We start from the raw sequence: 64,980 nt of genomic DNA, 5'->3' as shown, positions 1-64,980 counted from the left end.
CCAAGGGTGTAAATCAGTACAAGCTTTTTTTAATGGTAATTTAGAAATATCTATCCAAATTTAAAACAAGCATATCCTTCAAGTCCTTAAATTCCATTTCTAAGAATTTTAAATATTCACACATGTTTATAAAGTAAATAAACGTGGATGGTCATTGCAGCTTTATTTTTAGTAAAGAAAAATAAGAATGAGACAGAAATTTGTCTCAATCAGGAAATGGTTAAATAAATTATCGCTCATTTATATTATGGAATACTATATTGAAAGTAATACAGTATTGAAAAAAATTATTTTAAAAATGAGGTAGATTTCTATTGACTATGGAACAGGGTTCCAAGACATATGTCAAGTGAAAAAAAGCAAAAATTAAGTACTGTGGCCAAAGAGTACTTAGTTTTCTACTCTCTATGTTTCACATTATATTATTTATGACAAGCACATTTTGCTGTATGAATAAGAATAAAAGGAATCTTTCTTAATAGGATCCAGGAACCACAGCGGTGTTATGACTGTTGTCATGGGTCCAGTAAGTTTTCCTAGGGGGCGCCTATAGGCTAAAAGAAATCCTTGGCAATGCCCCTCCTCCCAAGGCAGGGGTGGGTCAGAGGCACTGAGGGCAGGAGGCTGCCAGCCAAAGAGAACAAAGCTGAGCCAATGCTAGCACAAGAGAGGAGTGTGGAGTCATAGCTTCTCCTTGACTCCCTCTTTAATGTTCTAGCTACCAGCAAGATACTTGAGATTCAGCTTAAGCAAGAATCACTTACTTAATTCCCTCTTCTGCTTTGGGCTTCAGTGGAAGTCCTTCCAGCAGTGAGAACTACTTAGCCACAATCCAACAATAAGGCATCTATTTTCTATTTCTTGGTAAATTCCCTCCTGTAGCAGGAGAAAAATAACATTAGGTCTCTTTCTCTTCCTTCCTCTCTCCAAAACCTTCACTCTTGTTTAGCTGAAACATTTAGAAGAAAAAGTAAAATTTTAAATGTAGCTTTTTTTGGTAATATATACAAAGATACATATATGGAGAATATATATTAGACTTTGCATCTAACACCATTTTTCCTGGAAATATTTCTTTAGAAAATCAAAAAGAAAACTGTTTATCATTATTCATAACAAAGTCGTTATTCTCCTACAACAGTTCTTTGGATAGGTATTCTAAATTATTTTGCACTGTTTACGCACTTTTTTCAAAATGTTTCTCTTCTGATTAGATTTTCTGGCTTCTAATTAATTTGCACTATTTTCACATTTTTTCAGATGCATATATTGATCTAAGTAAGATTCCACATGATAGCAAGCTGGAACTAAAACTGTAAATGATCAGAAAAATATGAAAGCAGGAGAAATAATCCTGCATGTACCAAAGAACAATCAAAGTATTATACATGAGCACTGCATGCAGAATAAACTCTGGTCTGGAAATCAAGAGACTTTGCCATCCTTCAGGCCATTCTGTGTGACCTTGGACAAGTGTGTGGCCTCTTGAATATTTTACAGAAACATGAGTTTCTTAATCTGTAAATTAAGTGGATTGGGGGATAAGATATTTAAACTCCTTTCCACTGATAAGATTCAAAGACTTCCACTGATTGTTGGGAATGTAGAATAATTCGCAGATAGAACTTAGCAACAACAATAGCAACAACATCAACAACATTAATAGCTCCCATTAAATAAGCATTTATGGCTAGGTGCAGTGGCTCGTGCCTGTAATCCCAGGACTTTGGGAGGCTGAGGCGGGCAGATTGCTTGAGCCCAGGAGTTCAAGATGAGCCTGGGCAACATGGAGAAACCCCGTCTTTACAAAAAATACAAAAATTATATGGGCGTGGTAATGTGTGCCTGCAGTCCTAGCTACTAGGGAGGCTGAAGTGGTAGGATGACTTGCGCTCAGGAGGTCAAGGCTGCAGTGAGCCGTGATCATGCCACTGAACTCCAGCCTGGGCAACAGAATGAGATCCGGTCTCAAAAGAAAAAAAAAAAATGCACTTAGTCCCTGCCAGGAGCTGTCTGTTTTTTCTATGTTATCTTATCTGATTCTTATAACAACCACTTGAAGTAGAGATTATTTCCTCCATTACGTAGATGAAAAAACTGAGGCTAAGAGAGAGTAAATAACTTTTCCTAGGGCCCACAACTAAAAGTGGGGAGGCTGGATTTGAATCCAGGTCTAATTTTGAGGTTTGTGCTCTTAACACAAGACCAATTCATAAGCTTCGGTACATGTAATTTTTGGGGCTATCTTTGCATTACACCATTGCTGCTGTTGGGTAGGGTAGAAAAGGAGAGGAGACAGATAGACATGAGGCCGTTAAGAGTTCTTTTTGTTTCAGAAAATGAATATAACTAAAAGCTTCTTCCACTCCCTGGAATAGTCAGTTGTGCTGGGCCGATGAATTTCTATACCATGTTGGAAATTTATAGCTGTGAGGGCATTCTGAAAATTTCCACTAAGACAAGAAGTGATTTGAGCAGCCTAAGACAGATGAATCTCCCAGTTGAGGCTTAGAACAGACAGCTCCAGGTCTGGCTCTCTGGCCAGCCTGGATGCCAGTGATTCACTCATTGTGTGATTAAGTGGCAGGCTTATGTTTCTAGAGCTAATGATTCTAAAGCTTTCTGTGGTATTAAACTAACACACACAAAAAACTAAAGGCAATTAGAAGCAATCAAAGCATTTGGAAAGTAAGATTCAATTTCTGCATTTGCTAAACTCTTCATCAAGAAAATCAGTAAATTTTTTTAAAAGCCATGAGCATGATACACAGAAAATTAAAAAAGCAATCAGTTTTAAAATGTACACGTGCTTTCCAGAATGCTTAGGACATTTAGGACTGAGCCATTTTTCACTTGTCTTATTTTGCTGCATTTATTCAGACATGTGAACACTCTCTTGAATAACATTCCTTTTTCAATTTTGACAGATGAATGGGTATGTAACTCCTCAAGTGCCAGAAAAACCCTTAGAAGCATCAAAGAATAAAAGCCACACTGACTATTTATACAACAATTTCCAGCAAATAGTAGTGGGCAGGCTTCCCTTATTCGGGCTTAGGTGTGTATGATGTTTGAAAAATCTGTTAAGTCACTTTTGACCAGGTCAGTCTCAACGTTTGTCAGTGTACCATCCCATTTGGCCTCTAAGAACCTGCACAGTGATATAGGAGACAGGATAGGAAGTTATCTTTCCATCCAGGAAACCATTTGACTTCTTCAATTAGCACTTTCACTTTCATTTTTCTCAGGGCAAAATTCAATACCTTTTAGAATATAAAGTAGGGCCTTTTAACGTTTCAGTCGAATATCCCCTCTTGGCCAGTATTAATCATTCATATCTTTGGCTCTGAAATCTTTAATGACCACTGAATAGGTTAAGCTTTACTAAATGTGAAGAGATCTAGGTGTTGGTCAATGTGTGTGTATGTAGATATATGTTTTGTGTGTTTCGGAAGCGGTTGCAATAAATATTTGTGTCCTAAAGAATGTGAAAATGAAACCAAAGTGCCACTTCTATTTTTAAATTCCCACACATATTTACAACTCCGTTTGTACTCTCTACAAATGAAATAATTATAGAGGTTGGGATGACCTTGCAAGATGTAGAAAAAAAAAAAGAAGGATAACATTGAAAATTTGAGGTTGAATTGAATTGAAACTTACTATTTAGCCAAAGTAATACCAGGACCTGTGCAAGCATTAGTGGCAGTGTGAAACACTCAGTCAATTATTTTGCCATCATTTATTTGGGTTAGTTACACTCAAAATCACTAAATAATTGTTAAATTTTTCTATTGTTTGAAAAATTAGACTTGACAGGCCGGGTGCGGTGGCTCACGCCTGTAATCCCAGCACTTTGGGAGGCCAAGGTGGGCAGATCACGAGGTCAGGGGATCGAGACCATCTTGGCTAACATGATGAAACCCCGTCTCTACTAAAAATACAAAAAATTAGCCGGGCGTGGTGACAGGTGCCTGTGGTCCCAGCTACTTGGAGGGCTGAGGCAGGAGAATGGCGTGAACCCGGGAGGCAGAGCTTGCAGTGAGCTGAGATCGTGCCACTGCACTCCAGCCTGGGTGAAAGAGTGAGACTTTGTCTCAAAAAAAAAAAAAAAAAAATTAGACTTGACAGTACGGTTTGAATATATAGGCTAGAAAACTGAACTCTAGGTTCTAAATGGTAGTATCTTAGACCTGAAAGAGACTTTAAAGACCTGCTATTTTGAAACTCTGGCTTTACAAATGAGAAAGCCAAGACCAGAAAACTCGCCTAAGGTGACACATTTGGTTTGTGGAGGGATGACTTGGACCCCTGGTTTTCTGACCTTTGGTCCAGTAGCTTTTCACCTGCAGTCTCCTGGGAAGGCTGTGACCTCCCAAGAAGCAAGTCACCACTTCTCTTATAATGCCACCATGATGCCTTCCTTCCAGGTCCCTCATAGCATTGTTGTGGTATTTGACAAAGTCTAAATTTCCTAGATGTAAAATCCAGTTTTCTCTTCTTGTGCCCTCGATAAAGAGCTTTTTAATATTTACGTCTGAAAAATAGCTCATCTTCCCAAGTCTTGCCCCTGCCAGTCCCCATAAACTCACACAGCCCTTAATACACTTACGCCTGCAATGCTCAAAATTCTATCTTCCTATGTTGGTGCTGGATTACCATTTTGGAAAATAAATCTTAAGTCGATTTCACCATTAAAGGAAAAATTGTATTTTAGTATTAATTTTTATAAAGATTACCTCCTTCATCCATCTACATCTTTCCCTGAAAAGTGCTTAGTTCTGTATTATTGGGGCAGAATGGGTAAGGGAAATCGACAGATGATGCCAAGCCTCACTGTAACCAGCTTTCAGGCTCCCCTCCATGTAGGCCTTTTAAGCAAATGACTCACAAGTGGAAGATATGACAAATTCGAGTTTGAGTCCACAGCATCAAGTGGAGGTCATCATTAAGACCAATAATCAAAATATAATAGTCCAAGGAGTATTACCTTAGGAGTTGAATTATTTTTGTTTTCAGCCACTTACTGTGTGATCCTGAATGAATCAACCTCTCTGAGACTCAGTAACATAATCTGTAAGATGAAAATAACTAAACCTACTCTGCCAACCACGTTCCTGTACTGAACTCACTGATGGATTCCCATAACACTTAGAATAAAATCCAAAATCCTTTGTGGACTAGAATGGCCTTCCTCAGCTGGCTGTCTTTCCTTCTCTATCTGTCTTAAGGTCACTTATCATGCCCTAAGCACATCTTTTTCGGTTTCTCTAATTTGCAAGGTTTTTCCTGCCTGGAGCCTTTGTACCTTTTGTTACCTCTGTCTGAAACATTTCATACCCCTGCTTCCCTTTCCAGCTGACCCATTCTTTTTTTTTTTTGACAGCATCTCACTCTGTCACTCAGGCTGGAGGGCAGTAGTGCAATCTTAGCTCACTGCAAACTTTGCCTCCGGGTTCAAGAAATTCTCCTGCCTCAGCATTGCAAGTAGCTGAGATTACAGGTGCCCACTGCCTCATCTGGCTAATTTTTTGTATGTTTAGTAGAGATTTCTACTAAACAACAGGGTTTCACCATGTTGGCCAGGCTGGTCTTGAACCCCTGACCTCAAGTGATCCACCACCTCAGCCTCCCAAAGTGCTGGGATTATAGGTGTGAGCCTCTGTGCCTGGCCTGAGCTGACTCATTCTTTAGTTTTCTTTGGAGAGATCTTCCTTATCATCCCCTTAAGAAAGTCCCTCTACCCCACCCTACTTGGTTCCATTACTTTAAAAATCATATAACATCATTTATTTCTTTTATAGCATTATCACAACTGTAATTGTAAATGTACAAATACATACACTTATTTCCCTTTGTCATTTCTGACTTTCCCCAACAGACTGTAAACTTCTTGAGGGTAGGAACCAGGTCTATGTCATTCACTGTTGTATTCCTGATCTCAAGGTGCACATATATAATGTTGTTTCCAACTCAAACAGTGATACATATATAAAGACAAGAAAACAAGGCAATAGATCAATATCTCTCATGCATATTGGTGGAAAAATTCTTAGCAAAATATTAGAAAATGAGTCTCAGTGACAGAAAGTTAACAAGGATATCCAGGAATTGAACTCGGCTCTGCACCAAGCGGACCTAATAGACATCTACAGAACTCTCCACCCCAAATCAACAGAATGTACATTCTTTTCAGCACCACACCACACCTATTCCAAAATTGACCACATAATTCGAAGTAAAGCACTCCTCAGCAAATGTAAAACAACAGAAATTATAACAAACTGTCTCTCAGACCACAGTGCAATCAAACTAGAACTCAGCATTCAGAAACTCACTCAAAACTGCTCAACTACATGGAAACTGAACAATCTGCTCCTGAATGAATACTGGTTACATAACAAAATGAAGGCAGAAATAAAGATGTTCTTTGAAACCAACGAGAACAAAGACACAACGTACCAGAATCTCTGGGACACATTCAAAGCAGTGTGTAGAGGGAAATTTATAGCACTAAATGCCCACAAGAGAAAGCAGGAAAGATCTAAAATTGACACCCTAACATCACAATTAAAAGAACTAGAGAAGCAAGAGCAAACACATTCAAAAGCTAGCAGAAGGCAAGAAATAACTAAAATCAGAGCAGAACTGAAGGAAATAAAGACACAAAAAACCCCTCAAAAAAATCAATGAATCCAGGAGCTGGTTTTTGAAAAGATCAACAAAATTGATGGACCGCTAGCAAGACTAATAAAGAAGAGAGAAGAAACAAATAGACGCAATAAAAAATGATAAAGAGGATATCACCACCGATCCCACAGAAATACAAACTACCATCAGAGAATACTATAAACACCTCTACACAAATAAACTAGAAAATCTAGAAGAAATGGATAAATTCCTCAACACATACACCCTCCCAAGACTAAACCAGGAAGAAGTTGAATCTCTGAATAGACCAATAACAGGCTCTGAAATTGAGGCAATAATTAATAGCTTACCAACCAAAAAAAGTCCAGGGCCAGATGGATTCACAGCCGAATTCTACCAGAGGTACGAGGAGGAGCTGGTACCATTACTACTGAAACTATTCCAATCAATAGAAAAAGAGGGAATCCTCCCTAACTCATTTTATGAGGCCAACATCATCCTGATACCAAAGCCTGGCAGAGACACAACAAAAAAAGAGGATTTTAGACCAATATCCCTGATGAACATCGATGCAGAAATCCTCAATAAAATACTGTCAAACTGGATCCAGCAGCACATCAAGAAGCTTATCCACCATGATCCAGTGGGCTTCATCCCTAGGATGCAAGGCTGGTTCAACATACACAAATCAATAAATGTAATCCAACATATAAGCAGAACCAACAACAAAAACCACATGATTATCTCAATAGATTCAGAAAAGGCCATTGACAAAATTCAACAACACTTCATGCTAAAAACTCTTTAAAAATTAGGTATTGATGGGACGTATCTCAAAATAATAAGAGATATCTATGACAAACCCACAGCCAATATCATACTGAATGGGCAAAAACTGGAAGCATTCCCTTTGAAAATTGGCACAAGACAGGGATGCACTCTCTCACCACTCCTATTCAACATAGTATTGGAAGTTCTGGCCAGGGCAATCAGGCAGGAGAAGGAAATAAAGGGTATACGATTAGGAAAAGAGGAAGTCAAATTGTCCCTGTTTGCAGATGATATGATTGTATATCTAGAAAACCCCATTGTCTCAGCCCAAAATCTCCTTAAGCTGATAAGCAACTTCAGCAAAGTCTCAGGATACAAAATCCACGTACAAAAATCACAAGCATTCTTGTACACCAATCACAGACAAACAGAGAGCCAAATCATGAGTGAACTCCCATTCACAATTGCTTCAAAGAGAATAAAATACCTAGGAATCCAACTTACAAGGGATGTGAAGGACCTCTTCAAGGAGAACTACAAACCACTGCTCAATGAAATAAAAGAGGATACAAACAAATGGAAGAACATTCCATGCTCATGGGTAGGAATAATCAATATCATGAAAATGGCCATACTGCTCAAGGTAATTTATAGATTCAATGCCATCCCCATCAAGCTACCAATGACTTTCTTCACAGAGTTGGAAAAAACTACTTTAAAGTTCATATGGAACCAAAAAAGAGCCCACATTGCCAAGACAATCCTAAGCCAAAAGAACAAAGCCAGAGGCATCATGCTATCTGACTTCAAACTATACTACAAGGCTACAGTAACCAAAACAGCATGGTACTGGTACCAAAACAGAGATGTAGACCAATGGAACAGAACAGAACAGAACAGAGCCCTCAGAAATAATGCCACATATCTACAACCATCTGATCTTTGACAAACCTGACAAAAACAAGAAATGGGGAAAGGATTCCCTATTTAATAAATGGTGCTGGGAAAACTGGCTAGCCATATGTAGAAAACTGAAACTGGATCCCTTCCTTACACCTTATACAAAAATTAATTCAAGATGGATTAAAGACTTAAATGTTAGACCTGAAACCATAAAAACCCTAGAAGAAAACCTAGGCAATACCATTCAGGACATAGGCATGGACAAGGACTTCATGTCTAAAACACCAAAAGCAATGGCAACAAAAGCCAAAATTGACAAATGGGATCTAATTAAACTAAAGAGCTTCTGCACAGCAAAAGAAACTACCATCAGAGTGAACAGGCAACCTACAGAATGGGAGAAAATTTTTGCAATCTACTCATCTGATAAAGGGCTAATATCCAGAATCTACAATGAACTCAAACAAATTTACAAGAAAAAAAAAAACAAACAACCCCATCAAAAAGTGGGCGAAGGATATGAACAGACACTTTTCAAAAGAAGACATTTATGCAGCCAAAAGACACATGAAAAAATGCTCATCATCACTGGCCATCAGAGAAATGCAAATCAAAACCACAATGAGATACCATCTCATACCAGTTAGAATGGCCATCATTAAAAAGTCAGGAAACAACAGGTGCTGGAGAGGATGTGGAGAAATAGGAACACTTTTACACTGTTGGTGGGACTGCAAACTAGTTCAACCATTGTGGAAGTCAGTGTGGCGATTCCTCAGGGATCTAGAACTAGAAATAACATTTGACCCAGCCATCCCATTACTGGGCATATTTCCAAAGGATTATAAATCATGCTGCTATAAAGACGCATGCACACATATGTTTATTGCGGCACTATTCACAATAGCAAAGACTTGGAACCAACTCAAATGTCCAACAATGATAGACTGGATTAAGAAAATGTGGCACATATACACCACAGAATACTATGCAGCCATAAAAAATGATGAGTTCATGTCCTTTGTTGGGACATGGATGAAGCTGGGAACCATCATTCTCAGCAAACTATCACAAGGACAAAAAACCAAACGCCGCATGTTCTCACTCATAGGTGGGAATTGAACAATGAGAACTCATGGACACAGGGCGGGGAACATCACACACCGGGGCATGTTGTGGGGTGGGGGGAGGGGGGAGGGATAACATTAGGAGATATACCTAAAGTTAAATGACGAGTTAATGGGTGCGACACACCAACATGGCACATGTATACATATGTAACTAACCTGCACGTTGTGCACATGTACCCTAAAACTTAAAGTATAATAAAAAAAAAAAGAAAATGAGTCTCAGCAACTATAAAAGTGATTACACATCATGACTAAGTGCATTTATCCCATAAATGCAATGTTGTCTTAACATTTGAAAATCAGTTAATGTAGTATCTAATAATTAAATTATGAACAAAAGCTTTCAGTATTTTGAACAAGCTCTACTCAAGAATATTTTTTAAAATATTGTATTAGTCCATTTTCACACTTTCACCTGAGACTGGATAATTTATAAACCAAAGAGATTTAATTGATTCACAGTTTTGCATGGCTGGGGAAGCCTCAGGAAACTTAAAATCATGGCGGATGGTGAAGGGGAAGCAAGGTATGTCTTGCATGGCAGCAGGAGAGAGAAGAGAAAGCAAAGGAGGAAGAGTCCCTTATAAAACCGTCGGATCTTCTGAGAACTCACTCAGTATCATGAGAATAGTAGGGAGGAAGCAGCCCCCATGATCCAATCACTTCCCACCAGGTCCCTTTCTCGACACATGGGGATTACAATCCAAGATGAGATTTGAGTGGGGACACAACCAAATCATATCAAATATTCACTGCTTCTTTAACTTTTATTTAGTGGAGAAATTATTCCCTTAATTCTCAGGCAGCTCTCATGATTTTTCTGGTCATTCCTGGGTAATAAAAATGCAAAGATCGTATTTAGTCACAAACACATTCTCACCTTAATATTATGTCTTCTCTTCTGCTACTAGAGTGCCTGGCTGTAGCCAAGGAGCAAGAGTCTTATTACATAATTTTCTTTCTTTTAAGCCAAAATCTACTTTCTGGTTTCTCCCAGGCCTAGATGCTACCTCTGCTCTCTGGAGACATTCTGAAATTCCATCCCTTTTTTTCTGATACAGTTCCTCACATAATTAAACAGAACAATCTTTAACTTCTTTCATTCTTCATTTCTTTAAGCAAAAATTCTCTCTTCTTTTAATGGTTTCTCAAGATAAAATTTTCCCTTTAAAATTTGCAAACCTACCAAAAATGTGAAGACTAGTACAATGAGCACCTATATGCCTTTCACCTAGATTTTATACATATATAAGATACATATATAAAATGTTTGCTGAATCATTTGAAAGTAAATTGCTAACACCATGCCATTTCACGCTAAATCACATCAATGTCTATCTTCTAAGAACAAGGACATTGTCTTCAAAACCACAATATCATTATCTCACTTAAGAAGATTAACAGTAATTTCATATACTTAATAATATATAAGGTACAGACCATATACAATTTTCCTATTATGCAAATAATGCTTTCTGCTATTTTTTAAATCTAGAATCAAATAAAGGATCTCACATTTGCATTTGTTTTTCATGACTCTTTAATCTAGAATAGTTCCTCCAACTTTGTATGAATTTTATGGCATTGCTCAAGTTAATGTTTATTTTTTATTTTTGTATTTTGGAGACAGGGTCTCACTCTGTCACTCTGGCTAGAGTTTGGTGGTGCAATCTTGGCTTACTGCAACTTCTGCCTCCCGGATTCAAGCAATTCTCATGCCTCCTGAGTAGCTGGGAGTATAGGCATGCACCACCATGCCCGGGTAATTTTTTGTATTTTTAGTAGAGACTGGGCTTCACCATGTTGCCCAGGCTGATCTCAAACTCCTGGGCTCAGGCAATCCAGTGCCTCAGCCTCCCAAGGTGCTAGGATTACAGGCATGAGCCACCATGCCTGGCTTCAAGTTAATGTTTTAATCCAGCTATTCTGCCCAACTTCAGCCTCACAGGTAAGAGCCTGCAGCCTCCTCCAGACATAGGCAAAAATATTTTAAAGAGAGATGAATTCCTGTTTTCTTTGGAAAGCTTTTTGGCAGCTACACAACTCGTTCCTGTGGTCAATCTGATTATACCTCAGGCCTATTTCTTATGAACAACAAACAGGCTGGATCTTCCCCATCATGGAGTCATGTCATTCCACTTTTGAGTGTGCCTACAAAACCCTCCTCATTGCTGGGTGTGGTGGCTCAAGCCTGTAGTTTCAGCTACTGGAGAGGCTGAGGTGGGAGGACCGCTTCTACCCAGGAGTTAGAGCCCAGCCTGGGCAACATAGTGAGACCTCATCTCTTTAAAAAAAAAAAAAAAAAAAAAGAGCAAACTTTGCTGGTGGAGTCTTTTCTGTTGACTTATGACCTAAGTAGCTGGGCAGGCTGAAAAGAACAGGAAAAAGTGAGCTATTTTGCAGGCTAGTTTTCATAGATAACTCATGAAAACTAGTTGAAGTCATTTTAAAGATTGAGTCTCCCATTAATTTATATCAGCTGTCATTCTGATTTGTGAAAAACACAGCTTCATAATGGTAGAGAAGAGCTGGACACAAGAGTTACTACTGGGTAGGACCAACACAGAGGTGATTGAATGTTGAGACATGTTACGAGAAGTCAGAGACCCTGAATGGAGGGACCCGCAGGAGCTGCGGCAGAGGAACATAAATTGTGAAGAGTTCATCTTAATATTGACATTTACCAGTTCCCAAATAATACTTTTATAATTTCTTATGCCCATCTTTACTTTAATCTCTTAATCCTGTTATCTTTGTAAGCTGAGGATGTACATCATCTCAGGACCACTGTGGTAACTGCGTTAACTGTACAAATTGATTGTAAAATATGTGTATTTAAACAATATGAAATCAGTGCACCTTGAAAAAGAACAGAATAACAGCAATTTTTATGGAACAAGGGAAGACAACCATAAGGTCTGACTGCCCGCGGGTTCAGGCAAAAAGAGCCATATTTTTCTTCTTGCAGAGAGCCTATAAGTGGATGTGCAAGTAGGAAAGATATTGCTAAATTCTTTTCCTAGCAAGGAATATTAATATTAATACCCTTGGAAAGGAATGTGTTCCTGGAGGGAGATCTATAAACGGCCGCTCTGGGAATGTCTGTCTTGTGCAGTTGAGACAAGGACTGAGATAAGCCCTGGTCTCCTGCAGAACCCTCAGGCTTACTAGGGTTGGGAAAACTCCACCCTGGTAAATTTATGGTCAGACTGGTTCTCTGCTCTCGAACCCTGTTTTCTGTTGTTTAAGATGTTTATCAAGACAATACGTGCACCGCTGAACATAGACCCTTTTCAGTGGTTCTGCTTTTGCCCTTTGCCCTGTGATCTTTGTTGGACCCTTATCAGTGGTTCTGCTTTTGCCCTTTGTCCTGTTCCCTCAGAAGCATGTGATCTTTGTTAGATGCTTATTAGTGGCTCTGCTGTTTGCTCTTTGAAGCATGTGATCTTTGTACCTACTCCCTGTTCTTACACCCCCTCCCCTTTTGAAACCCTTAATAAAAACTTGCTGGTCTGAGACTCAGGCAGGCATCATGGTCCTACCAATATGTGATGTCACCCCTGGTGGCCCAGCTGTAAAATTCCTCTCTTTGTACTGTCTCTCTTTATTTCTCAGCCAGCTGACACTTATGGAAAATTTAAAGAACCTATGTTGAAATATTGGGGGGGGGTTCCCCCAATAGAGACAAATACAGAGTCTCGGGTTAGCAAGGAAAGAATGATGACCTAGGGTTCCAACCACTTCTGTTTTATTCCAGGCAAAGGGCCAGCAAGGAGATGGGAGACAGAAGGTTCCAAGATGGTACTAGTGTCTTCACAAGTGGATGGTAAGCTGGATGTAGGACATCAGAATCCCTGAGGCAGGTAGACAGCAAAGGGACATTGGGACCCATGGAAACTGGGATCTTGCCCCCAAGCAAAGGTTCAGGGACACATTTCCTGTCCCGAGAAAGGGAGCTGCTTAAAGCAAGATAAGGCTGCTGTGAAGAATAGAAAAATAAATAGGGAGCCAGAACTGGCTTTTTGATAATGGAGACAGAAACAGTATGTGAAAAGGAGTCACACCTAATGGACTATGGCCCGGGCCATCAGCAGAGTACCACACCCTGAGTCCTGCATCCAAAAGACTACACCCAAAACCAACAGTAGTTTTAGGGATTGTGTGTGCATCTGTGAAGGAGATAATGCATATAGTAGTCCATTTCCAAGACAATGTGCCTTAAATCAGTTTAAGTCAGCAAACTAAAGAAGAAACAGGATATACTAGGCCCCTGCTTGGATAGCCGATGCCTGTTTGTCAGACCCTAGCCCCCACCTTAGTTGCTGTCACCCGAACCAAAAAAGTTTAGTCTAAGATAAAAGTTTACTAGCCTGCAAAATAGCTCACTTTTTCTGTTCCTATCAGCCTGCCCAGCTACTTAGTCATAAGTCAAATACTTAAAGAGCCCCTGAGCTAACTAGGATTGCAATGCATTGTTGGCTGCAAAAAAATGCAGCAAGACAACCCTAAAGAAAATATCTGAAGCCCCTACCCAACAATCAATAGGCAACGTCCGGAAGACTGTGACCCCATAGTACTCAGCCTATAAGGAACAGGGGGAGGGACTTGCACACTAGGGGACAAATTGCTTGTTAAAACTGTGCTGGGTATGCCTGCCCGTCAAACACCCAGTCTTGAAAAACTGTCATTAAAAGTCTCACTTTCACTGTTCTCTGGGTCTCTGAGTCCACTCTTTGGTTTTAAACGGGTGAGTTTGTTTCTCACAATCTGTCACCATTTATCTTCTTCCTCAATTAAGTGACGTTAATCTTTACTTTATCTCCTTTTGGCCCAAAAACTAGCTAAAAAACAAAGCAAAATAAACAAAATCTCAAATCTCCCCAAATCCTTTTGAGTAATATAATATAACCTCTGTTTTATTTGACTTCATCAGCCCATTATTTTTCCAGTTGGGGTAAAAATAAATAATATATTTGCTATTCAGGGGATCTCTGAGGCTGTGCTTTTACAAACAAATTCTCACATGTATCTTACTCCTGAAATTCCGATGGGCTGCCCCAGTACTTCCTGTAATACACTTTCACGGCCATCCCCTGAAGCCTGTAGATTCCTCTTGGTAATGAGAAATGCTCTATTCTCATCACTGTGCTATTGATTTTGCAGGTTGTAAGAGCCAGGAGAGGCTAGGTGATATGGTTTGGCTATATCCCCACCCAAATCTCATCTTGAATTGTAATCCCCACATGTCTAGGGAGGGACCTGGTGGGAGGTGATTGGATCATGGGGAAGGTTTCCTCCATGCCGTTCTCATGATAGTGAGTGAGTTCTCACGAGATCTGGTTGTTTGATAAGTGTCTGGCATTTCCCCTGCACTCTCTCTCCTCCTGCTGCCTTGCGAAGAAGGTACTTGCTTCTCCTTTGCCTTCTGCCATGACTTTAAGTTTTCTGAGGCCTCCCCAGCCGTGAGGAAGTGTGAGTCAATTAAATCTCTTTTACTTGTACATTACCCAGTCTCAGGTAGTATCTTTATAGCAGTGTGAAAATGGACTAATACACTAGGTTATGCTTCAGTAACAAATAATCTCCCAAATTGCAATGCCTTGTAACAAAGATTTATTTCTCACTACATTTCATGATTATTACAAATTGTTGCAGCTCTGCTCATATTCCTTTCACCCTGGGACACAGGCTGATGGATAGGCCTCTATCTAGAACATTACCAGTCTTGTGGTTGAGAAAAGGGAGAAATAGCAAACCACGCAACAGGTCTAAAAGTGACTGTCTGGAAATGATGCATGCCACTTCTGCTTACACTTCACTGGCTGGAGCAAATCTCATGGATTGGCCTCGAATCAATGGTGCAGAAAAATATTGTCCTCTCTAAGATGTGAGTATTCAAGGATGATCATTAAGTTCACCATATGTGTTGTTGCTATCTGGAAATACGTAGCTCTTTATCAGGTATGTGTGCCTATCAGGACATGTCTGCTTCTCTATCAGGATATATGTGTCACTGCATAGGGACAAGAAGCTTCTGAGTCATTGGCTAGGACGGAGTTGCTGTCTAGTGTATTGACCTCCTGGATTCTCTCCAAGCCAGGCTTTCCAGCATTTCTCCTTCTCCTCATCCCATCACAGAACCAATCCATTGTGGAGTCTGGGCCTGCTATAGCTTGACCAGGTTTAGGTCAGGCTTGACAAAGAATAATTGTGTTCTGCTTCCTTTTCCTCTCCTATTAGCAGCTGGATCAGAGGCCTTCCTTTTTGGCTCATGAAGCTTCTTCCTGAAAAACTTTTTGATCGATTTATTGATTTTTCATCGTGGCCAGCCATTTCATAGTACACTGCCAGAGGATTTAATTTGTCTTGTGTTTCTTCCTGAAGTGACTTTTTTTCTTTAGCACTTTTTGGAAACCCCAGTTCATTCTGGGTTTTAGTCTGCCTGGCACTGTTGTCACAGATTCTTGCAATTTTTTTTTCATCTATCTCTCTGTAACTCAAATTTCCTCAGGCCTCTGAAGGCTGTGAGGATAAATAAGGTCGCATTTACCATAATAACTCAAATTTCTCTGACCCATCTTGCCCACGTGCTCCTGTAAGACCTCTTGACCTCCCCAAAGGTCTCTCCAGTCATTTCTGGGCATGTTAGGGGTGAGTTGAGAGCTGGGAATAGGGGTCCCCTCACATGCTTCTGTCTAGGCCCCCATCCCATGGATGTCTGCAGTTATTAGGCCCAAACTGGCACTTGGATTATTTAGGATTTCCTGATTGCAAGTCATAGAAACCAACCTGAGCTAACTTAACCAAGATTGAGAGTTTACAGTAAGGGTGCTTGGCTATCTCTCAGAATAGACTGAATATAACTGCCCCTCAAAAAAGTTCTACTAGATTAGAAAAAGGAAAAATCTTAGAGAACTTGCCCAGTCGGTTTCACCTGCATTTTCCTGAGTGTCTGCTCCATGAGATCACCTCTGATTTTTCTATTCCTGGGCCCACGTTGAGGAAATTGCCTAGTTCTCTCTGAATCCTAAAACCAATTTCCATCTGAGAGGATCCCATTCTTTAGGCTTTAGTAATGAGCCCAAGCCTAGATTTTAAGTAAATGTTAAGGATGAAGGTCACATAGTTTAAAAAAAAAAAAAAGCATACTGGAGTCTTACTCAGTGTATTTGGCAGAGTTGGCTGGAAATGGGGGAGAAAAGATTTTTCTTTTTTTTTATTATTATACTTTAGGTTTTAGGGTACATGTGCACAATGTGCAAGTTTGTTACATATGTATCCATGTGCCATGTTGATTTCCTGCACCCATTAACTCGTCATTTAGCATTAGGTATATCTCCTAATGCTGTCCCTCCCCCTCCCCCCACCCCACAACAGTCCCCGGAGTGTGATGTTCCCCTTCCTGTGTCCATGAGTTCTCATTGTTCAATTCCCACCTATGAGTGAGAACATGTGGTGTTTGGTTTTTTGTCCTTGCGATAGTGTACTGAGAATGATGTTTTCCAGTTTCATCCATGACCCTACAAAGGACATGAACTCATCATTTTTTATGGCTGCATAGTATTCCATGGTGTATATGTGCCACATTTTCTTAATCCAGTCTATCGTTGTTGGACATTTGGGTTGGTTCCAACTTTTTGCTATTGTGAATAGTGCCGCAATAAACATACGTGTGCATGTGTCTTTATAGCAGCATGATTTATAGTCCTTTGGGTATATACCCAGTAATGGGATGGCTGGGTCAAAAAACAAACAACCCCATCAAAAAGTGGGCAAAGGACATGAACAGACACTTCTCAAAAGAAGACATTTATGCAGCAAAAAAACACATGAAAAAATGCTCATCATCACTGGCCATCAGAGAAATGCAAATCAAAACCACAGTGAGATACCATCTCACACCAGTTAGAATGGCCATCATTAAAAATTCAGGAAACAACAGGTGCTGGAGAGGATGTGGAGAAATAGGAACACTTTTACACTGTTGGTGGGACTGTAAACTAGTTCAACCATTGTGGAAGTCAGTGTGGCGATTCCTCAGGGATCTAGAACTAGAAATACCATTTGACCCTTTTTTTCTATTCTAATATCAGTATTTCATGCTAAAATTTTCCTTTAACAGGGTTTTAACTGTATTGCATACATTTTGGTATGTTGCATCTGTTAATATTCAGTTCAGAATATTTGCTAATTTCCCTTGTGATTTCTTCTTTGAACCATAGGTTAGTAAAAGGGTGTTGTTTTATTTCCAGATAATTTTAAAGCTATCATTCTTTTATTGATTTTTAGTTTAGTGCTTTGTAGTCAGAGAATATGCATTGTATGATATCAATCTTTAAAAAAATTTTAAGCCTGTGTCATGGCCCAGGAAATGTTATTTCCTGGTGAATGTTCCATCTGATTTGAAAATAATACATATTCTCCCGTCATTGAGTAGAATAGTCTATGAATGTCAATTAGGTCAAGTTGTTAATAGTGTTCTCCTATAGCCTTTTTGATATTTTACTTGTTTTATTACTTAATTATGAAAATATCCAATAAAATTGTGGATTTGTTTATTTTTCTTTCAGGTCTGTCAGTTTCTCATTCACATCGTTTAAGGCTGTAACTGTAGGTGCATAGTCATTAATATTAGTAAGTATTTATGTTGATTTGATCCCTTTATCATTATAAAATGTTCCTTCCTATCGCCAGAATTATCTTTGTTCGAAATGTACTTTCATATTAATATAGCCACTGCAAATTTCTTTTCATTAGTGTTTATATGGTTTATCTTCTGCCAAATTTTTGCCTTTAATTTATTTGTATATTTATACTTAAAGTAGTTTTTATGTAGATATCTATTATTGGATATTACTTTTTTATGGAGTCTAAAATCTCTGATTTGCAACTGAAGTTTTAAAATCATTTACATTTTATTATATGATTGTACTGAAATCTACCATCTTGTTATTTGTATTCTTTTTGAATATGTTCCTTATTTCTTCCCTCTTTTCCAGCCTTCTCTTGGCAGCACATTTTTGTTTAGTATTTTTATGATTCCACTTTATTTCCACTATTGGATTATTAAACATAACATTTTGTTTTATGTTTTTAGGTTTGTTCTAGGGTTTACGATAAAATATTTATCTTGTCACATTTTACCTTCAAATATCATACAACTTCCTGAATATAGCAAGAGCCTCACAAATGGCAGTGAATTATCTCAGCTTTTGTTTTTCTGAAACATCCTTTATTTTGTTTTCATTTTGGAAAGATATTTTCACTGGTTATAGAATCTCAGTTGACAGTGTTATGCTTTGTTTTAAATATGTTGCTACAGTGTTTCCTGGCTTGCAAAACATATGAGGAAATATTTTGAGGTCATTCTTATCTTTGATCCTTGGTACATACAAAGTCTTTTTTATTCTAAAGCAGCTTTTTGGATTTTTTTTCTTTATCATTTGTTTTCAGCAATTTGATTCTGATGTGCCTCAGGGTAGTTTTCCTTATTCTGTTTGCTATCCATTGATGTTATTAAAATTATAGTTTTTAGTTTTCATAGTTTGGAAATATTTTGACTAAAGTTTCTTTCAATATTTTTTCTTCCTTTTCCATTCCTCTTCTTTTTGGAATCCAATTACATATATATATATATATATATGTTCATCTTTTTTATATTTTCCAGGGCTCATTGATGCTCTGTGCATTTTTTTCCTGGTACTTTTTTCTTCTCTGTACTCTCTGTGCTCCAAAAAACTTGCTTGCGTTCAAGTTCACTGATTTTCTTCTGCAATGTCTATAATCCATTAATTTTATCTAATATATTTTTCAATGTGATTTTTTATTTGATTTTATTTATAGTTGTTTTATTTATTTATTTTTTGAGACGGAGTTTCACTTTTGTTGCCCAGGCTAGAGTGTAATGGCATGATCTCCACTCACTGCAACATCTGCCTCCTGGGTTCAAGTGATTCTCCTGCCTCAGCCTCCTGAGTAACTGGATTACAGGTACGCTCCACCATGCCCAGCTGATTTTGTATTTTTAGTAGAGATGGGGTTTCTCCATGCTGGTCAGGCTAGTCTTGAACTCCAGACCTCAGATGATCCGCCCACCTCAGCCTCCCAAAGTGCTGGGATTACAGGTGTGAGCCACTGTGCCTGGCCTCATTTTTTTTTAGTATTATCAATTTATCTCCTAATCATGTTTGTATGTTACCTTTTTTAACATTGATCATTTATAATAGCTATTTTAATCTTCCACTCTGTTAAATATATTATCTCTACCATTTATGAGTCTATTTTTAGTAAATAATTTTTCTCCTGGTTACACATGTCCCATTTTTGGGCTTCCTTGTATGTCTAGTAATTTTGATTGGATGCTGGACATGGTAAATTTTATATTGTTAAGGCTGAATGTTGTATTCCTTTAAAAATGTTGAATATTTCCTTGCTGATAGATAGGTTATTGGCAGTTTGGCTTGAACTTTTTGAGGCTGTTTTAAGATCCACTCTTTCAGAGTGGGTCTGGAAGAGCCTTTTTCTGGAACTAATTTCTTTCATCCCATTTCTGAGGTGCATCTGAGTGGTACTAAATGTACTCAGGGGTGTCTCTCCAGTTTGGTTGTAAAAAACACTAAGAATTATGTGTGAGTCTCGGGATTGTTCATCTTACAGCACCCCAGTAATTGTTTCTTCCTCCAGAGTTGTTCTTTCCCAGCTCCATGGGCTCTCATCATATACTTCCACAGATAAATATTTTATCAAAATGTGAGGAAACATCTATGTGAATTTATAGAGTTTATTCTCTGCGTATATCTGTCCTCTTGGGTACTCTGTCCAACAAATTCTAGTTGCCTGAAATGTAATCTCTGTCTCCTTAATTTCTGAAGATTGTGAAACTCTTTCTGTGTCACAGTTCAAGACCTATCCCAGGAGAGAAAAAACCTAGACAGTGGTAGGGTTCACTTCTTTTATTTCTCTTTTTTCAGGAATTAAAATTCATTGCTACTTTTGTTTAATGTCTGAATATAGGTATTTCCTAAATTTCATTCATCTTTCTAGTTGTTTGTGGTGAAAGGTTAATTGCAGACTCTTAGTGCCTCATGGCTAGAAGAAAAAATGAGCAGGATATTCTAATAAGTAGTAAAAACTCCTAACCTAAGAAGTTTAGCTACTGCAATTATGTACTAATCTATGTCTAACCTTCCTAGAATTCAAGCATTATAAGGAACATAACTTCCGTACGTATTCTTTTTTTTTTTTTTGAGACGGAGTCTCGCTGTGTCGCCCAGGCTGGAGTGTGGTGGTGAGATCTTGGCTCAGTGCAAGCTCCGCCTCTTGGGTTCACGCCATTCTCCTGCCTCGGCCTCCCAAGTAGCTGGGACTACAGGCAGCAGCCATGTAGTCCATGCCTGCCTAATTTTTTGTATTTTTAGTAGAGACGGGGTTTCACCGTGTTAACCAGGGTGGTCTCGATCTCCTGACTTCGTGATCTGCCCGCCTTGGCCTCCCAAAGTGCTGGGATTACAGGCGTGAGCCACCACGCCTGGCCACGTATTCTTTTAAAGTATAAACTCACAATTGGCTTTCTATACCATCAAGTATATTTAAGAACTTTCTTTTGCATTAAAAACATTCCAGATTAGAGAGAAAAAAATTTATTTATAGAATCCCTTGTTCTCTGGGCATTTATCTTTTTTTCTGTATTTTTAAAACTACTTTCTTACAGTTTTAAGGGATATGCATGATTATTTCTCAGCTTTCCCATCCTTCATCCTGATACTCTTCACACTGATAGTACTCAGAATTCTATCATTCTACTTCACGATAATGTTTTCCTTGTTCTTAAGAATTAGGTCCAAGTTAGTCTTTGCCCTCACTTCTTCCACAGCCCACTTTGAAAGAAAGTGATTATCAGGGCAGGATTTACCAGTGCTCTGTTTTTAGAAGAATGGGACATTGAGCAGACATCTGTCTGCTCGCGAGAAGCTCCCCATCCTTTTTATATCTTGTCTCTAGTCCAATTTTGTAATCTGCACGAGGGAAGCATTTTTGAGGCAGTTTAATGAGGAACCATTTTGAGGCAGAGAATAAAATATATTCTCTTATAACATTTACCCTATTTGTCTCTTTATTTAATTTCATCCAAATGGCTTCCGAATTCATTTTACTGATATTTACTGATGGAATAGACATATGTAAATAGCTTTAGTATGGAATAAATCTCTTTCTAGATAGCAATGTGTCATCCTTGAAGACATAGTTGAATAATGATTATCTGTTATTTTCCTCAGAACCCTTGCCCTTTATTATATTACGTGGCAAGAGTAAGGCAGCAAAATACAGGCAACAATGCCAACAGCCATCACCCCCTTGATTAGGAGGAAAAGTCTCAGGCTTTAGGAAAGATGGTTTGTTAATGTAAATGGAGGAAAACAGGAGTGGAAGCAGTTGTTTTCCAGCATCTGGTAAATATAAACAGGGCCCATGCTTCTATTATTGATTAGAATTTTGTGAGTCTTAATGATTTGAAAGCTGCATTAGATTTTCCATGACCATAATTTTATATCAGACACATATTGACTCCTTCTGGGAATGTATACAAAATTTATAGAAAAGGAATGTGTACGTCTGTATTAAAAAGTATCTGGTTGTGTGTGTCCTATATATCAAATGTGAAAGGACCAAATGCTGACAGGCGGATTGGAAGATTGGGGTACAGAAAGTAGTCAGAGCAGAAAACTAAAGTGGGTACAAAAGTATACAGTTTTCTTTTTAAAGCACCTAAGACCAGCAACCTTTACACCTCTTGCCACACACACATAATCGATACTGATATTTAAGCATCCTAGGTGTTAATTTGGATATTTTAAAAACCAAACAGGGCCTTTAGTCTGTCTTTCAATTTTTTTTGCTCAAACTCAGAAATATGTTCAATGTATGGAAAGCTCTCCATGTGTTTGGGCAAAGTAGTGAAATTAGTAGGTTTCACCATTCCCATATAATTAAGGACAAGTTCATGAGTGATTTTAATTATTGAGTGTGAGGTTTTTTTCTTAGATAAGAGATCACTTTTTTCCCTAATGCTTAATGAACTGAAATTCATTTCTCCCTCTTCAAGGAACATGAACATTATTTCCATGATACTATATGACAGATGTGAGATTATTATTTGATATTCTGTAACTCAGTGGCTATATTCAAGTGATTTGGTAGCATTTCCCAGACCATTGTGCATATGTAAAACACACACACACACACACACACACACACACACACACACACACACACACACAGAGAGAGAGAGAGAGAGAGAGAGAGAGAGAACACAGTGGCTTATTAGAGACTAGACTAGCTATATACTTGAAATAAGAATGAATTTTATAAATATCATCCTAGTGTTCAAAAAGTATTGACATATTATCTTGGGAAATGCTTATGATAAATGATACATTTTAAAAGCAGGACACTAAATTGTATTCCTCAATATGATTAAAACTGTGTAAACCAAACTCAAAAGCATATGGAATATTAGATGAGACTTCTAGTTAAATATTATAAACTGAATGCAAGCATTTTCCTGTGCTGCCTCCTGAACCCAGAGCAAAATAACAATAAAATAGTTGTTTAAAAACAAACAAACAATAAACCAAGAAGTCAAAGAAAATGTGGTTAGAGATGCTAGAAGATGAGAGGCTTCATTTAAATTTTAGATTCTGGAAAGCAGATAGACAAGAGTAACTGAATTGAAAAACCAGAGAAAGCTGAGGAAATAAGGGAGAAATAAGAAGGAGGCCAGTTCATGCCTCCACACTCTATAAAGACTGAGGAATTGATAAAGCTGATCATCTTTGATGGCAGAGGTTCAGAATTGCTTAAAAGTCTATTTTAAAAGCATTTAGACCGTTTATGTATCCTTGCTACCTTCACAGTCAGGAGACAATCCCTAGTAAAAGACAAGATTTATTGAGAAGAAAGTTAAACTAGAGGAAGTCAAGGTATTCAGATAATTTATTGAATGGGTCATAGTAGAAAAAGAGAGCTGTTAAGTGACTGAAAGATCACTCCTGTTCTATTTTCTTCTACTTATCTCCAAGAACACAGCTTGTCAGATCATATACTTTTTTAAGACTGAAGGCTGAATTCCTCTCTATTCTGGCTTATGAAAAAAGGCCTAAGATATTGACAAGTGGAGATTCCCTCACAGAACAGCCAGGCTGTCTTCTAGCAAAGCCCATCACCCACTTTCACAAAGAGTTTCCAGTCAGCTTTTGAGACCTTCACATATTGACATGTTTGGAAAGCCAAGAATCACCAGCCATTTGACAACAACCACTGCAATTAAGCATAGAGACCAGATCAAATGGGAATAAAAAGAAACACCAAAAGTAGTCAGTACCAAAACCAGAAGACTCCAAATCATTAACATCCTCAGAGATATGAGAAAAGTTATTACATTCAAAAGTGGGTCAGGTTGCTGTACTCAATTTAAAGATATAATAGCTGATATGTAAAAGTCAATAGAATGGCTGCAGAATAGGTGAGGATATCTTCTGGAAATTAGAACAGAAAGACAATGAGATGGAAAGGAAAAGAAAAGATAAGAAAATTAGAAGATCAGACAGGAAGATCAGACATTTACATCTAACAGAAATTCTAGAAAGAGAGAACAGAGAAAGTAAAGAGGAGAAAATTATTAAGGAATTATCCAAATAATTTCCAGAACTGAAGGATAGAAATTCAGAGTGAAAGGGCAACTGGGTGCCCAGCATAATAGATGAAAAATGTGTTCCACAACAAAAGATATCATCACAAAGTTTTAGATTATCAGGGGTAGAACTACAATTCTAAAAGCTTTCAGAGAGAAAAATCAGGTCCATACATACAAATGGGAATTAGAAGGCAGCTAGAAAACAATAAAACTATGGCTTCAAAATTCTAAGGGAAAGTGACTTTTCAACCTAGAATTTTATACCCATCCCAAATATCAATTGAAAGGAGACCAGAGAGTAGATTGGAGGTGGAGGACAAAGGGCTTCAGGAAGGGTGACTCCAAAAAACAACAAAATAAGGAAAAGAAAAGAGTAAAGGAAAAGAAGTGGATAGATTTTCCTGATGTAATTAATTAAATTCAGATTTTGCCTCTTTCATATAATTTGAGAATAAATTTTTAATAACATAGAACATGAAGCAAGCAGAAAATCAAGGAAAATATTTACACTGTGTAATACAAAAAGTTGTACAATAAAGAAAATGTAATCAAAGTTAATTTCATGGCTTAGTTGTGAATATTATTTGCACAGTCATAATAATATACTTATGGAATGAGTTGTGATATAATTCTGTTGGGATAATTGAGGGAGGAGAAGTGCACCTTTGGGAGGCAAGGGGCAGGGAAGAAACAAAGGTGTGAACTTTCGTCTTCCGTAGGAGAAAGTCAACAGATAATATCTAACCTTTTTTTTTTTAAATAGAAGACAAAAATTTAAATTTAGAATTGCCCCTGGGGAACAAAAATTGGGAAGTAGAGGTGTGGGGAGTAGATGGCTGTTTTTATAAACATTATAGATGTTTTATTTTATTAAAAAAGTAAAGTCTTTTATAAAAAATAAAAATAAAATTCTGGATAAATTCAGTGTCTTCATATCATGTAAGAAATGGATGATTATTTTTCTTTCTAATTACAAAGTTTCTATAATTTACATGAATACATTTTTAAGAGGAAAAATAACATACTTCAACCTTTTAAACAACTGTACTTATCTGGGCAAAAAGTATATCTTTAAACTGTTCACTAAACTAATTTAAAGTATTAATAATGGGACATATCACATGCTAATGAATATAAGAACATAATATATATAAGGTGACAACTCCTATTTTTAAACCATTGAAACAACATAAATATGGAAATGAACTATTCACAATTAGCCAAGCACAGTGCTTTTACATCTTTTTTTTTTTAATTATTATACTTTAAGTTCTAGGGTAAAAGTGCACAAGGTGCAGGTTTGATACATAGGTATACACGTGCCATGTTGGTTTGCTGCACCCATCAACTCGTCATTTACATTAGGTGTTTCTCCTAATGTTATCCCTCCCCCAGCTCCCCACCACATGACAGGTCCCAGTGTGTGATGTTCCCCGCCCTGTGTCCAAGTGTTCTCATTGTTCAATTCCCACCTATGAGTGAGACCATGCGGTGTTTGGTTTTCTGTCTTTGTGATAGTTTGCTGAGAATGATGGTTTCCAGCTTCATTCATGTCCCTGCAAAGGACACAAACTCATCTTTTTTATGGCTGCATAGTACTCCAGTGCTTTTACATCTTAGCTTGGACCTATACAAAAACTTTCAAAAGCTCATTCAACTTTGAAAACACCATTAAGGGTTGTGAGGGCAATCTGGCTGTGACATCTGTCACCTCATTGATTGGCAGGGTTGATTCAGCTGATCTGGCTAGCTAGGTGGGTGTCCCCTTTCTACCTCACTGCTCCAGGTGCATCCCAACCAAAGCCCTGGGATTGATCAGATCCTTCCTCCATAGAAGAGGACTGTTCTGTCAAGGGTGTCCAAGTAGCTGTACTTCCTTGCTAGAACCTCCAAACAAGCTCTTAAAACATCATTAAGGTTAAGAATATTTATTTATTTATGAGATGGAGTCTCACTCTGTCACCCAGTCTGGAGTGCAGCGGCGTGATCTTGGCTCACTGCAACCTCTGATTCCTGGGTTCAAGTGATTCTCCTGCCTCAGCCTCCCAAGTAGCGGGGATTACAGGTGTGTGCCACGATGCCCAGTTGATTTTTTGTTTGTTAGTATTTTTAGTAGAGACAAGGTTTCACCATGTTGGCCAGGCTGGTCTCGAACTCCTGACCTCAAGTGATCTGCCCACTTCAGCCTCCCAAAGTGGTGAGATTACAGGCATGAGCCACCATGCCCAGCCTGGATTAAGAAAATTTAAAGGGAGCCGGGCGCAGTGGCTCACGCCTGTAATCCCAGCACTTTGGGAGGCCGAGGCAGGCGGATCACGAGGTCAGGAGATCGAGACCATCTTGGCTAACACGGTGAAACTCCGTCTCTACTAAAAACATAAAAAAAAAAAAAAAAAAAAGAAAGAAAATTTAAAGGGAAAATAATCAAAGCCTAACCAGCTTTGGGATCATTCGTATTTACCTCCACTATCTTTTATCAATGCATAAACTCACAGTTTTACTTAGTCATATTCCGTGTATACCTGTGTAATTTTTTTTTTTTTCCTAGAAGAGGTCTTGCTAGTTGTAGAATTGGTATGAGGTGTAAAGTCCCAGGAAGGGAAAGTGGCAAAAATGCTGTAGTTCCCTGAGACTTCCATTTCCTCATCTATAAAATAAATCCAGTAGCTCCCTTAAAGGAGTAATTGAAATAATATATTTAAATCACCTACTACAGTGCCTCACTTAGAGTAAGCATGTAGTAGGTATTTTTCCTTCCCTTACCACACTTTCATATTTTTTTAAAGCATTGAGAATCATCCTTTGCATATGATAGTGAGCAGATAACTGTGATATAAAAATGTCATACTGTTGAAGGATGTTATTAATCTGATCTTTAGTTTTCTTTTACTCAGGCTAAGAAATTTCAGATGCTAATAAAAGATTTTATAAAGGACTTAATATTTGTGGATATATTTATCTCTGGATTCTCTCCTCCAAGTTCTCTGCTCTTTGTGCTCACGATGACCCTTAGTGGGAAGAGACCGCTTTTTATCACAGATGGAAGATGCCAGATACTGTTTCCCAACATCCCTTGCTGTCAGAGAATGGGCAAGTGACCCAATTCTGGCCAATGAGAACTGAGAGGAATGTGCTAGGAAAGCTTCTAGGAACGATTTTCTTCTTCAATAACGTAGAAGCCCTCCCCTTCTTCTTGGTTTTTTCCCTGACAGAAGCATGAGGCTTGGAACTACAACAGCTGTCTTGAGGCCATGAGGACAGGCCAAAAGAAAAGCAGAGAAGCTGAAGCTAGTGCTACTTACCTGCACATTCTGGTTATGTGAGAATAAACCTCTATGATTTAAGCCTTTTTTTTTTTTTTTTTTTTTTTTTTTTTTTTTTTATGTTTGAGAAGGAGTCTCGCTCTTTCGCCCAGGCCGGAGTGCAGTGGCGCTATCTTGGCTCACTGCAAGCTCCACCTCCTGGGTTGACGCCATTCTCCTGCCTCGGCCTCCCAAGTAGCTGGAACTACAGGCGCCCGCCACCACGCCCGGCTAATTTTTTGTATTTTTAGTAGAGACGGGGTTTCACCGTGTTAGCCAGGGTGGTCTCGATCTCCTGACCTCGTGATCCGCCCGCCTCGGCCTGCCAAAGTGCTGGGATTACAGGCGTGAGCCACTGCGCCCGGCCGATTTAAGCCATTTTAGTCAGAGGTTCTGTACCTTGAAGCCATAGAAACTTTTCACTATATCCATGATAAGCTTATAGTGTACAGCCTTGTAATGAACACAGCAATCTAATAATCAATGCTAATAAAATGGGCTGATTAATGCCCACTTTTCTATTTTGTTTTTATTTACTAGCTAATCAAGAAATTTTCTTTCTGGTTAAGCTAAATCATCATATTACCCATTCTCTACATTGAGTTGGGTGACAGCGATTGCCTTCCAAATTTGAGATACCTTTATTTGTCTGATTTAAAACAGAAACCTATTATTGTTCAAAAGAAAAGAAAAGAAAAAGAAAAAAGTCATACAATTCAGAAAGTTTTACAAACAAAAGAAGCAAAACTCCTTCTTAGAGAAAACAATAGTTAGCATTTTGCTGTGTTTCCTTCCAGAGTCTTTGTATCTGCATTGGCTTTAGTTATTGTTGCTACTTGCTTATGTTATGGCAGGATCAGATTACTCCAGAGAAAACACTGGTGTTGCCAGGTGGCTGTTGGAATCCTGAACTTCCTCTATTGACATAGTCAGAGGAGCCACAGCCTGTTGGCATACCTGGAAGCCCTACCCCAGTGATCTGACATGGAATCTGTCCAGCCCACTTTGGAGAAGTAATCAGGCTTATACTTGATGCACTGGTTTTTGTTTTTTTTCTTTCCTCACTCTTTTCAAATCTATTCTCAATACTCAAGGGAGCAGTGTTCACCAGGGATCTGGAAGTTCCCACAGAAAACGACATTTACTTATTTATTTATTGACAGAGTCTTGCTCTATTCCCTGGGCTGGAGTGCAGTGGCGTGATCTCGGCTCACTGCAACCTCTGCCTTCCAGGTTCAAGTGATTGTCCTGCCTCAGCCTCCTGAGTAGCTGGGATTACAGGCACCCACCACCACTCCTGGCTAATTTTTTGTATTTTTAGTAGAGACAGGGTTTTGTCATGTTGGCCAGGCTGGTGTCAAATTCCTGACCTCAGGTGATCTGCCCACCTCGGCCTCCCAAAGTGCTAGGATTACAGGCGTGAGCCACCGCACCCAGCCGATGTTGAACATTTTATAGAGCTCTTTAAAAGATAAATATTACAGGACTTGCTAATATATTTGTATCCAAATATATATATCCAAATATTGGTGTCTACAAGCACGTAGATGGTATATGAGGAGACACTAGGCTATGTCCCAGTAACAAATGACTCCTGGCATGGACTGAATTGTGGTCCCCCATCCAGCATCCAAATTCACAAGTAGAAGTCCTAACTTCCAGCTTCCTAGGATCATAGTGGAAAAGTGTGGGAAGATGGAGCTCAGTGGGAATCAGATCAAAAACATAAAGTGCAAAGAAATATGGGGAAAAGTGCTTAAGGGATCCCGTCACATTGGACTGAGAAGTCCTGCGATGAAGATTTTATGAGACATATTTGTCTACATAATAGCCCCCTCCCCCTTTTTTCTATTAACACCAAACACAGTTCCAAAGAATGTACTTTGGGAAACATTCCTGTTGACAAAGTAAAGACTGTCCATTAAAGAAAGTCCACAGTAATATCTTCCATCTGTACTTAAAACCACAGAATTTTGAGGACTGCTTGAGAGCAAGTAAATAATCTGGTGTAGGGGTTTTCAAACTTTATTTCATACCAAATGTTACATAGAACACTAATATAAAAAACAAAAGTCCAGACACGGTGGCTCACGTCTGTAATCCCAGCACTTTGGGAGGCCAAGCGGGGGGTGGATCGCATGAGGTCAGGAGTTTGAGACCAGGCTGGCCAACATTGTGAAACCCCGTTTCTACTAAAAATCCAAAAACTAGCCGGGTGTTGTGGTGGGCGACTGTAATCCCAGCTACTCGGGAGGCTGAGGCAGAAGAATCACTTGAACTCAGGAGGTGGAGGTTGCAGTGAGCCGAGATCGAGCCACTGTACTTCAGCCTGGATGACAGAATGAGACTCTGTCCCAAACAAAACAAAAAAACAAAGACAGGCAGAGCTGTTCTGGTTTCACCAGGCCTGAGATTAGTGCCCCATCTTCATTAGTACTTCTAACGTACTAATGTACATCTCCCACAGTCACCCCCGAGAAGCCTACGAATTAGAGAAACATTACCTAAAAAACCACCATCTAAGACAAGCTCCTTTTTCCTGGATGGGAAAATGACAGCTTAGGGAGTTAGACAACTAATGGCACAGCTGGGTCTACAGTACAGGTCTCCAGCCCCAGCAAGCAGAGCGTATTTTCTATTGTATTATGCGGCCCGTGTCCTTGTCCTTCCCTGGTTTGTGTATCTCCCTGTGATTGCTGTGTTTCTCTGTTGATTCCTAATATCACAGCATCAGTGAACATAATGAATTCTGTTCTTCTCAAGAATCTCCCTGGGAGTAAGTGTTGCCCAGAGAAGCATTTAGCCATTACTGGTGCACTAAATAATAGTATCCTAAATGGCATGAACAAGTTAATGTTTCTACCCAAGTGTCAAACATACTGAAAGAAAGTGATTTGGCTACATGGCAGATTCTGCCTCATAGATTAATAGCCTTTTTAAAAAGCTGGTTTATTGCAACTTCAGAATAACATAAAAATGATTTTGAGAACAAAATTCTCAGCAGATTCAACTTTTGAAGATTTGGATATGAACGGGCACAGACAGCACATTTTTGCCCACTGACTCTGCTGAAAGGTTTTAGAAGCACTTATACAAATATCAAAGAAGCACTAACAACATCCAAGCCTGTGCATGTCGCTTGGCTAAGGCCTCATCTGTTTTATCAATGTGCCCTTGGGAATGGTATTACCATAAAAGCCAAAACTTGTATATTAGGTTTTATAAATAATGAAAAACAAGTAAATGGGATAGCAATGCCAATAGCCAAAAAGTGCATTGCTCACAGCTGCTTGAAAGCTCTCATACTGTAATGCAGGAATTGCCTTAGTAAATGGTCCCACTTAATATCAACCAATGTTTTTCTTTTACACACATTTACAGAGGTTTGTTTTGCTTGCTTACAAGAAGGAGGGTCATCTGATTTTATAAAAATAATATCATTCTATGCTTGTTATGTTGTACTAGGCTTTTTTCATTTAAAAAGATCAGAAACAGATCTCTAAATATGAAGCTACCTCATTCTGTTAATAACTGCATAATATCTTGTAGCACGAATCTTTGCCAATTTATGCAATGATTTCTCTATTTATAGTGAGGTTGTTTTCTTGTTATGTGACAGCATTGGATATTTGCAGTCCTTACAATCTTTGTTATGAGGAAAAATACCTTGGTGCTTTAATTGGTATTTCCTGATCAACAGCAAGACCAAGCTAACTTCTTCTGTTCCTTGGCCATTTAGAATTTTCTTGTCTCTAAATTGATTGTGCAAATATTTGTCTATATTTCTATTTAGGCAATTTAATTTTTGTCAATGGGTAAAAATAGTTTGCATATTAGAGATTAGCCACAAGTCTATCTTGTCTTTTAAATTTGTTTATATTTTCCTCCATCATCAAGCAGTTTTGAAGTTCAATGTTGTCAAAATTTTCAATCTTTTCTCTTTTGTTTCTGTATTTTATTTAGAAATCTCTTCTGATCCAGAGACCATAAAGATTTTTTTCTAAAAGTTTTTGAAATTTTGTTTTATCACGTTTCATATCTTTGATCCCTCTGGCATTTATATTTTTAGATGGTATGAGGTAGGGATCTGGCATTATTTTGTTACATGAGAAAACCAATTTTCCTTTCATCTTAATTATTTTCCATCTTTAAAGGGTTTTCCTCAAATGCATCTTCTTAGCTGGGTTGCAGGCATATCTATATTATAGTTCACAGGAAGAAGAAAAGGAAATTACCAAGGTAAAAGATTTTATTTTAACTAAGTAAAGCCAATGTTGCACACACCACTTCCATTCACATTACAATGGCCAGAACTTAATGACAAGACCATAGAAAACAATAAAATATGGTAGGAAAATAACCGTTAGCTAAGCAGCCATGTGCCAAGGAAAAGGTAAGATTGGATTTCAGTAAACAGCCAGAAGTCTCCACCAATATTCATTCCTCCCATCTTTAATAATAGAAGCAAGTTTTATTTAAGAGAGCAATACCTTTAACTGAAATTTTAAAAAGCTCTGTTGCTGCTTGCTATGGTCATGTAATGTAGACTATATACAGACATTGACAGGAGAGATTTCTGGGACAGATGCTTCAAATATAGGTAGATGTCTTGGTATACCATTTTGTCCCTCCCACTCCATTTCTTCCAGTTACCAGGCATGTGTACATTATTGCTGGTGTTCCAGCAAGTATCTTGGGAACATGAGAATATTGAGAATGAAAATTAAGCACTCAGGAACTATAACACATAAAATGATAACTGTTGTAAAACAAAACAGTTTCATGAACTTGAGGTGGGCAAAAACTACAATTTATAAATGAAAATATTGATGATTGGACCATATTAAACTTAAGAACTTGTGTTCATCCAAAGACACTGTTAAGAGTAAAAAGCAACTAATATACCAAATATGCAAGAAACTCAATTCAATACTCAATAGCAAGAAAACAAATAACCCAGTAAAAAAATGGGCAAAAGACCTGAATAGACATTTCTGAAAGGAAGACATACAAATACCCAACAAATATATGAAAACATGCTCAACTTCATTAATCACTAGAGAAATGCAATTTAAATCCATAATGAGGTATAACCTCACACCTGTTAGAATGAACAGCTATCATAAAAAAGATGAAAGATAATAAGTGTTAGCAAGGATGTGGAGAAAAGGGAACCCTGGCACTGCTGGTGAGAATTAAATTAGTGCAGCCATTTTGGAAAACAGCATGAGTGTTCTTAAAAAACTAGCAATAGAATTACCATGTGATCCAGCAATCCCACTTCTGGGTATATATATATATAGTCAAAGGAACTGAAATTAGAATGTCAAAGAGATATCTACAGTTCCATGTTCTCTGCAGCATTATTCACAATAGCCAAGATGTGGAAGCAATCTAAATACCCATCAATAGATGAATATATAAAGATAATATGATATATACACATAATGGAACACTATTCAGCCTTAAAAAGAAATTTTGTCATTTGCAAGCACATACGAACCTAGAGGAAATTATGATAAGTGAAATAATCCAGATACAGAAAGACACATACTTGGTCTTATTTTCATGGGAAATCTAAAAAAGTCAAATTCATAGAAGCAGAGAGTAGAATGGTGGTCACCAGAGACTGGGGTGAAGATGGGGAAAGGGGAGAGGTTGGTTAAAGAGTGCAAAGTTTCAGTTACACTGGAGGAATAAATTTTAGTGATCTCTTATGCAGCATGGTGACTAGAGTTAATAATAATGTGTCATATATTTCGAAATTGCTAGAAGAGTAGATTTTAAATGTTCTCACCACACAAAAAAAATAGTAAGCTGGTGAGGTGACAGATGTGTTAATTAGCCTGATTTAATCATATCACATTATATTCACATGTAAACATCATATTATACCCCACTATATCTATCCATCTATCTATATCTATATCTATCTATCTATCATCATTACTATTTGTCAAGTAAAAAAAAATAAATAAATAAGTAAAATGTTTTTAAAAAGAGTAAAAAATAAACTGTTTTCTCTGCTTACATGTTGGTGATGGCCATGATGCCTGCGCTGAAGGTTGTGGGTTTACCGGAATGAGGGCAAGGAACACGTGGCCCATCCAGGGCGGAAAACTGCTTAAAGGTGTTCCTAAACCACAAACAATAGCATGAGTGAATTGTGCCTTAAGGACGTGTTCCTGCTGCAGATAACTAGCCAGATCTATCCCTTTATTTCGGCCCATCCCTTTGCTTCCCCCATAAGGAATACTTTCAGTTAATCTATAATCTATAGAAACAATGCTTATCACTGGCTTACTGTCAATAAATATGTGGGTAAATCTCTGTTCAAGGCTCTCAGCTCTGAAGGCTGTGAGACCCCTGATTTTCCACTTCACATAGTATTTTTCTGTGTGTGTGTCTTTAATTCCTCTAGTGCCACTGCGTTAAGGTCTCTATGACCGAGCTGTTCTCGGCAATTTCTTCAAACTTTATTGATTTTTGTCCTAGATATGGTTCAAACCTTCCTACTTCTTCACATGAGTAGAAATTTTGTATTGTATGCTGGATTTTAGCTGCTATTTTCTTGAGTATCTGGATTTTGTTGATTCCTTAACAGGGTTTTGAGCTCTATTCTGAAAGGCAGGCAATTTACTTGAGAATTAGTTTAATCCTTCCAAGTCATCTTTATGTATTTTATCTTTTACTATGATGTAGCCAAAATACATATGATGTAGCCATATGTATTTTTATCCTGCCTAGGATTCATTATTTCCCTCTCATCTGGAAATAGATGTGTTTCATTAATTATTGAAAATTTCCCATTATTAAATAAGTAAGTATTGCCTCATTATTCTCTTTATTTTCTTCCTTTGGAGAACTTAGATGTGAGTTAGACCTTTTCCTTCTATCTGTCGGTTTACGACTGTCTTTCATATTTCTTTTATTTTAGGCTGCATTTTGTGTGAATTCTCAGATCTGTCCTCTGTTTACCTAGTTGTCACTTCAGTTGTGAGTAATCAGATGTTTAAGCTGCCCAACAAGTTTATAACTTCAACACTTCACATTTTTCATTTCTATAAGTATTATTTGGTCCTTTTCAAACATTGCCAGTTCTTTCCCCCACATCTTGGCCCCAATATCCTCTTTTTCCTGGTACAATTTATCAGTTGGTTTGATCTGGGCTGTAAGTAATAAAAGACCAAGTGCAAATTATTTAAACTATAAGAAGTTTACTCCACACAATAAAAATTTCAAAGATAGGGCAGCTCCAGAGTAGTTAAATTCAGTGGATCAATTATATCATCAAGGACTCAGGGTCTTTCCATCTTTCTGTTCTCCATCCTTAATATTTGGCTGTGCCTTGGGCCTTTCCCCTCATGGTTCACAAGATAGCTGCAGCAGCAGCTCCAAGCACCTCATCCTCACATAGATTGTCTAGTGGCGGAAAGAGGATATCACTTCAAATGTCCCTGTATATGAACCAAGAAGACTTTTCCATAAACTTCACAGACTTTTCCCTCATGTCTTGTTGACTACAATTGTGCCGCACACTGTTCTTAAGTTATAAGGAGATGGAATTACCATGACTGATTTACACCAATCACGATCTGTCTCCTCTGACTGGACAGGAACCCAACCTCCCCTGAAGCTCTAGCTGCTTTAAAATCTAAACAAAAGTATAATAACATCTGTGATAAGGCAGAAATTGGGAGAAATAGCTGTTTGGTAAACAATCAAGAGTATTTATTATAGCATTTATTCCTTTAGAAAAATCAAACTATATAAATATTAATAAATACTTCTTTTAAGTAATGGTTCAGATTATTTTATTACTTACATTCTTAGGGTCATAATCCTTCTACATTATCTTTTGACTGTCTCAGAGTTGATCACTTCCCCATGAGGCACGTAATTTTCTTATAACGAGCATAGCAATTGTTTTCCCTGGTGGGAATTTTATAAACACAGAGCCATAAAAGTGGTCTGTGTTTTTATTATGTTTGTTTAAATGTTTACTTCAGCTGAGGTTTCCCTAATCCAAAACCTGTTTTATTTATTTGTTTTTCTGAGATGGAGTTTTGTTCTTGTTGCCCAGGCTGGAGTGCAATGGCATGATCTCGGCTCACTGCAACCCCCACCTGCCGGGTTTAAGTGATTCTACTGCCTCGGCTTCCCGAGTAGCTGGGACTACAGGCATGCGCCACTATGTCTGGCTAATTTTGTATTTTTAGTAGAGGTGGGATTTCACCATGTTGGCCAGGCCAGTCTCAAACTCCTGACCTCAGGTGATCCACCCACTTCAGCCTCTCAAAGTGCTGGGATTACAGGTGTGATCTACCACGCCTGGCCTGAAACCTGTTTTTATACTAACATTTCAACGTGAGGAATGCCATACTGAATGTGTAATATACATTTTTATTCCATCCTATGCGTGGTCTAAATGTAGGGCTTTGATTTCTTACAGTAGACATGTTTAATTTCTACCTGGAGGCTCACAGGGTCAAGTGCTCTTTTGGTCACCCAGAACCAGGGACATAGTTTTTTTCTGTTCTCCTTGTCCAGAAGTGGCAGCCCTTCCAGAATCCTAGTTTTATCTAGAATTTATCCTTCTCAACAAGGCTGTTTTCTTGTTCAAATCTAGGGAAATCTGATCCCCATGGGAGTTGTGCTATGGTGGCCGTTCACATCATATTGTAGCTCCTCTAGGCTGGTGGGTGCTTGTAGCCTCTAGAAACTGTATTCCATCTGAGCTCTCTGGAGAATTTCCTCTTCGTTTTGTGCTGTTAAGTATTGACTTTTTTTTTAACCCATATTTTATCCAGCAGTTCAATGTGCTTGTGGTCGAGGGAGAGGGGTCCATATTAGTTCATTTACCATATTAACAAAATGTTTTTAAAACTTTTTTGAAAAACTTCATTTAATCCACTTAATAATTATTTTTTTCAGATGATAATTGGGGGTGTGGGTATTTAGAAAAGCTACTTAGAAAAGTTTTGTCTGTTGATTTTGTATTCTGTATATCTTGTGGAACAAATAAAAGTTCAATTTTTGGGGGTTTGGTTTTCTGTACATGCAGTCATATTGCCTGCAAATAATAATTTTGTCTCCTATTTTCCAATGTGTATACCTCATACTAGTTTTCTTTTCTGCTTTATTTCATTGTCTATGATTTTCTACGATGAGTAGTAGTGGTGTTAGCGATCAATACGTCTACCTTTACTAGAGGCTATTCTAAGGTGCTTTTTTTTTTTTTAATCGAGTTGTGATGGGTAGGAGATGCACTGCCCATCCCCTTTCAAGGAATGACTTGCTGCTATAATTCCTTCGGGGTTTTCCTCAACTGCAGGGAGCTGCCTCAGCCAAGAGTACGCCCTTCCTGCAGTGCTGAGCATCCAATTATTGATTGAGGCAGGTGTATAAAAGCCAGATTTTAGAGGTTCAGTGCAGGACACCGCTGATGAGCTCTCTCTCTCTTTCTGCCAAATCCTGCTTCCTTCTCCCTTCCACAGGGAGTGAATCCTAGTAAATATCTTGCACATTGAACGCTGTTTCAGCATCTGCTTTCAGATAACGCAGCCTGAAGTTTTCTTTTCCTCCAGGTTGTTTAGAGTTTATAAAACAAAAAAGAATCGCACTGAATTTTATCAAATGTTTACTAGGTATCTAGTGAGATAATCATAAATTTCACTTCTATTGGTAAAAAATGTAATGAATTATACTGTTAGATTTCCATTCTTAAATTCATGGTGGAAAATCTACTTATTTAATTAGAAGCATTTTTAAAAATATTCTGCTATACTTTAGTTGCTAGAAAGTTATTAAGAATTCTTGCCTCTCTTTTCATAAGTCATACTATTCTGTTAATTTCTGTTTGTTTATTTTGATTCTATTGTCTTTGTGAGCTTTGGTAGCAGCGTTATGCCAGCCTTGCAGGATAATTTGGGGGAACTTCATATTTTTAATAATGTTCTGAGAGAGCTTACAAACACAGGGGTTACCTGGTTCCTGAACATTTGTTTGCACTCAGCTATAAAACCATTTATGTCTGGGGCCTTTTATTAGAAAGAGGATGAAGTTTTGATTATCATGAAGGTTTTTTTTGTTTTTTGTTTTGTTTTGTTTTGTTTTTTTTTGAGACAGAGTTTCACTCTTGTTGCCCAGGCTGGAGTGCAGTGGCACGACCTCGGCTCACTGCAACCTCCCTATGCCCGGTTCAAGTGATTCTCCTGCCTCAGCCTCCAGAGTAGCTGGGACTACAGGCATGTGACACCATGCCTGGCTAACTTTTTGTATTTAGTAGAGACGTGGTTTCACCATGTTGGCCAAGCTGGTCTCGAACTCCTGACCTCAGGTGATCCACTCACCTTGCGCTCCGCAAGTGCTGGGATTACAGGCATGAGCCACCGCTCCTGGCCTATCTTGAAGTTTTATTTGTGGCCTTTCTTTTGTTTTCTTTGGTGATTAATATTTTTCTAGATAATCATCTGTTTCCTCTAAATTTTAGTATTTATTTTCATAAAGCTTAACATATTATTCTTTTCAATTTTTAAATGTTCTTGATTGTATTTATTTTCTATTTCCCTTCCTAATGAGTTTATGTGTGTGTCCCTTCTTCCTTTTTTTCTTGATCAATCTTAACAAAGTTTGTCTATTTAGTTTTATTATACTCATCAAAGAATAAGCATTTAGTTTTCTTTTAAGAACTATTAATTTCCACTGCTCTGTCACCTGCCACCACTGCCCAAGCCTGAGTGGTTCACTGCACCATGAAGACAGATTCCAGATGCCGGCAACTGGTGCCTCCAATCCCAGACAGTATGTCCAGCAAAGCCTCCATGGTTCTGGCCTACAGTGGGGCCTGGACACTTCCTGCATCCTAGTGTGGCTGAAGGAACAAGGCTATGATATAATTGCCTACCTAGCCAACATTGGCCAGAAGGAAGACTTCGAGGAAGCCAGGAAGAAGGCACTGAAGCTTGGGGCCAAAAAGGTGTTCATTGAGGATGCCAGCAGGGAGTTTGTGCAGGAGTTCATCTGGCTGGCCATCCAGTCCAGGGCACTGTATGAGGACCACTGCCTCCTGGGCACCTCTCTTGCCAGGCCCTGCATTGCCTGCAAACAAATGGAAATTGCCCAGCAGGAGGGGGCCAAGTATGTGTCCCATGGTGCCACAGGAAAGGGGACCGATCAGTTCTGATTTGAACTCAACTGCTACTCACTGGCCCCCCCAGATAAAGGTCATTGCTCCCTGGAGGATGCCGAGTTCTGCAACTGGTTCAAGGCCTTCAATGACCTGATGGAAGAATACACAAAAGCAACACGGGATTCTCATCCTGGTCACTTCCAAGAACCCGTGAAGCATGGAACAGAACCTCATGCACATCAGCTGTGAGGCTGGAATCCTGGAGAACCCCAAGAACTAAGCGCCTCCAGGTCTCTACACAAAGACCCAGGACCTGGCCAAAGCCCCCAACACCCCTGGCATTCTCGAGATTTAGTTCAAAAAAGGGTTCCCTGTGAAGGTGATCAACGTCAAGGATGGCACCATCCACCAGACCTCCTTGGTACCTTGGTACCTCCTCTTCATGTACCTAAACGAAGTCACAGGCAAGCAGGGTGTGACCATACTGACGTCGTGGAGAACCGCTTCATTGGAATGAAGTCCCAAGGTATCTAGGAGACCCCAGCAGGCACCATCCTTTACCATGCTCATTTAGACATCGAGGCCTTCACCATGGACCTGGAAGTGCTCAAAATAAAACAAGGCCTGGGCTTGGAATTTGCTGAGCTGGTGTATGCTGGTTTCTGGCACAGCCCAGAGTGTGAGTTTGTCCGCCACTGCGTCGCCAAGTTCCAGGAGTGAGTAGAAGGGAAAGTGCAGGTGTCCGTCCTCAAGGGCCAAGTGTACATCCTCAGCCGGGAGTACACACTGTCTCTCTACAACGAGGAGCTGATGAACATGAAAGTGCAGGGTGATTATGAGCCAATTGATGCCATCAGGTTCATCAACATCAATTCCGTCAGGCTGAGGGAATATCATCGTCTCCAGAGCAAGGTCACTGCCAAATAGACCCCTGTACAATGAGGAGCTGGGGCCTCCTCAATTTTCAGATCCCTCAAGTACAGGTGCTAATTGTTGTGATAATTTGTAACTGTGACTTGCTCTCCCCGGCTGGCAGCATAGTGGGGCTGCCAGTCTCCAGTTTTGTTCCCTGGTCCCCCTGAAACCTGCAAACATCATCATTGAAGGGAAGGGTCGGGGGGCAGATGCAGTGGGGAGCTATAAAATTACAATTAAAAGGAAAAAAGAACTATTAATTTCCTTTTATTGATTTCTTCTCATATCTTTATTGATCACTTCCTTTCTTTGCCTTGTTTTGCTTTTTTTTAATCATTACTATTTATTAATAAATGTGTTTCTCTCTGTATCTTTGGCCGTATACTATTGATAACACATGGGCTTCTGATAATCATTTATTTACAATTAGCTGGTAATTGAGCTTTTTAAAATCTGCAACCCACGATTTGCTTAGAAAACTATTTTTAAATTCCGGTTGTATGTCTGACTTAAACATACACATATAAATACCTTTTAATATTGATTTTTAAGTTATGTTTGATTATTGTCAAATAATGTAACTTTGTATATTTCCCTAGAATTTATGGAGTTTTTTAAATAGCCCAATGTTTGGTCCAGAGTTGTATATTTTTCAAGGCTATTCAAAAAACAGCCCAGAGGTCTTTTTTTTTTTTTTTTAACACCTATTATGCCATGAATTCATAGGGAATAGGTTCCAGCAGCTCATAGCTCCTTCCCATTGGTTCTCACAAAGTGTGCTTCTCTGGGTGGAGCAGGCTGGCACTTCAGTTGAACCCAGGTACCTTCTCTTTGGCTTCTTTCTTTTTCTGATCATTTTCCTTCACGCGTTTCGGGAAGCTCTTTCAGCTCTTAGAGTGCTTAATGTGCTCAATATGCACATTAATTTTCTTGGCAAGAATCTTGCCCTTAGCTTGTTTGTTTACAACAATGCCAACAGCATGCTGGGGAACATTGTAGACTCTTCCAGTTTAGCCATGGTGACACTTGTGGGGCATTCCTTTTGGAACAGTACCCATTCCCTTGATGTCTACGATATCACCTTTCTTGTAGGTTCACATATACGTGGCCAAAGAAACAACTCCATGTTTTCTAAACGGCCTAGAGAACATACATCGGGTGCCTCTCCTCTTTCCCTTTGTATTTGTTGTCAGGCCTCTGAGCCCAAGCTAAGCCATCATATCCCCTGTGACCTGCACATACACATCCAGATGGCTGGTTCCTGCCTTAACTGATGACACTCCACCACAAAAGAAATGAAAATGGTCTGTTCCTGCCTTAACTGATGACATTATCTTGTGAAATTCCTTCTCCTGGCTCATCCTGGCTCAAAAGCTCCCCAACTGAGCACCTTGTGACCCCCACTCCTGCCTGCCAGAGAACAACCCCCTTTGACTGTAATTTTCCTTTACCTACCCAAATTTTATAAAACGGCCCCACCCCTATCTCCCTTCGCTGACTCTCTTTTCGGACTCAGCCCGCCTGCCCCCAGGTGATTAAAAAGCTTTATTGCTCACACAAAGGCTGTTTAGTGGTCTCTTCACACAGACACACATGAAATTTGGTGCCGTGACTCAGATCGGGGGACCTCCCTTGGGAGATCAATCCCCTGTCCTCCTGCTTTTTGCTCCATGAGAAAGATCCACCTACAACCTCAGGTCCTCAGACCAACCAGCCGAAGAAACATCTCACCAATTTCAAATCCAGTAAGCGGCCCCTTTTTACTCTCTTCTCCAACCTCCATCACTATCCCTCAACCTCTTTCTCCTTTCAATCTTGGCACCACACTTCTATCTCTCCCTTCTCTTAACTTCAATTCCTTTCATTTTCTGGTAGAGACAAAGGAGACACGTTTTATCTGTGGACCCAAAACCCTGGCTCCAGTCACAGACTGGGAAGGCAGCCTTGCCTTGGTGTTTAATCATTGCAGGGACGCCTCTCTGATTATTCACCCAGGTTTCAGAGGTGTCAGACCATGCAGAGATGCCTGCCTTTGTCCTTCACCCTTAACGGCAAGTCCTGCTTTTCTGGGGGAGGGGCAAGAACCCCACAACCCCTTCTCCTTCACCCTAAGCAGCAAGTCCTGCTTTTCTGGGGCAGGGGCAGGAACCCCAACCTCTTATCTGTGTGCCCCAATCCCTTATTTCCATGCCCCGACCTCTTATCTCTGTACCCCATCCCTTATTTCTGTGACTTGACCCCTTATCTCTGTGCCCTGATCCCTTATTTCCACACCCTGACCCCTTATCTCTGTGACCCCATCCCTTATTTCCATGCCCTGACCCCTTATCTCTGCACCCCGATCCCTTATTTCCACACCCCGACCTCTTATCTCTGTGCCCCAACCCCTTATTTCCATGCCCCAACCCCTTCTCTGCTTTTCTGGAGGGCAAGAACCCCCCACCCCTTCTCCGTGTCTCTACTCTCTTTTCTCTGGACTTGCCTCCTTCACTATGGGCAAGCTTCCACCTTCCATTCCTCCTTCTTCTCCCTTAGCCTGTGTTCTTAAGAACTTAAAACCTCTTCAACTCTCACCTGACCTAAAATGTAAGCGTCTTATTTTCTTCTGCAACACAGCTTGGCCCCAATACAAACTTGACAATGGCTCTAAATGGCCAGAAAGTGGCACTTTCGATTTCTCCATCCTACAAGACCTAAATAATTTTTGTCAAAAAATGGGCAAATGGTCTGAGGTGCCTTACATCCAGGCATTTTTCACACTTTGTTCCTTCCCTAGTCTCTGTTCCCAATGCGATTCCTCCCAAATCCTCCTCCTTTCCCTCCCACCTGTCCCCGCAGTCCCAACCCCAAGTGTCGATGAGTCTTTCTAATCTTCCTTTTCTACAGACCCATCTGACCTCTCCCCTCCTCACCAGGCCGAGCTAGGTCCCAATTCTTCCTCAGCCTCCTCTCCTCCACCCTATAATCCTTTTATCATCTCCCCTCCTCACACCAGGTCCAGCTTACAGTTTTGTTCTGTGACTAGCCCTCCCCCATCTGCCCAGCAATTTACTCTTAAAAAGGTGGCTGGAGCTAAAGGCATAGTCAAGGTTAATGCTCCTTTTTCTTTATCCCAAATCAGATAGTGTTTAGGCTTTTTTTCATCAAATATAAAAATCCAGCCCAGTTCATGGCTCGTTTGGCAGCAACCCTGAGACGCTTTACAGCCCTAGACCCTAAAAGGTCAAAAGGCAGTCTTATTCTCAATATACATTTTTTTACCCAATCTGCTCCTGACATTAAATAAAACTCCAAAAATTAAATTCCAGCCCTCAAACCCCAAAACAGGACTTAATTAACCTCACCTTCAAGGTGTACAATAATAGAGTAGAGGCAGCCAAATAGCAACATATTTCTGAGTTGCAATTCCTTGCCTCCACTGTGAGACAAACCCCAGCCACATCTCCAGCACACAAGAACTTCCAAACGCCTAAACCGCAGTGGCCAGGCATTCCTCCAGGCCCACCTCCTCCCAGGAGCTTGCTACAAGTGCCAGAAATCTGGCCACCAGGCCAAGGAATGCTTGCAGCCCAGGATTCCTCCTAAGCTGTGTCCCATCTGTGCGGGACCCCACTGGAAATCGGACTGTTCAACTCACCTGGCAGCCACTCCCAGAGCCCCTGGAACTCTGGCCCAAAGCTCTCTGACTGACTCCTTCCCAGATCTTCTCGGCTTAGCAGCTGAAGACTGATGCTGCCTGATCACCTCGGAAGCTGTGTAGACCATCACAGACGCCGAGCTTTAAGTAACTCCCACAGTGGAAGGTAAGTCCGTCCCCTTCTTAATCAATATGGAGGCTACCCACTCCACATTACCTTCTTTTCAAGGGCCTGTTTCCCTTGCCTCCATAACTGTTGTAGGTATTGACGGCCAGGCTTCTAAACCTCTTAAAACTCCCCAACTCTGGTGCCAACTTAGACAATACTCTTTTAAGCACTCCTTTTTAGTTATCCCCACCTGCCCAGTTCCCTTATTAGGCTGAGACACTTTAACTAAATTATCTGCTTCCCTGACTATGCCTGGACTACAGCTACATCTCATTGCCACCCTTCTTCCCAATCCAAAGCCTCCTTTGAGTCCTCCTCTTGTATCCCCCTACCTTAACCCGCAAGTATAGGATACCTCTACTCCCTCCTTGGTGACTGATCATGCACCCCTTACCATCTCATTAAAACCTAATCACCCTTACCCTGCTCAATGCCAATATCCCATCCCACAGCACGCTTTAAAAGGATTAAAGCCTGTTATCACTCGCCTGTTACAGCATGGCCTTCTAAAACCTATAAACTCTCCTTACAATTCCCCCATTTTACCTGTCCAAAAACCGGACAAGTCTTACAGATTAGTTCAAGATCTGCACCTTACCAACCATATTGTTTTGCCTATATACCCCATGGTGCCAAACCCATACACTCTCCTATCCTCAATACCTCACTCCACAACCCATTATTCTGTTCTGGATCTCAAACATGCTTTCTTTACTATTCCTTTGCACCCTTCATCCCAGCCTCTCTTCGCTTTCACTTGGACTGACCCTGACACCCATCAAGCTCAGCAAATTACCTGGGCTGTACTGCCACAAGTCTTCACAGACAGCCCTCATTACTTCAGTCAAGCCCAAATTTCTTCCTCATCTGTTACCTATCTTGGCATAATTCTCATAAAAACACATGTGCCCTCCCTGATCCTATCTGGCTAATCTCCCAAACCCCAATCCCTTCTACAAAACAACAACTCCTTTCCTTCCTGGGCATGGTTGGATACTTTTGCCTTTGGATACCTGGTTTTGCCATCCTAACAAAGCCATTATATAAACTCACAAAAGGAAACCTAGCTGACCCCACAGATCCTAAATCCTTTCCCCACTCCTCTTTCTGTTCCTTGAAGACAGCTTTAGAGACTGCCCCCACCCTAGCTCTCCCTGACTCGTCCCAACCCTTTTCTTTACACACAGCTGAAGTGCAGGGCTGTGCAGACGGAATTCTTACACAAGGACCGGGATTGCCTCCTGTAGCCTTTTTGTCCAAACAACTTGACCTTACTGTTTTAGGCTGGCCATCATGTCTCCATGCAGTGGCTGCTGCCGCCCTAATACTTTTAGAGGCCCTTAAAATCACAAACTCTGCTCAACTCACTCTCTATAGCTCTCATAATTACCAAAATCTATTTTCTTCCTCACACCTGATGCATATACTGTCTGCTCCCCAGCTCCTTCAGCTGTACTCACTCTTTGTTGAGTCTCCTACAATTACCATTGTTCCTGGCCCAGACTTCAATCAGCCTCCCACATTATTCCTGATACCACACCTGACCCTCATGACTGCATCTCTCTGATCCACCTGACATTCACCCCATTTCCCCACATTTCCTTCTTCCGTTTCTCACTCTGATCACACTTGGTTTATTGATGGCTGTTCCACCAGGCCTAATCGCCACACACCAGCAAAGGCAGGATATGCTATAGTACAAGCCACTAGCCCGCTTCTTAGAACCTCTCATTTCCTTTCCATCGTGGAAATCTATCCTCAAGGAAATAAGTTCTCAGTGTTCCATCTGCTATTCTACTACTCCTCAGGGATTATTCAGGCCCCCTCACTTCCCTACACATCAAGCTCAGGGATTTGCCCCCGCCCAGGACTGGCAAATTTGCTATTCTATTACTTCTCAGGGATTATTCAGGCCCCCTCCCTTCCCTACACATCAAGCTCAGGGATTTGACCCCGCCCAGCACTGGCAAATTAGTTTTACTCAACATGCCCTGAGTAGGAAACTAAAATACCTCTTGGTCTATGTAGACACTTTCACTGGATAGGTAGAGGCCTTTCCCACAGGGTCTAAGAAGGCCACCACGGTCATTTCTTCCCTTCTGTCAGACATGATTCCTCTGTTTGGCCTTCCCACCTCTATAGAGTCCGATAGCAGACCAGCCTTTATTAGTCAAATCAGCCAAGCATTTTTTCAGGCTCTTGGTATTCAGTGAAACCTTTATATTCCTTGTGGTCCTCCGTCTTCAGGAAAGGTAGAACAGACTAATGGTCTTTTAAAAACACACCTCACCAAGCTCATCCACCAACTTAAAAAGGACTGGACAATACTTTTACCACTTTTCCGTCTCGGAAGTCAGGCCTGTCCTCAGAATGCTACAAGGTACAGCCCATTTAAGCTCCTGTATAGATGCTCCTTTTTATTAGGCCCCAGTCTCATTCCAGACACCAGACCAACTTGGACTGTGCCCCAAAAAAGCTTGTCATCCCTACTATCTTCTGTCTATTCATACTCCTATTCACCATTCTCAACTACTCATACATGCCCTGCTCTTGTTTACACTGCCAGTTTACACTGTTTCTCCAAGCCATCACAGCTGGTATCTCCTGGTGCTATCCCCAAACTGCCACTCTTAACTCTTGAAGTAAATAAATAATCTTTGCTGGCAGGACTATGATGAATCTCCTTAGGCACTCTCTAATTAGATGTCCTGGGTCCTCCCAATGCTTAGACCTTTAATACCTGTTTTCCTCCTTCTCTTATTCCGTTTAGTTTTTCAATTCATACAAAACCATATCCAGGCCATCACCAATAATTCTAAATGGCAAATGTTTCTTCTCACAGTCCCACAATATCACCCCTTACCACAAAATCTTCCTTCAGCTTAATCTTTCCCACTCTAGGTTCCCACGCCGCTCCTAATCCCGCTCGAAGCAGCCCTGAGAAACATCACCCATTATCTCTCCATACCATCCCCCAAAATTTTTGCCGTCCCAACACTTTACCACCATTTTGTTTTATTTTTCTTATTAATATAAGAAGACAGGAATGTCAGGCCTCTGAGCCCAAGCTAAGCCATCACATCCCCTGTGACCTGCACATACACATCCAGATGATGGGTTACTGCCTTAACTGATGACATTCCACCACAAAAGAAATGAAAATGGCCTATTCCTGCCTTAACTGATGACATCATCTTGTGAAATTCCTTCTCCTGGCTCACCCTGGCTCAAAAGCTCCCCAACTGAGCACCTTGTGACCCCCACTCCTGCCTGCCAGAGAACAACCCCCCCTTTGACTGTAATTTTCCTTTACCTACCTAAATCTTATAAAATGGCCCCACCCCTATCTCCCTTCTCCGACTCTCTTTTCGGACTCAGCCCACCCGCACCCAGGTGATTAAAAAGCTTTATTGCTCACACAAAGCCTATTTGGTGGTCTCTTCACACGGATGCGCATGAAATTCATCATTTTGGCGAATTACTGGAAGATGGCCGTTCTGGTCGAAAGGCAAAAAAACAAAAACATAATTTTCTGTTTATTGAGAACATAGTTAAGAATATAGCTGTTAAATCATTCTTACTAATTGGATATTTTAATTTGCAATGTCTTATATTCTTATTTAAATTTTGAGTACTTGATACATCAATTTTCTTTTTTTTTTTTTTTTTTTTTAGATTTAGTCTCACTCTGTCACCCAGGCTGGAGTGCAGTTGCACAACCTCGGCTCACTGCAACCTCTGCCTCCTGGTTCAAGCAATTCTCTTGCCTCAGCCTTCCGAGTAGAGTAGCTGGGACTACAGGCATTCGCCACCATGCCCGGCTAATTTTTGTATTTTTAGTAGAGACGGGGTTTCACCATGTTGACCAGGCTGGTCTTGAACTCCTGACCTCAGGGAATCTGCCTACCTCGGCCTCCCAAAGTGCTGTGATTACAGGTCTGAGCCACTGCACCCAGCAGATCAATTCTGACAGATATGTTACAGTTTGCTACAATTGCGCATTTGTCCTCCCTTTTTCATTTTCTTGAAGCATTCCTAACAGTATTTCCTTTATGTATTTTGGCTCTATGTCACTTGGGGTATGAAGGTTTGTAACTTTTATCTTCTTGGAGGATCCTACCTTTTCTCAATAAGCCCTTCTTAGTTTAATTATTTGCTTTTTAATTTTGATATATTTAACTAAATATTGTAACACATTTTGTTTTTTGTTAGTCTTTACCTAACAAAATAACTTTGTCCTTCCTTTTATTTTAACTTTCTGTTTTGTTTTGCTTTTATGTAACCCTTTTGGAAAGCCAGTATGGACTTTCATTATGGACATTTTATTCTTCCTGCTTATAGAATGCCACATCCTCTTTACATCTGTTCAAAGTGGCCTTGAAAAGCAGGGAAATTAGAAAAGAGAAGAAGAAACAAATTGGCATAAGAAAGAGTTTGTCTTTCACAAGAAATTAGAGAAGTTTTGAGTGGCCCATTTGTCTGTATTTCAAAAGGGCTGCTAAGTCCATTTACAATTTGAACAACTGGGCTGAGACAAAGACATCCTGGAAAGAGACCTAATCTAAGGAACTTTTCAAGAGCTGTGCTCAGTAGGCACGCATCAGGCTGTGGGAAGAGGCCTGGGCAGCCTCCCAACTTCCCTCCCTTCTGCCCTGAAGACCAGAAACCAGAAGTGAGAATAAGCAGGTTAAAAAAAAAAGTAAAGAGAATGTGGGGAGAGCCTGAAGTCAGAGTAAGAATAGAAAGGAGGTCAAGGAAAGAAGAGGTTGAGACAAAGAAAGAAAGAAAGAAAGAAGAAAGAAAGAAAGAAAGAAAGAAAGAAAGAAAGAAAGAAAGAAAGAAAGAGAAAGAAAGAAAAGAAAGGCCAGGCACGGTGGCTCACACTTGTAGTCCTGCCTGGCCAATATGGTGAAATCCTGTCTCCACAAAAAATACAAAAATTAGCTGGGCGTGGTGGCACATGCCTGCAAATAATACCAGCCCTCCATTTTAGGGCTCTGACAAGCTTCTGAAAGCCATATGGTTGTTCTTGAAGCCTCTCACAGAAAATACTAAAGTAAACCAGTTTGTTATAATACTAAAGAGTATTTAGTATTAGAATACTAAAGAATATTTCTTCCGGATGCCAGTGTCCAGTCACTTTCCATAATGCCAAATGGCCTCTCTACTAGAGAATATTTCTATGAGAGAAGTCTCTCATAGAAAATAGTAAAGTAAACCAGTGTGTTAGAATCTCTCATTTTCCCTCATACTTCTTGTATGTGTGGTCCCATGTCCTCAGTTTCAGTTTGACAAAAGGCAGCCAGGAGTAAGTAGAAGGACTCTGGTCTTGGCCTCTTTGTTTTGTTTGTACACTGGCAAAAAATTGCTGCTGAGTACAGATTCAAATACCTTTGTATTGTTGAGTGCTTTCTTTGTGTTCCTGGGTGACTGAGGCCTATTTATTTTGGGAGGCATATTGGTATTCATTTCCATTAGAAAGTAGCAGAAAGAAGCCAGATCAATTTTGTCCCACAGAAGGGGAGCAATAAATATTTCCAAAAAATATTTAGGAGGAAAGATCAGTGATAAGCAGGAACCTGTCAAGGAATATTGCATATTCTGTCTCAGAAAATTTGGAAGTGCTTAATGCCCAAGAAATCAGAAAAGCTTCTTGCGTGGTAAAGAAATGGCAATTTGAAAATAATCTATTTCTAAGTCTCAGTGTTCGTACCGTGAACCTACCAAGGGTCTGACATCTAAGTACAAAGGAAAGGGGAAATGAAAAATACAGAAGGAGAAGAACCCGATCTTGTATTAGGCAACACACGTTTTTATTGAGAGTTGTTTGAATTGCCAATAGGTTCCAAAGTGGAAGATCAGTTACAAACTGAGTCACATAAAACAAAAGATCTAAAATAATGTGGCATACCCAATTTGTAGGGGATTGGCTTATGATTTCATTCTGAGTTTTAAATTTTATACAGCCACTTTACTAAGCTAGAGAAACTGGTGGCTCCAGTGCGAGTTTGTTTTTGAGCATTTCTTCAATACTCTCAACTGCATAGTGATTAAAATAAATTTACCCAAAAAAAAGACAAAGTTCTCATGAATCCTAGACCAAAGGAACTTACATGAACTTCAGACCAAAAGTCAGATAGATATATGACTCATAGCAATTCATGTGATTTCTGTGGACAATGGCTGCCCAGTCTCTGACCACACTCCTCAGACACTCCTCGAACAGTCTGTTCTCATGCTTCTGATAAGGGCATACCCGATACTGGGTAATTTATAAAGAAAAAGAGGTTTAATGGACTCATAGTTCCACAGGGCTAAGGAGGCCTCACAATCATGGCAGTAGGCAAAAGCACGTCTTTCATGGCGTCAGACAAGAGAGAACAAGAGCCAAGTGAAAGCAGAAACCCCTTATAAAACCATTAGATTTCGTGAGACTTGTTCACTACCACGAGTACAGGATCGGGGAAACTGCCCCCGTGATGCAATTATCTGCCACTGGGTCCCTCTCACAAGTGGGAATTATGGGAGCTACAATTCAAGTTGAGATTTGGGTGGGGACACAGCCAAACCATATCACTCTCCCTGAGATATACCTCTCCTTGTGCCAAGTATAAATCTATTCAATTAAATTGACACAGCAATCCTACTTTGAGTAATCTATTCTATGAAAATAAAAGCACTAAGATTTAAGTCCAATAATGTTTACTGAAGCAAAGTTTATAATAGTAACAAGACTGGAAATAACCAAATAACCAATGGCCATGATTAGGAATGGTCAAATGAATGTTGGTACTTCTATTCTGTGGAACATTATGCAGCTATTTTAAAAGAGTTCAATCCTTATCTATTGATGGCAATGCTGTGCATTTTACAGTTTTATAAGATGAGAACAATTATTTCCCCCATTTTACTTTATAGATAAGAAACCTGAGTACAAAGATGGTTAAATAATTTGCCAAAGATACCAGAGCTAGTAAACAAGGAGCCAGAATTTAAGCCCAATCAGTTTGACTCTAGAACCTGTGCTTTTTATCCAGTTTACAAGTTTCAGAGAAATAGAAAGTAACTTAACATTTGAATAACAATAAACAACCCCCCAAATCATACAGTGTGTTTGTATAAATTTGTATGACTGTGAAGAAAGGTGTGAAGAGATGCAACCAGGTTATTAACATGGATTACCTTGGGGAGGCAGGTGTGGGTGGGGACGGATAGAGTGGGAGAACTTATGAACTCTTTAAACATCTTTGCATTGTTCTCCAGGTTATAGACAGCACAAGTCTAATAGTTGTGTCTCTAGTCTAATTGATAAGGTTCTTTGTGCACCCACAATCTATTCCAGAATTCATTCATGCATCCCCAAAATATTTATTGAATATCTGCAACAAGGCCAGGCATAGAGATAAATGTAAGATATCTAGAAGAGCTTCACCCAAGTGTGGAGATGGACAATACAGTATGTGATAAGTGTTAGGACAGCAGTTTAAAAATGGGGGCATAGAGTTAACATAGGCAGGACTGAAGTATGGGGATAGCAACATTCTGGAACATTTCCCAAAAAAGTGGCACCGGACAGCCTTGGCTTGGCAAGCACCTATCATCTTGACTTGACCCATATTACCTCCTTTTCTTTCATTTGATCTTATTTCATTTCTTTTCAGTTTAGTTTCTGGCTTAGACAGGCAACAAGGTAAAGAGTCTGAGCTTTGGGGTCGGAAAAACCTGAGTTTGAAATCCTAATCTGTAATTTACTAGTCGTGAAGAACTTGGAACAAAGTGTGCTTATTTTCTCTAAACTTCCTATCCTTCATCTGTTAAAGGCTGATAATAATAACTACTTTTAGGCTAGGGTGAGTGTCCTAGGTTTTACTGCATTAAAACCCTTTCAAAATTTACAGGCTTAAAGCAACTACATTTTATGCATACATGTTGCTCATGAATCTGCAGGTTGGGTTGGGCTCAGTGGGGACAATTTACCCTTGTTATTAATACACAGCTTTAATTGGTATGGTTTGACTAGGGCTTGAGGATCCACTTTCCAAATGGTTTATTCTCAAAGCTAGCAAGTTGATACTCAGTCCTTTCCACATGGGTCTTTCCATGCGACTGCTTGGGCTTTTTACAACATGATGGCTAGACTCTAAGAGCAAATGTTCCCCAAAATGGGAAATATGGGCTGCTAACCCTTTCCAGCCTGGGACCAAATAGTACATGGACTCATCGTTATATATGCCATTGCTCAAAATAGTCACAGAGCCCATCCACCTTCAAGAGAAGTACACTGGAATATTTTGAGGAATACAATTGTATACAGTTATGGCCAGAGAAATTTCCCAGGCAAAGAAATGAAGATGCCGGCAGTAGGAAGTTGGGTCTGCATGCACTGAAGAGTTAAGCTTGAGGGAACATGGACAGGGCACCAACATGGCACTACTGCCACCTGATCCATCCCTGAGTGTGAGCTCCTTCAGTTATAGAAATCTTGGACTGTGGGACAAAATAGGTGTCCAAGAAGTGACTCCAGAATGAATGAATGAATGAATGAATATAAGAGTATTCACCCTAAATATAAACAGAAAAAAAACCTAGCACCTACCATGTCATTGAGCAAGGGTCAACAAACAATGATCAGGGGGCCAAATCTAGCTTACCACTTGCTTTCGTAAATAAAGTTTTATTTACAACAGTACCTATCTGTTTATGTGTTACCTATGGCTGTTTGTATGTTACAATGGTAGAGCTGAATCACTGTGACAAAAACTTATGGCCCACAAAGCCAAAAATATTTATAGCAACTCTTTACTAATCCTTTACAATAAATGCTTGTAGACTCCTGACATAGAATATTGAAATCTGAGCAGTTTACATTCATATTTCTTATCATTTCTCCTTTATTTTCCTATTACATTTGCCTTTTTCTCTTTTCTTTTTACTCATCTATTACTGTGTGCCCAAGGCTTAGGTATAGCTTAAGGGACAAGAAGAAATTTCACCCTAAGATCTAAAAAAGAAGTTTGATACCACTCTTATTCTAACAGATACAGCTACCACAAGTGAGGAAGAAGTGAATAGAGAAGGAAAAATTGGGGATGAAATGGAATTAATCAAATATGGTGTTGCTATTCAACAATTAGCTTGACTGCCCTTTTTGCAACAGGGCCTGACAGTGTCATATTTATACCACATTTGGTTGCCACTTGGCTAAGGAGCCTCAGCTGGGTACCAATTAGGGTTCTTAGTGGCAAACAATAGAAACACATTTTGGGCAATTGAATCAGAAACTAATGTATTAAATGATATTTGGAAGCTTTCTTCACATCCAGGAAAGCTGAAGAAGCAGATCTAGAGGCTACGTAGCAAGAAACATCCAAAGTCCACAAAAGTGATCCCACAAAGTCCACACTGCCTCCACTACTGGATAAGAAACTTAGCCAGTGGTAGTCTCATCACCCCTCTGGACCTTTGACCTGGCTAAAGAAAACATCACTACTGCCTCTGGAAGGTGGAGGGGGCTCTCCCAGGATCAGTCCCGATAATTGACTATGCACAGTCGCTGATTTCCTGACTCTTTGTGTTGCTAGTTACTGAGTCAAAGTCTGACTCCGAGCACCTGATTGCTGAGCTGTAGGTCACATGCTTGTGTCCTAGTTGTAAGGGAGCCAGGGAAGGTGAGAATCCGGCTTCCAGAGTTGGAAGTACCAGTTCCCAACCCAGAAGATCCTGAACTTTGGAATTTTCCTTACTTTCTTAATGTTTTCATGTCCAGTTTTTAGCAAGAGCTTTGAAAGGTTATTCAACTGCTTAATTTTTTTATTCATTCTTAGCAATATTTACTAAGGGTGGGCTGCATGAAAGCAATAACCTATGCTTTGCTTGTGGCCACATATCTGGTCTGTGTCTGAGCATGGGCTCGCCTCATCAACCACCACATATTAATTGAACACTTATTGGCTGTGTTAAATTTGCCATTTCTCAACTAACTTTAAAAAGCTTCACTGTTAAATGAAGAAGAGAACAAGGATGTGAGATCAAGAAAAGGGGCTTTTTATTGTGTTTTTAATTTTTTTTTATTTGCTAAACAGTTGGAGGAAATACGAGCATGTTTTCCCACTCGTAGGAAACACTGTGCATAGAGAGAAAGGTTGATGCTACATGGATAGAGGAGGAGCTGTGGCTGGAGGCAAAGTGTTTATGATATTATGATGGTACTATAGCCCAGGAACAAGGAATACCCACGTCATAGCTTGATATTCATCAGTCTTCCCTACAGAATTCCCAATGGAGGTGTATTAGTCTGTTTTCACACTACCGATAAAGACATACCTGAGATTGGGTAATTTATAAACAAAAAGAGGTTTAAGGGACTCACAGCTCTATGTGGCTGGGGAGGCCTCTCAATCATGGCAGAAGGCAAAAGGTACATCTTACAGGTCAGAAGTCAAGAGAGAATAAGAACCAAGCAAAAGGGGTTTTCTCTTATAAAACCATCAGATCTCGTGAGACTTACTACCACTAGAACAGTATGGGGGAAACCACCATCATGATTCAGTTATCTCCCACCGGGTCCCTCCTACGACACATGGGAATTATGGGAGCTAAAATTCAGTATGAGATTTTGGATATCATATCAAGAGGGAACCAAATATGAAGAATAACCAGCAAAAGGGAAACGTATTATACCTTCTTAAATCATTAGACAATAGACAATGCAAGGCTTTCCCAAAACCTATGTTCAAAAACATGGCTAAGACCTGGAAACCTAAGTAAGACTTCCTGCTTCCCCACATGTAAGCAACACACTCAAGTGTATTTGCAAAGGAAGTATGGCCCATACCCCGGTTCACTTACATACATAATCTCATGGCATAGAAAAAAGTGAAGAGCAGTGTTTCACAATCAGCACTAACGACATTTTGGAGCAGCTAATTCTTTGTTGGGGGAGGTGGGGAGGTACTGACCTGTTCCGTGTAGGATTTTCAGCAGCGTACCTGGCTTCTACCCACTAAATGACAGTAGCACACCCACCTCTCCCCGTTGTGATAACCTAAAATATCTCTAGACGTTGACAAATGTCCCCTGGGGGCCGAAATCCCCCGGAAACTAGAGGAGAACAGAATGGTTGGCGGGTCTCTGGGAAGTAGATTCAACTTTGTTCTGAGTCAGGAAAGCAAGAGAATAGTTCCTTTGTGGGCGCATACTTTTAGAATGCAGTACTTCTACCCAGAAGTAAAAAAACACTTGATGATGGCCGGGCGCAGTGGCTCATGCTTGTAATCCCAGCACTTTGGGAGGGCCGTGGTGGGCAGATCACTTGAGGTCAGGAGTTCGAGACCAGCCTTGCCAATATGGTGAGATGCTGTGTCTACTAAAAATACAAAAATTAGCTGGGCATGATGGTGCACGCCTATAATCCCAGCTACTTGGGAGGCTGAGGCAGGAGAATCAGGAGAATTGTTTGAACCCAGGAGGCGGAGGTTGCAGTGAGCCAAGATTGCAGCACTGCACTCCAGCCTCCAGCCTGGGTGACAGAGCAAGACCCCATCTCAAAAACAAAACAAAACAAAACAAAACAAAACAAAACAAAACACCACTTGATGAAAGCCCAGGGGGTCTTACCATGTTGACTAAAATCTCTATTCTTGGCTAGTCAAGGTGGATCACGCCTGTAGTCCTAGTTACCCAGTAGGCTGAGGTGGGAGAATCCCTTGAGCCTGGGAGGTTGAGCCTGCAGTGAGCTCTTATGGTGTCACTGCACTCCAGCCTGGGTGACAGAGCAAGACCCTGTCTCTCTCTCTCTCTCTCTAAAAAAATAAAATAAAAATAAAATTTGAAGAGGAAGACCATGAAAAAACCCCTCCCTTTATCCTTCTGAGGGAACAGGTGGGCAGAGATAGCTAAAGTGTCCCCTCCACTTTCATCTTCATTTCCTATTGCCTCTCATCCCCCAGGGATGGCAAACAGGGATTAAGGTCCATGGACAGTGGGCTGTCCTCCACTCATACAGGGATAGGGTGAGGGTTCCTGGGACACTAAAATTAAGGAAGACCCAGGCGGCTGGGCACAGTGGCTCACTCCTGTAATCTCAGCACTTTGAGAGGCCGAGGTGGGTGGATCATGAGGTCAGGAGTTTAAGACCAGCCTGGCCAACACGGTGAAACCCCATCTCTACTAAAAAAAATACAAAAATTAGCCTGGCATGGTGGTGCGTGCCTGTAATCCCAGCTACTTGGGAGGCTGAGGCAGGAGAATCTCTTGAACCCAGGAGGCGGAGGTTGCAGTGAGCCAAGATGGCGTCACTGTACTCCAGCCTGGAGACAGAGCAAGACTCCGTCTCAAAAAAAAAAAAAAAAAAAAGGAAAAAGTCCCAGACAAACAGGATCAGTAGGTCAGAGCCCTACAGTATTGTAAAGTAGCTTGGTTCCACCAGAGTTGGAGAAATTTCCCCAATATTATACCTGGCTTCTACCCACTAGATGACATTATATTATGTCATCTCCTATCCCTTAGAACCCTCCTAGAATCTGTTTAACTATTGCCCCCAAAAGTCCCTGAAGCGAGTCACAACAATATATTAAGTTAACTTAAAGATTGCAGATTATTTAAGGGAAAAAATTCACTGCTATTCTATTTTCTATTTCCTGTGCACAATCATGATGTTCAGACTGGCTCACTGGAGTTTATTCCACAAGCCTAAGTAATGCAATAAAGAATGCCCCAAACTTGAAACAATATGAACATTACCCCATTTAATTCACTAGAGAGAAATTAAAGCTGAGAAACAGAATCTATCTCCTTTGGTTGAAATTAAAATCTAAAAGAAATTGTGGTCTGTTATTCTCACCATCCTCACTTCTTATTTTCTTTGCTCTCAGCTGGAGTTGCTAAACTTAGAGGAGTTTCAATTCCTTTTCCAGAAGCTGTGGCCTGGAACATCTTCCGCTGGGATGGGTGGAGCTCCCTCCAACACCTCTAAAACAAGACTAATCCAAACCCATTTGTCTCACCACTCTGGTTTTCTGACATTCATAATGGTCAGCAGAACATGCAAGAACATCAGTGGGTTAGCCTATGCCCACAAAATAAAGCGAATAAGGAGTCATGACAGCAGTTTGCTTCCAAGCAAAGTTATTTCTCTAGATCTCAGCAGATGGTATAATCCAGACTGCCTTGCTGTTGGCAGTCAAAGAACATAGCAGACACTCAGTTTTCTTGGGAAAGGTGGGTAGACAAAGAAAACAAGAGAGAAGATAGAAGACATGTTTCAGATTCTGCCTGTCTTGACTGTATGACGAACACCTGTTTCATGGGATGATCACATTCCATTTTGGGGTTTGAAGCAAACCTGCATCCTGGAGGCACAGTGTTTGGGCACAAGCTTTTAAATTTCCTCTTCAGCTCATGAACTTTTAAGAATGACACTGAGTTTTTTCCTCTACATCAACCTGACTAATATACAGGTTTCCAATTCTCTTTACATATTCCTTATTTAAAACAAGATCACCCTTATGCCAACTCCTAGCTCCAGCCCACCACCATTGATCCCACAGACTGGACTCACATCTAAGATTTGAGCCTATGAAATGAACAAGTTAGAACTGGCACGAGACCATATGCTGGTGGAGGCCATGATGGGGAGGGGCCAGGTGGTAAATTCCAGGACCTAGGGACAAGCCACATGAATCCAAAGCTGAATTCCACAGTGATTTTCTTTTCCTTGCCTTCTCTTCAAAACAGCATAAAGAGAAACTAGATTTGGAACTACTATTCTAGTGTACTGAGAATTTAAATTCCAAATATTTTACACATTAGTGTTCTCTAGTCCTTAGGAATGAAATGGCTTTTCCAAATTAAAATACTGGCCCACCGTCCTGCCTGAGAAATACAATAAAGGGGAAAAAAAGCTCTGGTTAAAAATTACTCCACTTGCAAGACCTAAAACACTTATATATGGAAGCTCTGTTTTGACGTGAGCATTTTCTGACTCCAAAGTATCTCTTTTCCTAAAAATTAATATTAATTTGAGTTACAGTATCAGCTGTCACAGGTGCACCAAGGACCTCATTCTTCCCTATGTGATACTTTGCCCCCACTACTCATACTTACGTAGATATCCACATGACCCTCACTGGTAGTCAATATGTATGGGCCTTGGGAAGGAGGGATTTTGTATGCTGTAATGATGGCATTACTGCCAAGAATCAAAGGTTCCTTCCCGGATGCTCACTTCTCCCCCTTGTGGGACTTCAGACCAAATATATGCAAGAAGCAATAACCAAATAGAAAACAAAATAATTTTCTATTATTGTTTTGTTGTCCAGGCCTGGAGTGTTTGATGTCAATATAAGTAGAAGCAAGAATCATATACAACCATAAACTTATACTTGTGTATTGTGCAGGCCTGAAGATATGCCACCATACTTCAAAAACCCTCAGGGATTTCTGGAAGATCCAAGAGGGAAAAGATTGAGACAAAACCCATGAGAGCTGAGCAACTCTCAACTTCCTATGAGAAAAAAAGTGAATACTGCAACGAGAGCCTTGGAATATTCCCAAACTCAGAAATAGTTGTAGTAAAGAGAAAGAGTTACTCATGGGAAAATTGATTGCATGAAAGAGGCTCTAAACTCAACAAATATAACTAATCCTCATGGAAGTAGAGTCAATATGGAGAATAGATGAAGAATATAGACAGTAACTTTAGATGAACTTGGCAAGATATGTTATCAAGGAAAAGAAGGCTATTGTGAAAAATAAGCACTGAGGAATTTTGTAAATTAAAGACATAATTGCTGAAACACAAAATTATACTCGATGAAGGGCCGAGTAGCAGGAGGGACACTGCTGAAGACAGAATTAGTAAAGTGGAATGTCAATCTACCTGATTTGTGCAGAATGTGTAAAAGATAAAAAATGAAAGATGTTAGAGAAAAGATAAGAGACTCAGAGGATAGATCCCTGGTGCTCTAATGTCTCAGCTTTAGGAGGAGAATGAAAGAAAGAAAGAATCAAAGAATAGAAAAATCTTCCTGCCTTGGGAAAAGCCTTGAACATTCAGATTAGAAGGGTTTGTCTACTAAATGGTGTGCAAGAAAAATAATTAAAAATACCTATAAAAATAGTGAAAATACCTACAAATGCCTAGTAAAATTTTAAGTACAAAATGAATATCCTATGTTACTCAGAGAGAATAAAAAAGTACAAAGGAGATAGAATCAAATTGATCTGTAACTCATTTAAAGTACAGTATGCAAGAGGGAGAAGGAATATGTCCTTAAATTTCTGTGGGAATTCTGGTCCACAGCTCTTCTTTAATCTAAAGCAGTATTTACAGATGATTGCTGAAGAAACATTTTCCATAAAATTTATCATCCGTAATTATTTTATAAAATATTAAGAAACAATGTGCTCCAGGAAGAATAAAGAGAGGTAAAACATGGAAGAAAAGAAGCAGTAGTGAGCAAAAATATATCACTATATCTAAAAACTCAGGCTTCTTTCTTTTGTTTCTTTTCGAGATGGAGTTTTGCTCTTGTTGCCCAGCCTGTTGTACAGTGGCACCATCTCAGCTCACTGCAATCCGCCCCCCAAGTTCAAGCGATTCTCCTGTCTCAGTCTCCCAAGTAGCTGAGATTACAGGCGTGCACCACCATGCCTGGCAAATTTTGTATTTTTAGTAGAGAGAGGGTTTCACCCCATGTTGGCCAGGCTGGTCTCAAACTCCTGACCTTAGGTACTCTGCCCACCTTGGCCTCCTAAATTGCTGAGATTACAAGCATGAGTCACCATGCCCAGTCTTCTTTCTTTCGAGATGGAGTCTTGCTTTGTTGCCCAGGCCTGGAGTGCTTAATGTCAATATAAATAGAAGTATAATATAAAGAAAATTTGATAACGAAACTTAAGTTTGTACATCATTTCAGAAAAACACGGATGGTCTTGGAAGCAGTGCTTGGGTAGGGTTGTATTGGGAAGATTAGAGAGAGGTTATGGATCCTGAAGATTTTTCATGCTGATAGAAGAATGTAATTTAACATTTTTATTAAAGATTAATTGTTTAGGACCTTTTTAAGAAAAATTTTGAATTCTGACACATATCCGTCCAAAAAGTTTTCAGATAAGAGATTTTAGACCTACAAGTAATTTTTAAGGTATTGCAAGAGATTTTTCTGTCATGGTATATAAGTGCTGTGTTCTGGATAATATTAAAAATTACTTCAAGACAGTGTTCTGAAACTGAGTCATAAAAAGATACTCTTCCTTGCCCCATAAAAGCTGTCTTTGTTAAAAGACTACTAGATCAGTGTTTCCCAAAGTGTGGTCTGAGGACCACCTGCCTCAGATGCTCTGAAATGCATTACAGATTTTGGGCCACGTTGCAAACTTTCTAAATAAGCTTCTGTGAGTGAGGCTTGGAATTTGAGGTTCATCTTCCTTGGAACTCCCAAAGTTCCTTACATATATCTTCCTTATGTCATTTACCTCGCTCTGCTTTGGGTTTTGTTTTTGTATTATCTCTTCTCCATTACAAGATTCAAAGGTCATCAAGGCAGCAAATGTCCTTGAATACTCTGCAGCTCATAGAATATTGCCTTTTGCAGAGATATGCACTGACATACACAATTGTTTCTTCACAACATTATCACCTGTCGAAGTCCAAAAGGAATTGGTTTGTTCAAATAGAACCCTGTGCAAAGAGTTATTTCAGTAAATGTTTGGAAATGAGGATTTTTTTGTTTTTTGTTTTTGTTTTTGTTTTGCTATTTTTGTTGAAAACAAAAGATAAATTATGGAAAACACTATCTCACCATGATCATTCTCCATTAAAGTTGGAGTTGTTTAAATTTAAGCATATGTAAACTGAATGCATTAATACAATGAAAATAAATACCCTATTGTATCTACAAAGGAGAGGGTGTAAAATAGATTATGGGAGAAATATAACCTCCCCCAAAATAAGCAGAGTAATATTCCCTAGAAGAAATTCCAGACCTTGGCCATGTAGTCATCCTCAATCCTTTTTCATGGATAATGCCAAGAGTAGAGGGGATATGTCTGTAGCCTCCTTGTAGGTCCTAGACCCAAGAAAAGATGAGGGGAATAGTGAGGTAAAGAACTATTTACTGGGGGAGGGCTGGCAAGGTAGTCGAATAGGAACAGCTCCAGTCTGCAGCTGCTAGCAAGACCAATGCAGAAGGTGGATGATTTCTGCATTTCCAACTGAGGTACCTGGTTCATCTCACTGGGACTGGTTAGACAGTGGGTTCAGCCCACTAAGGGTGAGCGGAAGCAGGGTGGGGCGTCACCTCACCTGGGAAGAGCAAGGGGTCAGGGAACTACCTCCCCTAGCCAAGGGAAGCTGTGAGGGACTGTGCTGTAAGTGCTATCTGGCCCAGATACTATGCTTTTCCCATGGTCTTCACAACCTGCAGACCAGGAGGTTCCCTTAGGTGCCTACACCACTAGGGCCCTGGGTTTCAAGCACAAAGCTGGGCAGCCATTTGGGTAGATACCGAGTTAGCTGCAGGAGTTTTTTTCATACCCCAGTGGCACCTGGAATGCCAGCAAGACAGAACCGTTCATTCCCCCGGAAAGGGGGCTGAAGCCAGTGAGCCAAGTGGTCTTGCTCAGTGGATACCACCCCCACGGAGCCCAGCAAGCTAAGATCCACTGGCTTGAAATTCTCACTGCCAGCACAGCAGTCTGAAGTCAACCTGGGATGCTTGAGCTTGGTGGGGGGAGGAGCGTTCACCATTACTGAGGCTTGAGTAGGCGGTTTTCTCCTCACGGTGTAAACAAAGCCAACAGGAAGTTTGAACTGGGCGGAGCCCACTGCAGCATGGCAAAGCTGCAGTAGCCAGACTGCCTCTCTAGATTCCTCCTCTCTGGGCAGGGCATCTCTGAAAGAAAGGCAGCATCTCCCTGGGACGGAGCACCTGGGGGAAGGGGCAGCTATGGGCGCAGCTTCAGCAGACTTAAACATTCCTGCCTGTCGGCTCTGCAGAGAGCAGCAGATCTCCCAGCACAGCACTCGAGCTCTGCTAAGGGACAGACTGCCTCCTCAAGTGAAATGAAGGAAAAAATGTTAAGGGCAGCCAGAGAGAAAGGTTGGGTTACCCACAAAAGGAAGCCCACCAGATTAACAGCAGATCTGTTGGCAAAAACCCTACAAGCCAAAAGAGAGTGGGGGCCAATATTCAACATTTTTAAAGAAAAGAATTTTCAACCCAGAATTTCATATCCAGTCAAACTAAGCTTCATAAGTGAAGGAGAAATAAAATCCTTTACAGAGAAGAAAATGCTGAGAGATTTTGTCACCACCAGGCCTGCCTTACAAGAGTTCCTGAAGGAAGCACTGAAATATGGAAAGGAAAAACCAGTCCCAGCCACTGCAAAAACATGCCAAAATGTAAAGACCATCGACACTATGAAGAAATGCAACAATTAATGTGCAAAATAACCAGCTAGCATCATAATGACAGGATCAAATTCGCACATAACAATATTAACCTTAAATGTAAATGGGCTAAATGCCCCAATTAAAAGACACAGACTGGTAAATTGGATAAAGAGTCAAGACCCATCTGTGTGCTCTATTAAGGAGACCCATCTCACATGTGAAGACACACACAGGCTCAAAATAAAGGGATGGAGGAACATCCACCAAGCAAATGGAAAGCAAAAAAAAAAAAAAAAAAAAAAGCAGGGGTTGCAATCCTAGTCTCTGATAAAACAGACTTTAAACCAACAAAGATCAAAAAAGACAAAGAAGGCATTACATAATGGCAAAGGGATCCATGCAACAAGAAGAGCTAACTATCCTAAATATATATGCACCAATACAGGAGCACCCAGATTCATAAAGCAAGTTCTTAGAGACCTACAAAGAGACTTAGACTCCCCACAATAGTAGTGAGAGACTTTAACACTCCACTGTCAATATTAGACAGATCAATGAGACAGAAAATTAATAAGGATATTCAGGTTTTGAACTCAGCTCTAGACCAAGTGGACCTAATAGACATCTACAGAACTCTCCATCCCAAATCAACAGAATATACATTTTTCTCAGCACTACATGGCACTTATTCTAAAATGGACAACATAATTGGAAGTAAAACACTCCTTAGCACATGCAAGATAACGGAAATCATAACAAACAGTCTCTCAGACCACAGTGCAATTAAATGAGAACTCAGGATTAAGAAACTCACTCAAAACCACACAACTGCATGGAAACTGAACAATCTTCTCCTGAATGACTACTGGGTAAATAATGAAATTAAGGCAGAAATAAATAAGTTCTTTGAAACCAATGAGAACAAAGACACAACGTACCAGAATCTCTGGGACACATTTACAGCAGTGTGTAAAGAGAAATTTACAGCACTAAATGCCCACAGGAGAAAGTGGGAAAGATCTAAAATTGACACTTTAACACCACAATTAAAAGAACTAGAGAAGCAAGAACAAACAAATTCAAAAGCTAGCAGAAGACAAGAAATAACTAAGATCAGAGCAGAACTGAAGGAGATGGAGACATAAAAAACCCTGCAAAAAATCAATGAATTCAGGAGATGAGTTTTTGAAAAGATTAACAGAATAGACCACCAGACACAATAATAAAGAAGAAAAGAGAGAAGAATCAAATAGACACAATAAGAAATGATAAAGGGGAGATCACCACTGATCCCACAAAAATACAAACTACCATCCGAGAATACTATAAACACCTCTATGCAAATAAACTAGAAAATCTAGAAGAAATGGATAAATTCCTTGACACATACACCCTCCCAAGACTAAACCAGGAAGAAGTCGAATCCCTGAATGGACCAATAACAAATTCTGAAATTGAGGTAGTAATTAATAGCCTACCAACCAAAAAAAGCCCAGGACCAGATGGATTCACAGCCGAATTCTACCTGTGGTAGAAAGAGGAGCAGGTACCATTCCTTCTGAAACTATTCCCACCAATAGAAAAAGAGAGACTCCTCCCTAACTCATTTTATGAGGCCAGCATCATCCTGATACCAAAACCCGGCAGAGACACAACAAAAAAAGAAAATTTCAGACCAATATCCCTGATGAGTATCAGTGCAAAAATCCTGAATAAAATACTGGCAAACTGAAACCAATAGCACATCAAAAAGCTTATCCACCACGATCAAGTTGGCTTCATCCCTGGGATGCCAGGCTGGTTCAACATGTGTAGGTAAATAAACATAATCCATCACACAAACAAAACCAATGAAACAAAAACAAAAACCACATTATTATCTCAATAGATGCAGAAAAGGCCTTCGATAAAATTCAACACTGCTTCATGCTGAAAACACTCAATAAACTAGGTATTGATGGAATGTATCTCAAAATAATAGGAGCTGTTTATGATAAACCCACTGCCAATATCATACCGAATGGGCAAAAGCCAGAAGAATTCCCTTTGAAAACCGGCACAAGACAAGGATGCCTTCTCTCACCACTCCTATTCAATATAGTATTGGAAGTTCTGGCCAGGGCAATCAGGCAAGAGAAAGAAATAAAGCATATTCAAATAGGAAGAGAGGGAGTCAAATTGTCTCTGTTTGCAGATGGCATGATTGTATATTCAGAAAATCCCATCATCTAAGCCCTAGAACTCCTTAAACTGACAAGCAACTTCAGCAGAGTCTCAGGATACAAAATCAACGTGCAAAAACCACAGGCATTCCTATATACCAATAATAGACAAACAGAGAGCCAAATCATGAGTGAACTCCTATTCACAATTGCTACAAAGAGAATAAAATACCTAGGAATACAATTTACAAGGGATGTGAAGAACCTATTCGAGGAGAACTACAAACCACTGCTCAAGGATATAAGAAAGGACACAAGCAAATGGAAGAACATTCCATGCTCATGGATAGGAAGGATCAATATCATGAAAATGGCCATACTACCCAAAGCAATTTATAGATTAAATGCTATTTCCATCAAGCTACCATTGACTTTCTTCACAGAATTAGAAAAAAACTACTTTAAATTTCTTTTTTTTTTTTTTTTTTTTTTGAGATGGAGCTCTGTTGCCCAGGCTAGAGTGCAGTGGTGCGATCTTGGCTCACTGCAAAGCTCCACCTCCCTGGTTCATGCCACTCTCCTGCCTCAGCCTCCCAAGTAGCTGGGACTAAAGGAGCCTGCCACTACGCCCGGCTGATTTTTTTTGTATTTTTAGTAGAGACGGGTTTCTCCGTGTTAGCCAGGATGGTCTCTATCTCCTGACCTTGTGATCCGCCTGCCTTGGCCTCCCGAAGTGCTGGGATTACAGGCATGAGCCACTGCACCCGGCCGAAACTACTTTAAATTTTATATGGAACCAAAAGAGCCCGTATAGCCAAGACAATCCTATGCAAAAAGAGGCATCATGCTACCTGACTTCAAACTATACTACAAGGCTACAGTAACCAAAAGATCATGGTACTAGTACCAAAACAGATATTTAGACCAATGGAACAGAACAGAGGCCTCAGAAATAGTGCCACACATCTACAACCATCTGATCTTTGACAAATCTGACAAAAACAAGCAGTGGGGAAAGGATTACCTATTTAATAAATGGTGTTGGGAAAACTGGCTAGCCATATGTAGAAAACTGAAACTGGATCCCTTCCTTACACCTTATACAAAAATTAACTCAAGATGG

At 39.9% G+C, this 64,980-nt stretch overlaps 2 pseudogenes; one reads left to right on the top strand and one right to left on the bottom strand.

The window, feature by feature from the left end:
• Positions 1 to 15,210: 15,210 nt before the first annotated feature.
• Positions 15,211 to 39,581, top strand: LOC129478333 (argininosuccinate synthase-like; annotated as a pseudogene).
• A 621-nt stretch (positions 39,582 to 40,202) lies between these two features.
• On the bottom strand, positions 40,203 to 40,676 carry LOC129478332 (large ribosomal subunit protein eL21-like; annotated as a pseudogene).
• Positions 40,677 to 64,980: the final 24,304 nt, after the last annotated feature.

The sequence above is a fragment of the Symphalangus syndactylus genome, chromosome 3 (genome assembly GCF_028878055.3).
Source record: "Symphalangus syndactylus isolate Jambi chromosome 3, NHGRI_mSymSyn1-v2.1_pri, whole genome shotgun sequence".
In the NCBI taxonomy this organism is placed as follows: domain Eukaryota; kingdom Metazoa; phylum Chordata; class Mammalia; order Primates; family Hylobatidae; genus Symphalangus; species Symphalangus syndactylus.
The sequence above is the reverse complement of the archived record's forward strand: the minus strand, read 5'-3'. Positions and strand labels throughout refer to the sequence as shown.